At 38.4% G+C, this 72,089-nt stretch overlaps 1 protein-coding gene and 2 pseudogenes across 2 annotated transcripts in view; all 3 read right to left on the reverse strand.

Moving 5' to 3' along the window:
• Positions 1–31,889: 31,889 nt before the first annotated feature.
• On the reverse strand, positions 31,890–32,291 carry LOC114903211 (annotated as a pseudogene). Its single transcript, XR_003795655.1, has one exon. The product of XR_003795655.1 is annotated as an NADH dehydrogenase [ubiquinone] 1 subunit C1, mitochondrial pseudogene (transcript).
• A 6,750-nt stretch (positions 32,292–39,041) lies between these two features.
• On the reverse strand, positions 39,042–39,159 carry LOC114903289 (annotated as a pseudogene).
• An 11,399-nt stretch (positions 39,160–50,558) lies between these two features.
• TNIP3 (TNFAIP3 interacting protein 3) overlaps positions 50,559–72,089 on the reverse strand; it is a 57,155-nt gene continuing 35,624 nt past the window's right edge. The window contains 7 exon segments of the mRNA XM_029235502.1: positions 50,559–51,355; positions 60,478–60,538; positions 63,428–63,495; positions 63,497–63,526; positions 64,643–64,693; positions 68,779–68,904; positions 71,767–71,886. Coding sequence (XP_029091335.1) covers positions 51,275–51,355; positions 60,478–60,538; positions 63,428–63,495; positions 63,497–63,526; positions 64,643–64,693; positions 68,779–68,904; positions 71,767–71,886 — 537 coding nt within the window. The 3' untranslated portion in view covers positions 50,559–51,274.

Consider the following 72,089-nt stretch of genomic DNA (forward strand, 5'->3'; position numbering starts at 1 on the left):
GTTAGATGTGGCTGAATTGCCACTGAAGCAAGCAAGGCCAGGCCACACCACACACTACAGGCCCAGAGAGCCAGAACTTTCTGGAGGTGGTACGTGGTTGGGGAACTATTAAGGGTTTTAAGCAAGGACAGAGTTTAAGGTTTTCAAATGTCATCACATACGAGTTTTGGAAAATTACCTCTGGAATCATGGTGGAAGACAAATAGATAACAGTGAAGAGGTTATTTCCAGAGGAAAAAGTAGGCCCTAACTAGGGCAGTGAAAGTACCAGTTGGAAGATCGGGACAGCTCTAGAGATATTTAGGAAATAGTATGGCAGGACCTAGTGGTTGATTGCACATGGAGGGTAATGCAGAGGAGGAGTAGTCTAGACCTCCCAGGTTTCTGGCTGGGGCAAGCAGGCAGGGGACGGTGCCATTTGTCAAGAGAAACAATGTATAGAGAGGAGGAATTTTAGGAGGAATGGGATGAGTTCTGTCTTAAACTTGTTGAGTAGGGGGTGCATTTGGGACACCTGAGTGCAGTACCTTGTAAGCAGCCAGAAACAAAGTTCCTAGGAGAGAAGATCCAAGCTGGAGGATCCATCAGGAATTATCAGCATTCAGATATTTCCTGAAGCCAGGGAGAGGGGGAAGGCAGCCAGGGAGAGAAGACTTAGGATGGAACATGGCAGAACACCAGTGTTCTAGGGCTGGATGGGGAAAGAGGAGCCTTTGAAAGAAACAGATGGAGACCAGAGGGGGAAGAGGAGGCCAAGGAGGGAGCGGCATTGATGAAGCCGAGGAAGGAAAGGACTGGTGACCAAGGTGGAAGGCGGCAGGGTGAACAATACAACCGGGCTAAAAAGCAACTGCTACTCTTTTCAGAATATCTCAGTGATCTTGACCTAAGCAATTGTAGTTTCTGTTGTATGTGTGTAATGGATCCAGATAATAGCAGGTAGAGAAGGTGAGATCATGGGGACAGAGAACATAGCTCATTTCCCTGGTACTTCGGCCCTGAAGGGAAGGAGAGAGATGATGAGAAAAGCATTTTTGTAGTTGTACTTTTGTTTGTTTTCCTGATTTGATATACCTGGTCTTAATTGCACAGTGCTGAGGGGAAAGCAGGTGGAGAGAGAAAGGGAGAGTAGTCTATGAAGTTCTCTGAGGATCTGTTCCCGCCTCAGTACAGTGGTGGCACCAGTATCTCCCTGGTGAATCTCACAGTGTTGATGGGAGTTCAGATAAACCAGGCATTAAGATAGTGATTTAAAATTGCCATTGGGGAGAAACTGAGTCCAAAAGATGTTAAAGTGACTTATTAAATCAGCCAATTAATGACAGACTGAGGAGTCTATGGGGAAAGTTCTATAAAAACTCTGAAAGGTTTTTTTTTTTTTTTTTTTGCGGTACGTGGGCCTCTCACTGTTGTGGCCTCTCCCGTTGCAGAGCACAGGCTCCGGACGCGCAGGCTCAGCGGCCATGGCTAACGGGCCCAGCCGCTCAGCGGCATGTGGGATCCTCCCAGACCGGGGCACGAACCTGTGTCCCCTACATCGGCAGGCAGACTCTCAACCACTGCGCCACCAGGGAAGCCCCGAAAGGTATTTTTATGAAAGTTCCCCCAAATATTCCTAATTTTGAACATCAGGATTTGCATATATCAATATAGCTGTCTTCTCAAAAAATGTGCCATTGGTAAAGCCAATGGCATTGTGTGTATTTATATTTATATATGTACGGATCCTCAGTGTGTTTTGAGAGACTTGGGAGATGTGCCATATCAGTTAGAACATGCATTATTTAGTCAGACAGACTTGTATTTAATTCTAAACCCTGATAATTATTTACTGTGGGACAAATAGGTTAATCTCACTGAGCTTCAGTGTTTTTTTTTCCAATATAGAAATGGAACAAATTATAGCTGACTTACAGATGTTTTGTGAGGATTAGGTACTATACTATTCAAGTGTTTGGCAGATATTTGATTACTTATATTTCAACTTACTTTTTTAAAATAAATTTATTTATTTATTTCTGGCTGCATTGGGTGTTTGTTGCTGCACGCGGGCTTTCTTTAGTTGCAGCATGCGGGGACTACTCTTCGTTGCGGTGTGCGGGCTTCTCATTGCAGCGGCTTCTCTTGTTGTAGAGCACAGGCTCTAGGCACGCGGGCTCAGTAGTTGAGGCTCGTGGGCTCTAGAGTGCAGGCTCAGTAGTTGTGGCGCGCGGGCTTAACTGCTCCACGGCATGTGGGATCTTCCTGGACCAGGGCTCAAACCCATGTCCCCTGCATTGGCAGGCAGATTCTTAACCACTGTGCCACCATGGAAGCCCTCAATTTACCTTTAAACTATGAAATTCATAAATATTCAGTCAATTGGGAAAAAATTAAAAGTCCAAGACTATTATAAACTTGAGTGTAATTTAAGTCTATTTAAGAGAAGTCCTAGTTCAAGCCCTTGTCTTAAGGCAGCAGTCCTCAAAGTGTGGTCCCCAGAACCGTGGAGGGGTGGGGCATGAGACCCTTTCAGGGAGATCTGTAAGGCCAAGGTACTATCATATTAACTCAAAGATGGTAATTTGCCTTTTTTACTGTGTTGACATTTGTGCTAATATCAATAGTACAAAAGCAATAGCGGGTAAAACTGCTAACATCTTAGCATGAATCAAGGCAGCAGCACCAAACCGTACTAGTAGTTACTGTCATCTCCACTGCTACAAATGTCAGTTTCTCCTAAGAATGCCTTTGATGCAGTAGAAATTATTCATTTCATTAGATTTTAACGCTTGACTTTGTCTTTTTAATATTCCATATAGCAAAGTGAGAGACACACATAAAGCTTTTCTGCTGCATACAGAGTTTGTCCTGAATTAAGACCCTTGTGTAATTGAGTTGTGAGCTAAACTAGTTGTTGTTTTTTTTCATGAAACATATTTTTCCTTGAAAGAACAACTGACAGACAAGCTATGGTTATTCACAGTTGATGTTTGGCAGACATTTTTTTTCAAAACAAATTAAGTGAGCCTGTCACTTCAAGGTAAACAACTGGCAGTATTTATTTTCAATGAAAAATTTGAGCTTTCAAGGAAAAAAAATATAGAAATTAGAAAACTTGTATCTGCTACCACGAGCTTGACAGCTTCCCAAAACATAAACTCTTTTCTAATAGGATTGTGGCCTTTTTAATTAATGTGGTTTTTTTGATATTGTACAATGAAATGTCTTGATATTTGGAAGTCTGCTTACGCAGTGCACCAGTATTTTCCAGATGACCAATAATGTGTGATGTTCTAAAGTCATGCATTAGTTACAGCTCCATTCAAAGCCCAAGACAGACCAATGAATTTTGATATAAGAGTATGAAACGTTAACTGATGTCGTTTCACATTCCGTATTGCAATTATAAAGTTTAAGAAACTACCACTTGTTGAGTTTTCGTATAGCACCAAAGAAAAATATCCAGAATTATTTGAAAACGTTATTAAACTGTTATTTCATTTTCCAACTACATATCTGTGTGAAACCAGATATTCCTCATTTGCTTCAAACAAAACAGCATATCGCAACAGATTGAATACAGAAGCAATAGGAGAATCCAGCTGTCTTCTACTAAGCCGAACATTAAAGAGACTTGCAAAAAATATAAAACAATGCCACTTTTCTTACTAGATTATTTTCTTTGGAAAATATACGTTATTTTCAGAAAAACATGATGCTATTTATGCTAACATAGTAGATATGCTACACTTATTTTAAAATAAATTAATAAATTAAAAAAATTTTTCTGTTTTAATTCCTAATATGTTGAATACTGATAGAAATAATCCACATAAACAAAAACTGCTTGGGATCCCCAACGATTCTAAGATCCTCAGTGATTCTTAGTGGTTCTTGAGAACTACTGCCTTATAGAACAGGCCTAATCATGAAAATAGGTTGAAAGATCATCAAAGCCTTATCATAGTATTCTGCCTAATGATTGGCCAACACCTCACATGCATTTATTTGTCCAACATATTTCTTATTTTACACAAATATACATAGACCCTTCTATACATATACTTAACTCTATAGAGTGTTGTAGTGGACATTTCTACACTGGGGACTGGAACAACAGAACTGGTGGAAACCATCATATAAATACAAGTTTGGATAAAACAGTATCACGCCATGCCTGGACATTCTACTGAATCAGTTTCAGGCATTCTTTTGTTTGTTGGCTCAGTTTTCAATCCCTTCCCTACTCCACCCTCTCCATGGCAGAGGCTGTTACACAATTCTTGAAGTAGGACTCTAAATTCCCTTCAAAATTAATGATTACCTCTAATTTGATGACTCTTACACACAGAACCAATGTTAAGTGGAAACTTTAAGCCTGAGTTACCCCTCATTCTTCATGAGGGCATTTATTCACTTAATAAATACTTGTTGAGCACCTACTATATTTCTGGCACTATGCTAGCTGCCGGGAAGAAAAGGATAAGCAGGGCACTTGCTCTCAGGAATCTAGTCTAGTGGAGAATTAGGTAATTACCATGTGATGTAATAAGTGAGTAGTGAGGTGCTGTGCAAATCCATGAGAAATTGGAGTGGAGTGTCAGGGGAAGATTCTTGGGAAAAGTAACATCTAAAAAATAGAGACCCAGAGAATATGTCAGTCATCTTGGGTTAAAGGATGGCGGAGTGGAGTTAATGAGGGTTTGAAGCAAGAGGGAACAGCATAGTCTATGACATATTCAGAAAGTGTTACCAAGAAACCCACTACTATAGGAAATTACCTTAATTTTAAGGGTATAGATAAGATCAACATATTTTTCTTGAGTTTTAGTTTGTGTGAGAACTAGAATGGGATATTTTAAAACCATTATAGTACATTTAAATACATTTAATTTAAATCAGAATTACCATTATCTTACAAAAGAAACACTGGATTAAAAAAAAGATTAAAAATTTTATTAGAAACCTCAAGTGCAATTTTGCGTGGCTTTCCAAAGATTAACTTAGTGCATCAAAAAAGAATGTTTTTATTGTTACCTTGCTCGAGGCACTGAACTCAATGCTAAAGAGATAAAAAAAAATCTAAAGCATAGTGTTTGTCCAGGAAAAGTCTGTAAGATGAGTTCAGACATATTTTCTTTCCTTCCTTTAGACATTCAATAAATATTTATTGAGTGCCTATTGCCTGACTGATCCTGAGGATGTATTATTAAAAAGACAGATGTCACCCCTGCCCTCAGAGAGCATATAGCACAATAGCGACAAGTCAGTTGGCTTTCAAATATTGGTCCCAACATCAGACACCAAGTGATAGTTCCAAGGGAGTAGTAAAAATTGCAGGGCGTAACTTTTTCACCATTGGGAAAAGTTTGATTTAAGGGAGAGGAGACTGAGAACATCAAAGCCACAGAAGTGTCATTGGAAGAGGTTCAGAGGAAGGAAATACCAAGATGCATTAAGAGGCAGAAAATAGACTAGTTTAGCTGGGATGGGTTTGATAATGGAATTAATGGAATTAATATAGAAAAAGAAATCGGATATGTAGGTTGGGTAGATTGGAGTGACCACGTTATAAGATGAAGTTTGGGCTTCATTCCTCTTGGCAAGGAGTATAACCTAAACAAATAAAACATTAAAGCAAGCATTGTTTGCCACACTTAAGAAGGACACTCCTGGTTTGTAAAAGAGGCATTCTTTTGATTATAATAAATAGGCTCCTCTTACATAAAATTCCCTATTGTTTCACTTCAAAGTGCAGTCTTCCTTGGTATCCTTGGGGGATTGGTTCCAGGACCCGCTGTGAATATTGAAATCCTCCGATGCTCAAGTCCCATAGTCGGCCTTTCATATCCGTGATTCCTCATCCGTTGATTCAACCAACCTAGGTTCATGTGGCACTGTAGTATTTATTTAAAAAAATCCACAATCCACGTATAAGTGGACCTGCACAGTTCAAGCTCGTGTTGTTCAAGGGTCCACTGTATATATCTGCTCATTCATTGCATTTCCTGTGAACAGTTTTTCTAGTTGATATACTACACTTTATCAGTTATGTGATAGAAAAACTAAAGTATTTTTTAATGTCAATCCAGAAAAACATTTCCTGAGTGCATCCTATGTTCTAGAAGAAGGAATCCACTGGTGACATTGAGTCTCAGCCTGTGGTATTCTACCACTGTACTTTGATCCAGGCTGGTTGACCAAATCGACATGGGTTGCCATTTTCAGTAGCCTGCACTGTGTGGATTATGTAGAAAGAGCAGACCATGCAAGACAAACTAGCAGCACTGTAGTGAGGGTACTGATGATATGTGCACACCCACAAAAAGAGACGTGAAAACACTAGGCCAGTCTGGGGCAGAAAAAGGGCTGAAAGGAATAGGGGTGGGGAGGTATTCTTAGATATAACAGTGAGTCCAGGATTATGTGATTAATATGTTCTTATAATTTGAGATAATTTAAAAATTGCTTTATTTTCTACCCCGCATGGCTTGTTTAGACACAGTTAAAAAGAAAATTCTTTCATGTAGGAAGATTGGCCTAAGTGCCTGATAGCTACATGCCAGTGATGTCATACTACCTTAAGGCCACTCAGACACAAAGCCCAGTTATTTTATTTTATTTTTTTAGATTTATCAATTATATTTATATCAAAGAATCAGCTTTTAGTTTCTTTGATTTTTCTCCAGAGCCCTCTATTTTCTTCTTTTTTTTTTTTTAACATCTTTATTGGAGTATAGTTGGTTTACAATGTTGTGTTAGTTTCTGCTGTATGACAAAGTGAATCAGCTGTATGTATACATATATCCCCATATCCCCTCCCTCTTGCGTCTCCCTCCCACCCCTCTAGGTGGTCACAAAGCCCAGTTATTTTTTTAATGTTTTGAAGCTGAATGGCCTCGACAGAGTGGAAGGAACACAGGCTTCTGAATCAGAGGTCTTGCGTACAGTTTCCTACATTGCCCCTTAACGACTTGGAGACTGTGTGACTTGGAAAGTTGTTTAATCTCTCTCAAGCTCTGTTTTATCATCTGTAAAATGGGAATAATAAAATTTCCCTGAGAGGAACTTTATTGTCAGAATTAAACAGTTTTGAATATGTAAAGTGCTGGATATCTAAATAGGCACTAAATAACTGCCCATTCTTATTCCCTGGCTTCAACTTGCCTGAAAACGCATAAAACATTTGCCCCTGCCTAATCAGAAGACCATTTGTAAGTGAAAAAAAATGAAATAAATGGAATCATCGAGAACCTGGGCATTAGGATGACCAAAATGAGCAATTTCAGGTTTATAAAATGTGCTATACCGAATACTCCTCCCTTTACAAATTTTTATCTAGTTTATTCCTTAAAACAAAGACTGAAAAACATTATTTTCCACATTTCACTGATGAGGAAACTGAGGTTTAGGGACACAAGTGACCTGAACCTCATTCTGTCTGACCCCAAATCCTCTGTTTTTAACCAGCTCCCAGGCTGTCCAGGTATATTACTTGGAACCTCTCTATCAACTGTTTTCACATATTCCTTTCTCTTTTTGGTTCTTTCATGTTAATAGACAATAATGAAAAAAAGATTTTACCACAGAATTTGAGTTGGTGGCTCCTTGGCACTCTATAAGAGCAAATTTAATCACACATACTGTTTTCACAAAGTGTACGAATTCATCAGTTCTAGCCACAAACTTCTCAGGTCACAAGTCTGGAAGATTAAACCAGAGGGAAGTGGAATAGTCCAGCCTGATTTAGCTGCCTGAGTCTTTTACTTGAAAACCATTTAAACTCCATCCAGTTGACACAGTATGGGTACTTCCCTAATGGTACTTGACAAACTGGCTTGTCCATGAAAAACAGTGTGGCTAGGAGGGCTAACATAATTTTTAAAAATCTTCACATGTGCAGCTCATAAAAAGCAGACATGAGTATATATACCTTTGATTCAACCAGTTTCCATTACAAGGAACTTGTTAACCCTAGACGTCAATTACTGGAAAAAAAAGAAAAAGGCATCCCAGCATTAACCTTTTGTCCATCTAATCCCTGTTGTTAGGTGGTTTCTACACACCTCTACTGTTACTGCTCACTAGTCCCCACAAGAGCCAGCATCAGTAGGTATTGTTATGATGCCCATTTTAGAGATGAGGCTACTGAGGCTGTCAGAACTTGTCCTGTTTCTTGCCAAGAAGAAATTTGAACCCAGGCAGTGCTTTTGGCTATGACACCCTCTTGGCCCCCTTTTGGAATCGATTCAAGGTAGTCCCTTACAAATGTGGGGAATGAACTAAAGAATTCAAGAACAAGCCAAGTCCAGACACATCAACATACATTTTAACTATTTCTTAGTAGTGTGGCATATTAAAAAGTTCCCTTTGAGAAAATAAAACTTTTCTTGGATAGAATAACATAATGTTAAAAAATCTGTTAAGTTTCTCAGTGTGCAGTAACAGACTCAAACATTAAATTCCTTATTGGATTAGACCAGTTAACACTGGATTTTGTCACATTTCTACTTTTAAATGCCACATCTAGGAAACAAGTGTATTTTTTTAAAAACATCTTTATTGGAGTATAATTGCTTTACAATGGTGTGTTACTTTCTGCTTTATAACAAAGTGAATCAGCTATACATATACATATCTCTCCATATCTCCTCCCTCTTGCGTCTCCCTCCCTCCCACCCTTCCTATCGCACCCCTCTAGGTGGTCACAAAGCACTGAGCTGATCTCCCTGTGCCTTGTGGCTGCTTCCCACTAGCTATCTATTTTACATTTGGTAGTGTATATATGTCCATGCCACTCTCTCACTTCGTCCCAGCTTACCCTTACCCCTCCCTGTGTCCTCAAGTCCATTCTCTACGTCTGTGTCTTTATTCCTGTCCTGCCCCTAGGTTCTTCAGAACCTTTTTTTTTTTTTTAGATTCCATATATATGTGTTAGCATACGGTATTTGTTTTTCTCTTTCTGACTTACTTCACTCTGTAGGACAGACTCTAGGTCCATCTACCTCACTACAAATGACTCAATTTCATTTCTTTTTATGGCTGAGTAATATTCCATTGTATATATGTGCCACATCTTCTTTATCCATTCATCTGTCGATGGACATTTAGGTTGCTTCCATGTCCTGGCTATTGTAAATAGAGCTGCAGTGAACATTGTGGTACATGACTTTTTTTGAATTATGGTTTTCTCAGGGTATATGCCCAGTAGTGGGATTGCTGGGTCATATGGTAGTTCTATTTTTAGTTTTTTTTTTTATATAAATTTATTTATTTATTTTTGGCTGTGTTGTGTGTTCGTTTCTGTGCAAGGGCTTTCTCTAGTTGCGGCGAGTGGGGGCCACTCTTAATCGCGGTGCACGGGCCTCTCACTATCGCAGCCTCTCTTGTTGTGGAGCACGGGCTCCAGACGTGCAGACTCAGTAGTTGTGGCTCACGGGCCCAGTTGCTCCACGGCATGTGGGATCTTCCCAGACCAGGGCTCGAACCTGTGTCCCCTGCATTGGCAGGCAGATTCTCAACAACTGCGCCACCAGGGAAGCCCCTATTTTTAGTTTTTTAAGGAACCTCCATACTGTTCTCCATAGTGGCTATATCAATTTACATTCCCGCCAACAGTGCAAGAGGGTTTCCTTTTCTCCATACCCTCTCCAGCATTTATGAAACAAATGTATTAATATTTAATCCATTGTGCCAAATCAGATTCTATTATAAAACTACATCAAATATGAATCACTACCCTGTAAAATTCAAAATCTGTATGTGCCAGGTAATAAGAAACATAGGTGGTTCTTGTTCCCTGAGAATAACTTCTCAACAATCTTATGCTCTGTTGAAGGAAAATATTGCATTATTTTGAGTCATTTAAAAGGAATAAAGCCATTTTTCTAGATAATAAATTGTAAATGAACCACTGAAAGTATTTTGGGAAAACAGCTTTCATTCTGATAGGGTCTGATGTGAATCTGAAAACTCTTGGTGTTACAAAGGAAAATTTTGATTTTTGTTAATGTAAACTTAGATTATCTAGTCTAAACCTGCTTCATTTCTTCAGATCGATCCTTATATGACATATTCTCTCCATAAATATTACCTATTTAGAACCTTGAATTTTTCTCTTTTGTCTTCCTAGCGTTTTATCAGTAACTGTCTATATTTCTAAGTCTATAAATTTCTATGAATGTGCTAATCATACTGGTATCATATCACTTCCAATCCCCAAACCTTAGAGTACTCAGTCAAAATCTGAGGGAATTCCTATGGTGAAGAAACAAAACTTAGGGGCTGGACATTTTTCTGCAATTAAAAGAGAATAACATCATGAAAATTCAAATAGGTTGGAAACTCAGTGGTCATTTGAAACACTAAACTCCAAAGAACTCATTTGTACATCTGTCAAAACATAGAAAAATCATTCTGAGTTTGAAAGAACTTTTCAAAGACCTTATCTGTGTGGGAAATTGCACACCAACCTATGAGGAATATGTAATTTGTGTTAAACACAAAGTCTCATTCAAGAACTAAAGATAATCTTATATCCGATCAATTCTAGACCAGAAATCTTGTAATTTATTTCTAGTGAGAATGTTCTTAAGGGAATAGGTGATACAAATCAAGCAGGATCCAAGTGCAGAAAGAACTTCAGAAGTGCAAAAATGTTTGATTCTCTTCATCTTTACATGAGCAAATACATTTACAAATCCCCTACTTGCTCTTCCTCTGGATTTCAAGGCAAGTCTAGCAAAACACATGTAGGGGGAGAAACACAATAAAATGAAGAATAAAGGTGATGGGAAGTAGGGATAAAAAGGAGAGAGAAAAGTGAAGAGAAGACAAAATAGTAGTTAAGAACTTAAAATAAAGAGTGATGAGAAAATAAAGACACGTAATAAAGTGATTAGGGTTAAGGTTAGTCAGTAGTGGGCATGGGGGCCGGAAAATACAGAGTGCATCAGAGGAGTCGAGAAGCCCAAGAAAAAAGGAAAGGTATGTGACTTAGCACCAAATCTAGAGGTAACATCACAGAGTCAATACTTACGTAATGAGAAAACAAAAAACGTACACCTACATTTACTGGGAGGCAGAGTAGCATATTTCAAGAATTTGCATCTCGCTATCAGTTAGAGAAGCTTCAAAGAGCTGCTTCATTTTCATGGGCAATTTGAGTGAAAAGAAGGAAGATAGAAAACTGAAGTGGGGAGGGTTTTGAAGTTAGAGGGGTCCTACTGGTAAAAGGAGAGAAACTAAACTGGATTGTGTATTTTCACTGAGTGGGATTTGAGCCAATATGCCTTACAGTAGAATTTCCCAAAAGTTTTCCATATTTAAACACAGACTTTACTATTACTTACTTGATCTGTTTAAACTGTAGACCTTCTTTTTTTTTTTTTACTAAATAGCTTATTTAAAAAGGAAATTAACAACCTAAACAGTAATATCTGTTTCACATGCTAGTTATGTTTTTTTTCTCATACACATTAAAATAAATAAAATATTTGCTATGGAACCACTTAAAATAATAACTCATGCTGTTGCTGCTTTGCAGGCATGGAAAGTGAGATAGTCCTAGGCTATGAGGAAGGCAGGAAGGACTCTTGTCTGATCCACAGCAGTGGGAAGCTCTTGAAAGACCCTAAAGAGGTAGGAAATACAGGAGAGCCATGGGCAGTGAGCCTCCGAGGCCTGCAAGAAAGGGGGAGAGATGAGGAAATAGCCCCTTGAGATCTGGCATGGAGGTCACACAATGTTACTTCTGCCTCATTCTGTTGATGAAAGAAACTCACAGAGCCAGCCCAGATTCAAGAGGTGAGGAAGTAGACTCCAATTCTTTTTTTTTTTTTTTTAATATTTATTTATTTGGCTGTGCTGGGTCTTAGTTGTGGCACATGGGATCTTTGTTGCCATGTGCAGGATCTTCGTTGCAGCATGTGGAATCTCTTAGTTGCGGCATGCGGGCTCCCAGTTGAGGCATGCATGAGGGATCTAGCTCCCCAACCAGGGATCGAACGCGGGGCCCCCTGCATTGGGAGCATGTCGTCTTAACCACTGGACCACCAGGGAGGTCCCTAGACTCCACTTCTTGATGGAAGAATCTGTAAAGAATTTGTGGCCATTTTTGTTTTTGTTTTTTTGTTTTTGCGGTATGCGGGCCTCTCCCTGTTGTGGCCTCTCCCGTTGTGGAGCACAGGCTCCGCACGCGCAGGCTCAGCGGCCATGGCTCACGGGCCCAGCCGCTCCGCGGCATGTGGGATCTTCCCGGACCGGGGCACGAACACATGTCCCCTGCGTCGGCAGGCGGACTCTCAACCACTGCACCACCAGGGAAGCCCTGTGGCCATTTTTAATCTACCTCAACTCACAGGCTCAAAAACTCAAGAGAGGGTCATCAACATAATTCAAAAGAGGTGATATTAATTTGAAATGTCATTTTTGTGTTCTTTTGAAGCTATAATATGTTTGGGGCTAAGTTTAACAGAATTAGGTCAGTAGAAGAAGGGTATAGCAACAGTTTTATTCTAACTCTCACTTTTATTTTGGGATGCCGGTTCTTATAGATCGTACACACACTCACAGAAACACACACACACACCTCCAGGTCTATTATAGGTTTCTTGTACTGTCTTTGTTCAAGAGAACTAGAAAATCAGTTTTATAATACGAATGGGAAGAACCAAATTAAAGGCCAACTTAATTGATTTTAACCTAAAGTAAACACAAAATGTCTTGTTTTTAAATGGCATCTCTCAGTGGGTGAAACACCTAATTCAGGCATCTCAAGAGACAGATATTCACTTAAGGTAGAGGAATAGTTCTGCTTCAGAGTGGAGATGGAGAGATGATTTATATTCCACTAAATTAATTCTTAACTGAGAGTATTATTATGGTGTTTTATCAAAATCTTCTAATATTTGTTATCTCAAAAGCATAGAAGAGAATAACTTATAAATTCTACTGACCAATGTTTGAGAAGCTGTGGACAGTTCACAGGTCTTCCTAAAACAATGATGGACTTTTCATTTTTCACCTCTCGGGTTTGGGAATGATTCTCTTTTCAAAGGTTCCCCTCTGAATACATAACATTTTTGTGCCTGGTATTAAGCTCTTTTCACTCCGTTTTGTACCTCCTTCCTTCTCCCTCCCCGCTTTGTTGTGTTGAGGAGCTGGCAAAACAGGTTTCTGCTTTGCCAGCTGCTCTGGAATGGGCTCTGCCTATGGATGATGGGGTGAGAGTGCAGGGTTGGAGGACGGAGAAGGGGCACTGCCTTCCTCAGTGCTTCCTGTTTCATTCCCACTGCTGCTTTTGCTTCCTGTGCCCTCAGACTTCACCCAGTGGGGCTTCTCCACTTGGCCATGGTGGTATTTTGCAGTAGCAGCAATGGATGCCCATTTGCGGTTTTCCTGGCCTGTAGAGTCAGCCTCATCACATCCCGTCAGAAGCACCAGCATCCTGTCCTTAGAGGTCCAGGTCACAGGTCGTAGGTCAGACACAGCAGCATGAGTTTAACTGTGTCTCATCCTCAGAGATCTGAGTTTCAGCTCCACCAAACTCCTTCATGCTTCTAATTCCAGGCTTGTAGGTTTGAACAGTTCCACCTCTTCTCTTTGTGCTCAGGGGAACCTTCTGCTTTCTCACTGGCTACCTCTGGGAGACCTCCAAGTTCCCTTTGTGCCCTTTTCAGTTCTCCAACACCTGGTTATATTACATTCTCTCTATTTAAAGAACAGACAGGATTTCTGTCTTTTGATTGGACGCTGACTGAATAAGTGACTAAAGACTAACACAGATGATCACTTAAAACATTAATCTTGATCATTTTAAGTGTGATCTTCAAAATTCAGGCTGTACCTACCAGAAGACTTCAAAGAATACAATCTTTAAGTTTCAGGGTTTACAACGCTCATTTGAAGTAGTTTAATATTAGAGACGCTCTCTAATATTTAAAGCCACATACTTAAGCTACTGAAGACTTTTCACCTAAAGATTTGGAAGAGCTTGGTATAATGACACTTAATTCATCTGCTTTATATAATCTTGTGAATGTGATAGGATGTAAATATCGCACAAAAGTCAGCCAAAGATTAAGATGGTTTCAAGTAGTATACAAACAACTATTTCAAGCAAATATAGGGGGAAATCCAAATAAATCATTTCATATATATCAAAGTTGAGCAAGGGCAAGTGGAAGAAAAAGAGTAAAACAACTGATTTCCAATGGATTGTGGCTTCAGTTGGAATGTGTGAGAATAGGGACCATTTAGTTATTATGGTTCTGAGCAGAGATGTAGCATCTTTGGGCTTCACTGGGCCCTCTGCTCCCTGGAGGGATTGTGTGCTGAGAATGATGGCTTTTTCAGACTCAGGACAGAATCTTTCTCAGTGACTGAGTACCTCTTAATAGTAAATGCAGTTAACAGTGCAAGGTGGCCAACTATAAGTGTCAGCCCTGGGTGTTGCTGGCTTTAAAAGTGTGAAGTGGAACCTTAGGCTGGAGGAAGGTGTAGGGGGCTGTTGGAGATTTTTATAAAAAGTTACATAATACATTGCATATAAATATATTAGAAAGATAAACAAAAAATACAACATCTGTTGCCCCTGGTGAGGGGAGCTGCATGGCTGGGGGACAGGAGTGGGAGAAAGACTTGCCTTTCACTGTCTACCCATTTATAGTTTTTAAATTGTGTACAAAGTTTATATAATACCTACTGAAACATTTTAAAAAGCCAACTAAATGTTTAATTCATATTGGTATTTCCCTTCACAGTTTCCAAATGGCTCTCACTTCCGTAATTCTCTCTGCTCCACACTAAAAGCCTGTGAGGCAAATATGGCAGGGTTCTTCTTGTCTTATGCATGAACACCTGAGGGTATAAATGTCTGACTTCCTCAGTATCATACAAACAAAGTTTAGGTTAAAAAAAAAAAAGGCTTAGGTTAAAAACAAGGTTTTCTTGCTCTTGAGTAGTTCTTTCCATTATATTACACTGCCTTATGTGTGCTCAGGACTACAGAACAGATTGTGTAGAAAGAAGATCGGCCTTTACAAGACAGAGTTTACAGACCAACCTCTGGCCTATGTATCTACACATGTAAGGTTTCTACACCTGGTGGAAAGACTGTTACTGCAGCCCCAGTAACCTGCAGACCAAAGCTCCATGCTATGTGAATTAATTCATGTATTCAATAGTGACAGACTTCCTTGCCTAGCCCAGGGCTGAGGACCTTATATGCATTGTTTGCAATCTTAACCAAAGGCTTACAAATAGGTCTTCTCCCCATTTTGCAGATGGGGAAATTGAGATGCAGAAAGGTTACCGAACCAACGTATTACGTTAAAAAAATTGTAAGGCAAGGATTTATATTCAATTCATCTTTCCCATAGCCTGTTCTTTTTTTAAAAAGTCATTGGGCTGTTGCTCCAATGGATACATAGGTAAGTAAGAAAGCTAGTGTCTCAAAAATAGAAGTGTGCATTGTGGGGTGTGGAGAGGAATGGATGGATGGTGGGGCAGAGGGAGACAAGTACTGAGAAAACTCTAAAACTCATAAATCCAAGTATTATAAAGGAAGTCTGAGCAAATGCCATAAGGGTTTCAAGGAGGAAGCAATCTTAGTCTCCTGCAGGTGAGTTAGACATGGCTTTATTCAAGAGAGAGCGAGGGTGAAATAGGCATTGAAGAATTACTAGCAACTGAAATCTGGAGTAGACTTGGAGTTAAGAATGGGAAGAAAGCAAAACAGGGCAGATGGAACGTGCAAATGTTTTAACGACTGGCCAGTGTCTGCAACATAAACTATGTTAATAAAAAAATTTGTTGCCTCCCCTAGGACAGGTATCTAAGATGCAGGAGCATTAACTGAGATGCTGGTGACCAAAGCCCCTCTGGGGAAAATAGTACCAAAAATAAATACATAAACAGTTTTAAAATTGTTGAATGAATGCATGTAAGATGACAAGGGAAGAAAGCATGATAACTCCTTCCCCCCAGTTTTCTATCATTTTGGCTGAGCTCTGAGTTACACTATTATCTTATTGTAGTAATTATTCAGTGCTTGATTACGGTAAAAAAAAAAATCAACCCTATTAAAACACATAGGGCTGCTAAAGTAATGCTTTGCTGTGTCAACTGGCTCTCTCCAAGTCCAAGGAGAATGGCAGAACCCAGAACTCCTGCTGCCAAATATCCAATTCCCTCAGTTTAGAGTAGTTTCCCAACTCCCCTCCCTAGGTATTTTGTACCTTCGAAAGGGCTTCAGGGGCTCCACAAACAACGAAGATTTAAATTGCCTGAAAAACTCATTCATTGATTTTATCTGTTTTTTATATTGTGATTCCAGATAAGATTTCATTAAAAAAAATTTTTTTTTTACAACCTTAGCCAGGAAACATACATCATTGAAATACCTCCTCAAAGTTGCAAGACTTGGAAATTCTGAGCCAGGCTGAGGGTGTTTACACAAGCTGCAAATGAAAGGACATGAGGGTGGTCAGGGACCACACGTTGTAATGGAAAGAGGACTGGGTAGGAAGGTGTGCCAAATGGGTTCTACTCTGATCCCACTAACGAGATGGGAGATTTGCCTCTATATGCTGGGTGACCTGAACAATGAAACCCGACCTCTCCGGACTCCTTTTTCCTCATCTGTACGAGGAGGGAATTGAAAAAGATGACCCTTGCTTGTCCAGCTATTGACAATTAGGTACTGAACACTCTCTAGGATTTAAGCACACTGCTATTTATTTATTTCTTCTATGCAGTTAGCCATTTTGGACAGTTAAAAATGTTATTGGGTTGGCCAAAAGTTTCATTCGTTTTTTTTCCATAAGATGGCTCTGGTAGCACTTAGTTGTCTTTAACTTTATTGGAAACAATTTTGTTAGATTGTATTGTGACAGCTGTCATATCAGTGTGCATTAAAAAAAAAACAAACATCAAAATTGGTGAATTTTTGTGTAGCCATTTTAATATTGAGGATGGAAGAAAAAAGCAACATTTTTGGCATATTATGCTTTACTCTTTCAAGAAAGGTAAAAATGCAACTGAAACGCAAAAAAAGATTTGTGCAGTGTATGGAGAAGGTGTTGTGACTGATTAAACGTGTCAAAAGTGGTTTGTGATGTTTTGTTCTGGAGATTTCTCGCTGGACGATGCTCCACAGTCGGGCAGAACAGTTGAAGTTGATAGCGATCAAATCGAGACATTAATTGAGAACAATCAATGTTATACCACGCGGGAGATAGCTGACATACTCAAGATATCCAAATCAAGCGTTGAAAATCATTTGCACCAGCTTGGTTATGTGAATCACTTTGGTGTTTGGGTTCCACATAAGTTAAGCGAAAAAAACCTTAACTGTATTTCTGCATGCAATTCTCTACTTAAACATAATGAAAATGTTCCGTTTTTAAAAGAAATTTTGACGGGCGATGAAAAGTGGGTGCTGTACAATAATGTGGAATGGAAGAGATCATGGGGCAAGTGAGATGAACAACCACCAATCACACCAAAGACTGGTCTTCATCCAAAGAAGGTGATGTTGTGTGTATGGTGGGATTGGAAGGGAGTCCTTTATTATGAGCTCCTTTTGGAAAACAAAACAATTAATTCCAACAAGTACTGCTCCCAATTAGACCAACTGAAAGCAGCACTCCACGAAAAGCGTCCAGAGGTAGTCAACAGAAAACGCATAACCTTCCATCAGGATAAACGCAAGACCACACGTTTCTTTGATGACCAGGCAAAAACTGTTACAGCTTGGCTGGGAAGTTCTGATTCCTCCACCATATTCACCTTCAGACATCGCACCTTCAGATTTCCATTTATTTAGGTCTTTACAAAATTCTCTTAATGGAAAAAATCTCAATTTCCTGGAAGACTGTAAAAGGCCTATGGAACAGTTCTGTGCTTAAAAAGTTTTGGGAAGATGGAATTATGAAGTTGCCCGAAAAATGGCAGAAGGTAGTGGAACGAAAGGGTGAATACGTTGTTCAATAAAGTTCTTGGTGAAAATGAAAAATGTGTCTTTTATTTTTACTTAAAAACTGAAGGCACTTTTTGGCTAACTCAATACATCTGGTGTAGATCTATAAACTGAACTGAAGAATTTATTTCAATTTGTGAATGACTAGAATTGTCCAGCCCAAAGAAAAGTGATTTCTCCAATAGTTCAGTATAATCTATGATAAATTACTTCTTCAATATAAATATTATAATGTGTAAACACATACACAGGCTGGGTTTAAAGTCATGAATGTACAGACTTTCCCCTAGCCAGTTCACTTATTTGGATCCTCTTAAAGGTCAGTGCTGATTACCACAGGATGACCCAAGTGTTAGGATATGGCAATCTGTGTAGACTTGTCCATCTATGTACATACGGAAATATAATTTGATAGAATTGCCCTACTATTTCATGATATGGCTTATGTATATGACAATGTATTGACTTGCTTAGATGAAACAATTGTTATCTTACAGTCACATGGTGAAAAACAAAAGAAAACTATCTAACCAAGCCCAGAAGCCCTTTTCTCCCCACTGTGGTTTGATTACTTTTTAAAATCCATCACATACTATATACATTTTTGAGCATCTATGATCTCTTTAATACATATCAGTCACTGCTATGTACCAGGCATTGTATTAGGCATGTATTAGCCATTAGGTTATGGCTGTGTACATAATAGACAGTTGCAATTCATAAGCATATAGACAGGTAAACAGGCAATAACAATTAAGTTTGATCTACAAAGTGTGAGATGCCACTGCAGGTACATAGGACAAATACCTTACCCAGAGGCAGTAAGTTAGTAGAGATTTTCTGGAGGAAGAGACGTAAGCTGAGAGACTTGGTAGATGAGATGGAGTTAGCCTTGCAAAGGCATTGAGAGGTGGGAATAAGGGTGATCTAGACATAGGGAACAGCGCGTGTATAGCACCCAAGGTGAGAGAGCGCAGTATGTTGAGAGAACTTGGAGAGCTGGAATGTTGAGTTTCAAGGGGTGTGACCATAGATGAGGCCAGAGAAGTGAGTAGCAATCAGGTTATGCACTATTGTAAACTATCTTATTGTAAACTCTCTTGGACTTTCTCCTACAAATCATTAGCATGATTGATGTGTTTGACCAGGGGGATGACTTGTATTTGTCAAGTTTACTCAACCTTCAGTGTGGAAAATCCATTGCCAGAAACCAAGACTGAAAGCAGAGTGATGAGTTAGAAAGCACAGCAGAAATCCAGATTAAAAATTATGGTGTCTTAACCAGGGTAATGTGAAAGAGATGGGAGAAAAGAGACCATATTCCAAAGCTTTGAAGTTAGAATCATCAGGGTTCAGTATTTTTTTTTGAATATATAGAATAAAAGAGAAGGACAATTCAGGAAAGGTACTCTGGTTTCTGACTTGGGAAACTTGATTTATGGTACTACCTTTCAATGTGATGAGGAACAAAAAAAAGCCAACAGATTTGGGTGAAGGGAGAAAATGTGATGAGTTTGTCTTGGGACATGTTGTACTTTGGGTGCATATGGACCATCCAAACAGAAAAGTCTAGAAGGCTTTATGTATGTATAAAGTTAGAAGAGACATCTAGGCTGGAAATAAAACAAAGCTACAAAAGTCACCAGTCTAATGGCATCTGAAACTGTGGATTAGATGACCATTCAGGGAAAGTGTGTAGACGTAGAACAGAGGAAAGCCAAGGGACAGGACAATGACCAAAGCCCACATTATAAGAGATGGTTGAGACTCAGGAGGAAATCCAGGAGCATAAAATATCACAGAAATTCAAGGGAAGAGGGCACTTGAAAGAGGAAAGAATGGTCCATAGTGTTAGGTGACATAGAGAGCACCACCCCCCCCCCCAAAAAAAAACAGTTTTAAGAAGTACCCATTGGATTTAGCAACCAGAAGGTCATTGGTGTCCCTTGTGATAACAGCTTCATTTGAGTGATGGGGATGGAAACCAGATCACACAAGGTTCAGAAGTGAGTGGGAGCTGTGGACATGGTGACAGTGAGTGTAGAAAATGCTTTCAAGAAGTTTGACTGTTAAGGCAGAAGAGAGATAGTGTGCTAGTTGAAAGGGTGTATCAGGTTGAAAAGAAGGTTTTAAGAGAGACTTAAGCATGTTTATATGCTGATAGGAAGGATCCAATAAAGAAGGAAAAGAGAATAGCCAGTGGCAGGAGATCCTTAAGGAGGTGGGAAGGAGGGTATGAGATACAGTGCACTGGTGGAAGCATTACCCTTTACCAGGAAGAGGCAATCCCTCCAAGTATCAGGAGGATGGAGTGATGATGGTCCAGATGGTCCCAGGTTGGGTAATCAGAGTGTGATAAGAGCTTTCGAGATGCCAAGATGAATATGCCAGGATCCCAGTCCTCTCTCAGTTTGGAAGAGGGAGATAAAACATATGCTAATAATTCTGTTATTAAGTAGAAAGTGATAGATGACATGAGAGAGTTAGAAATAGAAGGCAAAGAATGGTAGCTTACTGAATGGAAAGGTTGTTTCTGATTTGGGATGGAGTAGAATGTCATAAAGGAGGTAAAGTCTGAGATAGTTCTTAAAGTATGTGAGGGACTCAGAAGTGTAGGCCATTACATTGCAAGAAAATAAGCAAAGGGAATTGAAGGTGATATTTAGGGAATGTTGACTAGATAAGATTTGAATGAAATGTCAAATAGGTGGAATAATAGGTGATGAACCTCAAAAGTTGGAGCTTCATTGAGGAAAGGCACCATGTCAGACCAAGGAGTTTGGAGTTGGACTTATTTTCAGTAGGCAGTGGGAAGTTATAGAATTTTTTATGTTTAAAAAGTAGAACATTTGAGAATCAAATTAGAAAGGCATGACAGCATATTAAAAATAAAGATTTAGAAAACACTGAATGCTAAAAAGGGTATATTAGGAATTTGATAAATATTGATTAATGAATCAAGGGATGGATGAACAAAGACCATTTTGTATTTGTACAAATAATACAACATTAAATTAAAACCTAATGTATGATATCCCTGGGGTATAAGGATGATTCAACATACACAAATCGATACATCACATTAATAAAATGAAAGATAAGAATCATACGATCATTTCAATATATGCAGAAAAAGCATTTGGCAAAATAAAACATCCATTCTTGACAAAAACTCTAAACAAATTAGGCATATCTCAACATAATAAAGGCCATATATCACAAGCCCAAAGATAACATCATATTAATGTTGAAAGGTTGAAAGATTTTCCTCTAAGATCAGGAACAAGAAAAGGGTGCCCACTCTCACCCCTCCTATTCAGTGTAGTACTGGAGGTCCTAGCTAGAGCAATCAGGCCAGAAAAAGAAATAAAATGTATCAGAATTAGAAAGGAAGAAGTTAAGTTGTCTCTATTTGCAGATGACATGATTTTATATATAGAAAATCCTAAAGACTCAATCAAAACACTGTTAGATCTAATCAACTAATTTAGTAAAGTTGGAGCATACAAAATTAACATAAAAATTCAGTGGTGTTTCTAAACACTAGCAATGTACTTTCAAAAAAAAACCCCATTTATAATAGCATCAAAAACTACCAAATATTTAGGAATAAATTTTCCAAGAAAGCTGAAAGATATATTCTGAAAACTGTAAGAAATTGATGAAAGAAATTAAAAGAAGACACAAAGAAGTGGAAAGATATCTTGTTCACAGATTGGAAGAATTGGTATTGTTAAAATGTCAATACTACCAAAAGCCAGCTATACATTCAGTGTGATCCCTAACAAGATTCCAGTGGCAATTTTTACAGAAGCAGAAAAAAACCTCCTAAAATTTATATGACATCACAAAAGACCCTAAATAAACAAAGAAATTGTGAGAAAGAAGAACGAAGCAGGAGGCATCATACTTTCTGATTTCAAGCCATTCTATAAAGCTATAGTCATCAAATAAGTATAGTACTGGCATAAAAACAGACAGATAGATTAATGGAACAAAATCAAGGGCCCAGAAATAAATCCAAGCATATATGGCTGATATTTGACAAGGGAGCCAAGAATACTCAGTGGAGAAAAGACAGGTCTGTTTAATAGATGGTGCTGGGATAACTGGATATTCACATGTAAAAGAATGAAACTGGATCCATACCTTACCCTCACAAAAATTAACCCAAAATGGATTAGGACTTAAATGTAAGACCTGAAACCATAAAACTCTTACAATAAGACCTTTGACATGGGTCTTGGAAATGATTTTCTGGATATGACACCTAAAGCACAAGCAACAAAATAAAAAAAATAAACAAGTGGGACTACATCAAACTAAAAAGCTTCTTCACAGCAAAAGAAACCATCAACAAAGTGCAAAAACAACATACAGAACAGGAAAAAATATTTGCAAACCATATATCTGTTAAGGGGTTACTATTCAACATACATAGAGAACTCCTATAACTCAATGGCAAAAAGCAAATAGTGCAATTAAAAAATGGGCAAAGGACCTGAATAGACATTTCTTCAAAGAAGATATATGAAACACCAACAGAATCCAAAAAGATGCTCAGTATCACTAGTCATTAGAGAAATGCAGATGAAAACCACAGTGAGATATTACCTCTTGCCTACTAGAATGGCCATCATCAAAAGACAAGAGATGACAAATGCTGGTGTGGATGTGGAGAAAAGGGAATGCTTGGGCATTCTAGCTGGGAATGCAAATAGGTACAGCCACTATAGAAAACAATATGGAGGATCCTTGAAAAATTAAAACTGGAACTACCATATGATCCAAAAATTCCACTTCTGGGAATACATCCAGAGGGAACAAAAACACTAACTTGAAAGGATATTTGCACCCTGATGCTCATAGCCACATTATTTACAATAGCCATGACATGGAAGCAACCTAAGTGTTCATTGATGGGTGAATGGATAAAGTAGTTGTGATATATATAGAATATTCCATTATGTATATAATATATATGTATCTATTGAATATATATAAAATATGGAATATTATTCACCCATAAAAAACAAGGAAATCCTATCATTTGTAACAACATAGATGGACTTTGTAGGCATTATGCTAAGTGATCATACAAATACTGTATGATCTCACTTATCTGTGGAATATATTCTTTAAAAAACTCATAGAAAAAGAGATCAGACTTGTGGTTACCAGAGGAGGAGGGTGGGGGGAGAGGGAATTGGAGGAAGGGAATCAAAAGGTATAAGCCTCCAGTTATAAGATAATAAAATAGGGATGTAATTATCCCTACTAGGGATGTAATGTACAACATGATAACTATAGCTAACACTAAAGTATGATATATAGGAAAGTTGTTAAGAGAATAAATCCTACGAGTTTTCATCACGAGGAGAAATTTTTTTCCTTTCTTCTTTTCTGTTTATTGTATCCATATGAGAAAATGGATGTTAACTGAACCTATAGTGGTCATCATTTCACTATATATGTAAATCAAACCATAATGCTGTATGCCTTAAAGTTATACAGTGATCTATGTAAATTATTTCTCAATAAATTGGAAAAACCCCCAATATTTGAAATTTTATTTTGACAAATGATTTAAAGAAAGACTATAAAATTGCTATTAGTTTCTAAGAACTTTAATTTATTTGCTAAATTTTACCGTTAAGTAAATTATGTAAGGAAGAACACTTACATTCAAAGCTTTAAAAAATATTTTTTAGTTGTGAGAGCTTTGAAGAAAACTTTAAGAAAGTATTATAACTATTTCAACTTAATTAAAAGAAGTCCCTGGGACTTCCCTGGTGGCGCAGTGGTTAAGAATCCACCTGCCAATGCAGGGGACACGGGTTTGAGCCCTGGTCTGGGAAGATCCCACATGCTGCAGAGCAACTAAGCCTGTGCCCACAACTACTGAAGCCCGTGTACCTAGAGCCCGTGCTCCGCAACAAGAGAAGCAACTGCAATGAGAAGCCCACGCACCACAATGAAGAGTAGCCCGCACTCGCCACAACTAGAGAAAGCCCGTGCGCAGCAATGAAGACCCAACGCAGCCTAAATAAATAAATAAATAAATAAATAAATAAAAAAGAAGTCTCCTTAGGATCAACTGTATGGTGATGGGTGGTAGCTCAACTTGTGGTGGTGATCCCTTTGTAGCATATACAGATGTTGAATTATGATGCTGTACACCTGAAACTTACATAATAATGATAAAAATATTCCCCTCAGACTTTATAGAGAAAAAAAGGAATCATAGAATTTTCAATGACATCTTGGTGACTCAGACTTGCTGTATGAAATATGTACTCTTTGATGTCTCCAGTCACTACCACAAAGAGTTTGTCAAGGAGCTGATAGATTTCTCTTTATCATTTGTTGAAAGTATACACTTGTGGGATAACATGTAGAGGAAGCTTATCATTAGGTTGAAGTTTTGAAGCCTCAAACTAAAATGCTTTTATATTGCATCATAACTTTGTTTCCTTAAAATTGTACTTCCTAAAGGTAATAAGTTAATAACTCCAAAGCCATATTTAATTATAAAACATAGTATGCCATAAGACATTAAGTAAATACTTTAAAAATATTGGTGATAAACATTATAGTAAGAAAATGTAAAAACTGCTTTAGAAGCTTAAGCATACTAAACTAAGGGTAAATCACGACAAATTTCAGTTAATAAAGAGAATTTTTATATTCATGTCAGCAAATGCAAACAGGAAAGTAACTTGCAACATTACTATGTCATTTGCATTAGCAAATAGTAAGCTATGCAGTTTAAATACAGTTGTGTAAACTGGGCAAGAATGTGTGAATACACAGTGATATTGTTTCTTTGAGAACTTGAGAAACATACCTAATAGACACTCACATTTAATCTTTGTGTAGGTGTTTCCACACTTGAAGTTTTATTATCTTTTTGTTAAGGACTTTAGTTTTAGGGTTTTTATTTAAACCTCTATGAATTGTATCTTTAAATTTCTGACTCATTAAGCAAATTCCCTCCATTTTTTTTTTTTTCTTTTTTTGCGGTGCGCGGGCCTCTCACTGTTGTGGCCTCTCCCGTTGCGGAGCACAGGCTCCGGACGCGCAGGCTCAGCGGCCATGGCGCACGGGCCCAGCCGCTCCGCGGCATGTGGGATCTTCCCGGACCGGGGCACGAACCCGCGTCCCCTGCATCGGCAGGCGGACTCTCAACCACTGCGCCACCAGGGAAGCCCAAATTCCCTCCATTTTTAAGGCACATTTTACAACTAAGATATTTTCATTTGTTGTCATTAAACCCTTGAAGTATACAGGAAAAAAGTTTTAAAGAGAACCCTGCATTGAGGCAGATTAACTAAAAGTCTTAGAGATGCAACAGGTCTTCAGAGTATAAGCCTTCAAATAGCATGTGCTTTAAATGGTAATGTTACTTACAAAAAAAAAGAAAGAGTTAGCTAAAAGAAAGAAAGAAAAGGCATTACCTATCAGCAGTTTTTATGAGGTAAAGTTCAGTGGGAAATCTTTAGAAATGGGTCCTTTCTAAGGCATCACCCTCTTCTTTTGAAACAATAGTTCCATCTAGTGGACATTTCCTTAGAAACAAACCTTTGATACCAAAAGTTAGAGAAAGTTTTTTTTCTTTAATGAAATGAGCATTAGAGGAAGATAACAAGGATAATAGGAGAAATAACTTGTTTAAAATACTAAATTCACAAGTAACAAGGTAGAAACCAAATAATTACGCTGGAAAACAAACAAAAATATCTACCTGTAAATAAAACACTTTCCTATGTTTAAGAACACACTAGAAATGTGGTAAAAAAATTTGATAATTTAATCAATGTGGAGAGCCAAACTAGGTAACACTGGAATGACTGTGACAAAAAAACAAACTACAATTTGATTAAAAACAAAAATCTGGTACACGTTTCCCAAAATGCAGAGTAATAGAAATCATTCATTTATTCATTTCAGCAACAATATTTATTGGCGTTTGGCATCAGATATATGCCAGTCACTTCCTAGCTTCTATGATACTGACAATTGCTTTAGTCCTATAGCGCAAGAGGGGCTTCCTATCAATATCAGTGGCCATCTAAAGTGAACTATCGGAAATACAAAAACTTGACCTCTGATAGTGGCTCTAATTTGCAACACAATAGCAAGATGGCCAATATATTCAGATGTTTCATTCAAATATTAATCATATGGATGATTCCAAAATATTAACATGGCTGGATTTTTTTTTTTTTTACTGATTTGGCAGTGTTACTTCTAATCACATTATGTCTAAAAGCAGATTGGCAGCCTACAGAGTAAACCTCTAAACATTTGGAATAAAGTAAGCCAGAAGTTCTTGTTATTGTTATCCTGATTTCATGAACTTGAAACCTAAATCTATGGATCTCTTTTATTTTAAAAGACTGAAATGGTTGATAGGATCAACCATTGATAATTGATTGGATCATTATTTATTTTTAGTTCGGTTCAAAATTAAAATGATTAAGCTCTGGATAAATCTTCTAGAATGTGCAGACTGTATTTCCAGGTGCAGGGGTCTTTGGATTGAGGACGTTTCTGGCTCTCTTTTATCCCTTATATTCCTTGACTATGAGTGGCTCAACCCAGAGCAGACAAACTGCCTACCAGGGCAGTTTTGAATTAAGTAGCGTCTCTGTACCTCTTTTGCACACACTGGGACTAATTTCAGGGTTTCCCAGTGCTTTTCCTGGATATAGGCATATGAGCTAGGATCCTCCCAGGGATCTACATATATTTGCAGGGCGATTTAATGCCACTTTTCAATTAAAAAACAGTAGTTAGGTGATATGGTCCATGAATGTCTTCTATCTAGGCCTTAAAGGTCAATCTCCTTGCCCTTTCACTGTGATGGAAGAAGTCTTTGATACCACATAAACACTTTTTAATAGATGAGCTTCAGAGTAATTCATACATGAATGATCTTGAATTTCTAAAAATATATTCTCCTATGATCTTTCTCCAACTTATAAACTAGAGCAGAAGGTAAACTTGATAAAGTAGACTTTTTGATATAAAATATTAAACAGGTTATAAAACTGGGGAGGGGTATTGTGACCTATGCAAGTGATTGAAATAAAACTCTTAACAGCAACTAGAAGAAAAAGTGGGAATAAAGGCCAGACGGGTGACAATGGGATGAAGAAAGCAGTATAGTTAGATTAAAAGTGTAGGGCTTCCCTGGTGGCGCAGTGGTTGAGAGTCCGCCTGCCAATGCAGGGGACACGGGTTCGTGCCCCGGTCTGGGAAGGTCCCACATGCCGCGGAGCGGCTGGGCCCGTGAGCCATGGCCGCTAAGCCTGCGCGTCCGGAGCCTGTGCTCCACAACGGGAGAGGCCACAACAATGAGAGGCCCGCGTACAACAACAACAACAACAACAAAAAGTGTAGGGGCTGGATTATGTGGCCATTTGGAAATAATGCTAATGGTTTCCAGTTACTATTTTCATACTAGTTGCCAAATATTAGACTAGGTGCTTTATATATGCTGTCTTATTTATCCTCACTACAACCTGTACAACAGAAATTATTACATCGATCCATGTAACAGATGAAGAAATTAAGACCCTGAGGAGTTAAATTACTTGCCCAAGTTCACACAGAAGACAGAAGACAGAAATGGCATCTTGTCTGACTCCAAAGCTTTAGCTTGTTCTACTTTACCAGTAAAAGTATTATTTTTAACCCTCAAATGGAGTGTTGATATATAAAGCAAATGAAACTCCATGGAAAGCAATTTGAAACTACTGCATTACTCTATACGATAAAAGCTTTATTGTTCTCAGTAGCATTATTCACAATAGCCGAAAGGTTGAAATAATCCAAGTGTCCATTAACATGTGCGTGGATAAACAAATGTGGTGTGTTCATACAGTGGAATATTACTCAGCCTTTAAAAGGAGTGGAGTTTTGATGCATGCTACAGCAGGGATGAGCCTTGAAAACATTAAGTGAAGTAAGCTAAGTAAAATAAGCCAGACACAAAAAGACAATATTTTATGATTTCTTGCTACTGAGTAGATCAGCATCTTAAGGGTCCAGCAATGTTCATACCCTGATTCTGTTTCCATATAGACCTAGAAATAGAAACAAATACCACCCTAGACACAAGTCACTTAAATACTTTAATAAACAAATTTTATTATTAACTAAAAGTAAGCAAAACAACTGAACAAGAGGAAGTAGCATATTACTTCAGGCACAATAAGGAAAGATCTTTTTGAGCATGAGTTTGTGAATCGATTGGAATTTTATACAAAGAAAACTTCCAGCCCTGGGTCCTCTTGGGAGTACCAGTTCCCAGCCTGGTGACTACTTTTTCTTTGCCTGTTTATTTGCATCATCCTCCATCGCTTCCTTCTATGGGAATTGAGTTCCTATTGCAGACAAAGCACTGTGTTGAGGGGTACAAAAATGAAGTTCAGTAAACACAGTTTCTACCCTCTTCTCCTCCTGAAGGAGCGCCAGTTTGAGTCATGGAGAGAGCCAAGTTGTCCAATTTATTTCCCGCAGTGCGTTAAATCTCATTGCACAGTGCAGCGATACAGACTCAGGCGAGAACACAGAGGGGCCGTAGCCTGATGAGATGGAGGCTGGAGGAGGCTCAGGGGAATGATGCTTGAGCTTAATTTTGATGGAGAAATTAATTTCCTCATTCAACCAACAAACATTTACTAAATACCTGTTACATGTCAGATAGTTTTCTAGTGTTTCCAAAGTTTAGTGTGCACCAGAATCATCTGGAGGGCTTGTTTAAACACAGGTTGCTGTTTGCGGAGGCAGGAGGTCTGCAGTAGGGTTTGAGAGTTTGTGTTTCTAACATGTTTCTAGGTGATGGTAATATTGATCTAAGGACTGTACTTTGAGAACCACTGATTTAGACAGAGCAGTACGAAATGGGGGAAAAGGCAAGCAGTGCCATAGGTCGGGTTGTGCAGTTTTAGCATGAAACAAAGGCACCAGCATGGGCTGTGGGGCGGCAACGGACCTCGAAATCCAGCCCTTATTGCACTTGCTAGGCCCTGAGGGCAATGTAAGCATTTGGGAAGGGCCGCTGGTCTGTATTTTGTCCACCCAAAAGGGCCCCTTTGTTAAATGTCTGCCCTGTGGGTATGTCTCCTCAGAGGGACCACTTTTTTGGAACTTGCACAAAGGCATGGGGTAAACCAAAGGCTGGAAGCAACACGCAAAGCAGGGCAAGTGAGATGGAATTGCAGGTGGCTTAGAGTGCCCAGAAAAAAACAAGTGATGATGAAGCTATGGCTCCGCGCTGGTCAACCTGACTTCCAACTGTGGTCTGTTTCACTCAACAACCTCTATCCTTTTCCACACACAGATAGATTCTATGTTAAAATGTTTCACCCACAAGGAGACTGTCTGATTCTCATCCTGTCTTGGATCCATTCTGTCACTGTGGACAGCCCCTCAGCTTACCTACATCCAGACCAGGTGACGCTATCAGATATTAAATAGATCCCAGAAAAAGGCAAAGATAGGGATTCTAAGGACCAACTGAAGGAAACTAATAAAATAATGGCTTGGGTAGAAGATGGTGAATGAATGGAGAAGACCACACAGCACCAAGAAGCCTGGTGAAGATTACTGGAGAACATGAGGGCTCAAGATATGAACTTGGTGATTAATGGGAAAAGATGAAAGGAAATTACTGGCATTTCAAGTCAGGAAACAATAACAGAGAAGACTATCAGAGTGACTGTATTTGGAGTTGACCTGAGAGAATTAAGCAAATTTTCTTGAGAAAGCCTATTAGGAGAAGGATAGAGTCCTTGGACAAAATAACATCCTAAATAAGAGATTCTGCTGAGTAAGGAAGAAAGGGAATAGCCTAGAGATGGAGATTCTCATTTTTTAAATATTTAAAAGAAGCACAGCCTGCCAGTTATGTTGTGGGAACCATGCTTGCTGTACATATCTAGGATGTTTCCACTGCCTAGAATTATTCACCCGCTTCTTTTCAACAGGGCTTTCGGTTTCAGGGAATAAGATTCATGTGATAAAATGGATTGGGTGAGAACAAGAAAATATTGAAATTTCAACCTTTCTGTAGCAAAGGCAAAAGGCTTCAGAAAAGATTATTTAAGGTCTGCTATAGAGTGCAGTGTTCAGACTTTCCTCAGCACAAGAGAGACTGTTCTCTGTGTTACCCAATTAATGTGCAGGTAAAAGGCCCTGGGGGAGATTGTTAAAACACCCTCTGGAGCGTCTGATTCAACTTCTCGTGTATAACCTGAGAATTTGCATTTCTAACAAGTTCCCAGCTGTTGCTGACGCAGCTGGTCTGGGGACCACACTTTGAGAACCACCATTTGTAAACATTAATAATGTCATTTCTTACAATGAAGAAACCAGTGTCTAAATGCCCAAAGTCACAGCTGTTGGACAGTTCATAAAGCAGTGTGATACAGCTACTGAGTTAAGACAACACCCCAGGAAATATGGGCACCTCTCACTCTGCCACAAAGAGAGACTGCCAGTTTTCCCCAGTCTGCTTACCAAGGATCTCATACCCAAAGTGACAGGTACAATATAGCAGTGTTTCATAAATTTGACCTCAGTGGGTGAGAGTTGATTATAATAGGCAAGGCTGATGGGGTCATACCAAGTAAATGGAGGATGTGGAAACTGTAGACAAGTTTGTCGTGAATTTTCTATTAAATGATTAAAAGATTCCCTAAAGGTAAATGTGAGGGCATATATTTGCTCCAGTCATCTGTCAGAGCAAAATTTATGCTACACATATCTTTGAACGTGCCACTCTATATTTGAAGAATACCATCCGCTGGAAACAAGCACAAAGAGAATAGCATGGAATAGACTTCCTGGTGATGTCCACAGGCAGGTCTGGGAGCCCATAAGCATCTTAAATCAAAAGAGCCACCACTGAGATTCAGCTGCAACTCACACGTGCGTTATTTAAACACGCTTAGATTGAGTGGCTTATCTGGCCCCAAATAAATCACTGAAATAATTGGAAGCAGAAAGAGCTTTTGTACACTGTCCTTTTTTCTTTGATCACTGGACTCATCTCTTCAATGAACAAGTTTCACCCAACAAAATGATACGTGGTTTGGAACTACTGTGGAATAAGCTCAGATTGGTGAACCAACAACACTGTTGGTTCCGAAAATAAAATTGTGCAGGCACTGAGTAAGTATCACAGGAAAACATTACCAAGTCTTATTAGGAATACTGTTGGAAGTAGCTGTGATGGGAGGGTGGGGCCCAGTTCCTTTAAGAGGAAGGTTGGGACTATTGAGTTCGCTCTCAGCTCCTCTCATTAAAAGGGACTTAAATGAAGACTCCTGACTGTGAAGGGGAGGCCAGCCAGGCTGGGTGAAGAAGGAGGCTTCTGCTAACAAGCCTGGTATGGGGCCTTACACAGAAAATCAGCACAATTGACATCTTTTGTTGTTTCTATGCGGACTGATGTGTGGGAGAGAAGGCCCTGTTGGGTTAGTTAGGGATATCCTTTTTGAGGGAGCCCTGGAAAAGGAGCCAGGTGGTGAAATAAAGACTAGCTGAGATCTATGTGACAGAGCCTTCACAGCACCTTTAGTTATGGCTCTGTTATACTGGGAAAAAACAGTTGTTCCCCTTCTAGTTACATGCTTTGCTTGTGTGGTGTGAGTGTCTTGAATGTGCCTCTATAAATGCAAGACGCCAAGACCAATATAGAGTGTTGTTTTAAACTGTACACACAAAGGCTCCTCAATTAGACCTCTTCCCATGGTGTAAGTATTTTGATGGTTGCCATTTTGCACTCTGCCCATGGGGTAGAGCCAGGTAACCGTAAATCCCAGGTGGGCTGATCAGCAAAGACTCACCCTAACCCACTTCGGTCAAGCAGCTCATGTTCTTTTAAGCGCTTCTTCTTCTTTTTTTTTTTTTTTTTAATACAGAAGTATTTTTTAATTTAATTATGTGAAACACAAAATGCTGACTTGACATATATTCACATGTAACTCTTTCTCTCACGTTTACAGCTCAACAGATTGGTGAATCCAGAGGAACTGCTATAAACACTATATACTGTATCGGTATTTCAAAAGTTTATTCCAACCCATTTCTTCTTTTATACTCTAAAACATCTTCATTATGCTGTTGGATGAGATAGATACACAAGAAGACAGAGGTGCCCAAGGTCAGTCCAACCTTCAGCCAGTCAGGTCTGCCAAGTGGCGATTCCCGAATGTAGAACTTTGACCGCACTGAAAAGCTGCTCGGGAGCCTGGCCGAGGCCACCAGCTTGGACAAAGGGCGCAACAAGGCGGACGGCGCCATCTTGCCGGGCTGGGCTCCTCCTCCTCCAGCCCCGCCGCTCCCGGGGGTCGCTGTCCGGCCGAGCGCCCCCTGGCGGGCAGAGGTGCGGAACTGCGGGCGCTAACCCCCTCTTTGAAGCACTTCTGACATGCTCAGCACCCTTATGTCCTCAGCGCTTGTGAGTATTTGGGCTTTCCCAACAAGGAGGATGACCTGGTCCCTACAGTTTATTCCCTACTGCTTGGCCTTCAGACCGTGTGCTCACCATAAATGAATCCAAGGAAAAGATCGGATTCAAGATCAGATTCAAAGTTAAGTGGAATTTGATTTGATAAGGAAATATATTTACCTCTTATATGTTAGATTCATATGCATTAGAGCAAGTTAAAATTAACTTTAATATTACTAATATTAAGAATAATGTTCAACACTACCATGTTTAATGCCACGGTGGTAATGTAGTTACTGAGGCTTTGCTGAAACATGACAACTGCTAACAACTGCTGCTTTTTGAATGCCTACTATGTGCCAGGGGATTTATGTACATTATTAGTCTTCTAAAAACTCTGTCAGATGTGTAAACCTTGTAAGATATAGGGACTCTGGCAAAAAAAAAAAAAGGAAAAAAAGCCCAAGTAAATTGCTTAAGATTGCCCAAGTAGTAAGTGGGAGAGATGGGCTCAAACTTAGGTCTGTCTGACTCCAAATCCCATGAGTTTCCACAACAATGTGTTATCATTTTGGTATTTTTCTCTAAGAAGAAGGAAAATTATTTTAATATATTTGGAAACAATATTTTTTTATTTTAAGATTTTGCAAGGCAGAATAGGATCATAATCTATCATAAAAGTATGCTTGGTATCGCAAACTCCAGGAAAATAATGGACGCCTTTCTAAAGGATGCAGCAATTCTCCCCCACTGATTTCGCATAGCATTCATCTACAGAATTTAACTTTTTCTAGATTCCTGGAGGAAAAATCCCTCCTTACATGATAAAATTAAAGGCATATTCATAACCAAAAATTCCTCTAAGCAGAATTGAATTTTAAAACTTCCAGCAAAAAGAGGCTGACGTCTCAGCAGAAGGTAAATAAAGATACTTTCTGCATCTTCTACATGAATTGACACTCATTTTAAAATATACTAATTAGTTGATGGACAGTGAACTAAGGAATTTTCACCTTCTAGTAAATTATGTGAAGTAGTGGCACCTACAGACAATGTACGATATTGCAGTCTAGCATCATTAGAAAGAAATTCTAAAGACTTTAATACAGGAAGAACCTCTTTTGTCAGGTTTTAATTTGTATTTATTTATTTTAAAATTTATTTATTTTTTACTTTTTAAAATTTTTGGCTGCGTTGGGTCTTTGTTGCTGTGTGCCGGCTTTCTCTGGTTGCTGCGAGAGGGGCTACTCTTCGTTGTGGTGCACAGGCTTCTCATTGCAGTGGCTTCTCTTGTGGCGGAGCACGGGCTCTAGGCACGCAGGCTTCAGTAGTTGTGGCATGCGGGCTCAGTAGTTGTGGCACGCGAGCTCTAGAGCACAGGCTCAGTAGTTGCGGCAGACAGGCTTACTTACTCTGTGGCATGTGCGATCTTCCTGGGCCAGGGCTTGAACCGGTGTCCCCTGCATTGGCAGGCGGATTCTTAACCACTCTGCCACCAGGGAAGCCCCTGTTTTGTCAGGTTTTTAAAATTACAGAATGCATCTTCCTGGAAAAATACACTATGTCTGGAGTATAAGTAGTTACAGAGTATGCATGGCACATCTTTCTGACATCTCAATTTTATTCGACATTTATATACGAAAATAAATGTTTATTGTGACTTAGATGGCACAATTAGCCTGATTTTTTTTTATCTATGATGGAAATCTTCCAAAAGTGTCTCTGTTTCAAACACATTCATTTTCGTCTTGCTGTTAGAGGTTCTTCAGTGGAAAACTTTTAAAAATATTGGATCTAGCTCATTCCCTTTGTTTGAAAGATGAGAAAAGTCATGTTCCAGCTTGTGTCTAGGCTCAGAGAAAAGTTCAGGGAAGACAGACTTACAGACTCTTATTCTTCATTCTTTCCATCTGAATTTACCACAGGGTCCCCGTTTGTATGGTAGATACTCAATCCAAATAGAAAAAAAATGTTCACGTTGGGGAATCACAAACACGTGGTCAAAAGAATTTGGGGAACGTGAGAAGTTCTATAACCTCGGAATCACTGAAAATTGGTAGCAATGCTACAATAAAAATCTCTCATGGGAGAAATTCTGCAAGTTCTCAAAGGACTGTGAGTGACGTCGAGCAATTGCAACAGCAAGCACGTCTTCTTGCTGATCATCAGTCTCTTTTTGCTGGAAGTTTTAAAATTCAATTCCGCTTAGAGGAATTTTTGGTTATGAATATGCCTTTAATTTTATCATGTAAGACAGCAATTAAATCACCAGCATTAGCTTTATTGCACAGTTAACATTCTGATACACATCTATTCCATATAATGAAAGATACTCAAATTTCGGCCAAATTTTTAAGTTCAAAGAATAGCTTTAAAATAAGACTGCCAATGAGTGCTTGTTGTTTGATGTGCAGATAGTTAGATATCCAGATTTTGGGGCCATACATGTCTTTCTGTTCTACTTTGCTTTATCAGAAAGCAAAAGGACTTAGATATGGCCTAACAGTAGACAGATAACTTCAAAATTTCCAAATGATTCTTCAAAATGAAATCATAGACTGAGGTTGGCAAAAATAAGGACTGAAAATATGTAAGGATCATTACTACGGCAGATAGCCAAGCCAGGCTCAAATGGGTGCAAATTAGCTGTTACCATGTTGCTGAAGAGGCACGCATTTGGCTTTTAGTCAAAGCGACGTGGTCAACATGGAAACATTATTGTTGCACATAACTAGTGTTTCAGATGTAGGGAGCCTCCAGGGTTTGTTAATTCAGCAACTTAAGAAAGCCATTAAATACCCAGAATTATTCTTTTTCTTCTATCGGCCTTGCCATCTGGGATAGGCCCTTTCATGCTCGCAAAATGATTCTGTCTGCAAACTTTACATCCTCACACGTCAATGTCCAGAGGAAAAACAAACTCAAGAGCCCTCTCTCACATGTCTTTCTTAAGAGCTTAGAATCTTTCTCCAGGAGTTATTCCAACAGATTTCCACTCGTGCCTTATTAGATTGGGATCAGGTATCTCTTTCCAGCTCAATCTCAAAATGGAAAGGGAAATTGAACTACTGTGTTATGATCGGTTGAAGGCAATCAGGATTCACCCTCTTGGGGCTGTGACTGGGGCAGGACTAATCTTTCCTGAGCCCTAATACCTGCATCAAATATGGGTTCTACAGAAGGGAAAAGGGCTCTTGGCAAAAAACCAAGTGTCTCCTACACGGCACATCATAAAGCAACAGAAATTAACATCCCCAAGGATCGATGGGGAGAAACTTTTAGCATGGAAGTTACCTTGATATAAAATAGAATGTATAGGGACTTCTCTGGTGGCGCAGTGGTTAAGAATCTGCCTGCCAATGCAGGAGACATGGGTTCGAGCCCTGGTCCGGGAATATCCCATATGCCGTGGAGCAACTAAGCCCGTGTGCCACAACTACTGAGCCTGCACTCTAGAGCCTGTGAGCCACAACTACTGAGCCCGCGTGCTGCAACTACTGAAGCCCCTGCACCTAGAGCCCGAGCTCTGCAACAAGAGAAGCCACCGCAGTGAGAAGCCCACACACTGCAACGAAGAGTAGCAGTGGCAACTAGAGAAAGCCCGTGCACAGCAACGAGGACCCAATGCAGCCAAAAAATAAATTAATTTAAAAAAATAGAATGCATAAGTGAAAGATATGCTTAGAGGACTTAAAGAAAGGAAAACACATTAGGTCAGTGTTTCCATCTATCCCTTCTGCTATCTGGGAATTTTATCTCTGACTCCTAATCACCAAAGGCAAAGGCAGACTAACATCTTAAGGCTACTTTTCTCAGCTAGTATGTATACAAAGTACAAGAAGGATAATGACTTGTCTTGCAAAATACTGGGACAGCAAAAGGGTTTTTGTCCAGCTGCCTCTTTCCCCAGCACAACTCCATGGGTTCTTTGTGCTTACACACACACACAAATTCATAAAGGCTGTTTCTAGCATTGCTGTGTGCCTGATCTTGGGTTGTGGCATCCTGTGGGAGAAGGGGCACAGGAGATGAAAAGGAAGGTGTTTGTTCTCAGGAAGAATTGTGAGCTCTTTGGGTTCTATGAATTCAATGTAAGGGTCCTGTCAAACAATGTAGATTATGTAGATAATATAATGGAAGTTTATGTTGATAATTTCATTTACAGTGCATATTCTTATCATGTTCTACATTATGGTTACAAAGTAGATTATAGGATTTTTTTCCTCAAACAAGATTGAAAAGGTCAAAGGGATGTTATTTTAATAAATCTCTAAGCCAGAATCACATAACAGTTTCATGTGAAGAAGAATTCTTAACCTTCTCTGTGGAAACTTGAAAAACATTAAAGAAAGGCAAACCTCAAGACTTTCTACTAAAAAAAACTGGTTGTAAACATTTTTTAGCATAAAAGAAAATTGTACTTGGATATCCTATCTAATAGTGATTAATGTCCTAAAATTATATTTAGCTAAACCATATTTAGCTGTACTAAAGAAAGCTCAGGCTCCTTTCAGATCTAATATGATTCTAAGAATTCTAAGATTTTATGTATTACTTAATGTTGTTGTTCTTTTTGTTACTGAGTATTTGAAAACTACACAGATTCATAAATTTAACAACTATTTATTCAGTAACTCATACACGCCAGGCACTGTTCTGAGTGCTTGGGATACATTTGTGAACAAAAGTAGACAAAAGATTGAAGCCCTTGTGAGCTAATATTCTAGTGAGGAAAAGAGAGACCATGAATGATAAACGTAACAGATTAATAGATATACTATGATAGAAGGTAATAAGTGCAATGGGGGAATACAGAGCAGGGTGAGAAAATCTAGAGCATAAGAGACATTGCCTCTTTTTTTATGTTTTTTTTAAAATTAATTTTTATTGGAGTATAGTTGCTTTACAATGTTGTGTTAGCTTCTACTGCACAGCAGACGTTGCCTTTTTAAATGAGGTGGATAGGGTAGACCTCATGGTGAAAGATGTATGTATATCTTATAAAGTTGTATGTGTATATATAATATAATATATATTTACATGAGTACATAAATACAAGCTACGTTAAAATTAAATATTAACTATATGTATGTTTCTACACTGAAAGTCTATTAATATATTTCCCACTAATTTAAAATTTGTGATTAATTCAAACACTACATTGGTTAAAAATTTATCTTTGTGTTTTCCATGAAGAGCTTTTAATAGCATAAAATGACTTCAAAGAATGTTTTTATAATATTTTTTGTTTTTCTTGATTCTAACAGCTTGCTTATGTTAGGAAATTCAGAATATTAAAAAGAAAGAAAATAAAAATCACCCATAATCCCACTGCTCATAGATAAATACTAATATTTTAGAAAAATTCCTCCCTTTCTTCATACCTGTCCTTTTTCCTCTTTCCTCCCTCCCTTTCCCCTTCCTCCTTCACTTCCTTCCTTCCATTCTTCCTTTTATCCACCTAGATAGAATTAAAAATAATTATATAAATGGATAGGTTTTTTGCTTTTTTTTTTAATTGAGGCTATGCATAGGTCTTCAATCTCTTATCTGAAAACTCTGGAACCAAAATGTGCTTGAGAATTGATTGGGTATAAAAAGGTAATTTTATATAAACTGTACATTACATAATATCCCTAGTGTGGTCTGGGGCAGGACCCTGCAATAAAATACATTAATAGTGAAATGTTTGTTCATAATGCATGAGATTAATAAAGACTATAAGCAGCCTCATATGAGTTACAGTCATATTTTGCTATTAATTGACTCACAGTTCATCACAAATAGTCTCTTGTTTTTCTGAGCTTATTAGATTTCAGAATTGCAGATAATGAATTGTGAGCCTAAGCACATTTTTTTAAATAGTGTTGCTTCTTAAAGTTATATTTTAGAAAAAATTTTAAAAAAAAGAATTTTTTTAAAAGTTATGTTGACATTCTATCATGTTAAGGTTTTATAAACAATTTTGATAGTGACAAAATAGCTTACATATTAAAAATGTATTAAATATATTTTAAGCATGTTAGTCAATTGTTCACCATATTTGATGTATATGTTTTTCTAGTTTATGTTTACCTATTAATGTTGTTTTTAAAAATATTTACAGATATTACATGTATCAGTAAATACCACACGTGATACTTGTGGCGTCATCAGACTCATGGCTGCATCTGTCGACCAAATCTGTAGGTTCTTTTTTGTTTGTTTCACCTTAGGGTTCACTTTAATGAAGTGAATAGTGTTGCACATTCTATGGGTCTGGACAAAAGTATGATGACATATATCAATCATAATGTCAAAGTATTTTCACTGCCCATAAAAACTTCTGGAATCTGTATTCCTCTCCCCTCTCCCCCCAAACTACTGACAACCACTGATCTTTTTATTGTTTCCACAGCTTTGCCTTTTCCAGAATAGCATATAGAATCTATTTTTCTTTTTTTTTCTCCTTGAAAAGAGAGCTTCAACGCCTTTATGTCTATAAGACCACTCATGGCCCACCCATGTGTGGACTGGACAGGCTCCAGGTGGCAAACTCCCCCACTGAATACTGTAGCTTTTCTTCCAATATTGAGCCCTGTTCCACTGGTCCTGCCCAGCAGCCACGTGGAGGACGTGTGTTGGGTATTTGTTGGGTATTTTGTGCCCCTTGTCACAATGAGCCCAGATTCCTGTCAAGTGTGTTGTAAACAGACGAGCCATTTCTTCACGCTCCCTACTCTGAGCACACCCCTATAAGATGTATTCAGTTATGTCTTTCTTTTAAGATTTTATTTTTTCCTTTTTACCCCTCAATCCATCTAGAATAAACTCTTCAGCTACAATGTAACTTCTAAACAAAAACATTTTAAAGATACATTATAGCTATATAGATATTATAGATATATAGTTATTATAGATATATAAACATGAGCATTTGCACATGGTATAAGATTTTGACAGGTACTTTCTGAGGATCCTCTCTGACTTTTGGGAGCCATCTGGCTCAGAGAGCTGCTCTCAACCACGTGGAAGGTTTAGGATTAGAGCCCTGACCCTGTCAGTAAGGACCACGTGGCCCAACACTGCAGCTGCTGGGTCAGTATGAGGAAGGTCCTTAGTCAAGAATTATCTTCAAAAACAAAGACAGTGATTTCCAAGTGGATGAAAAAGTGAAGAAAGAAAAGCAGTTTTTTCTTAAGAAAGTTCGTGAAGAGTGGAAAAAGAAAACCCAGTGATTTCAGTGAATGCCAGTATAGCAGAAGAGAGGCAGCCCCTTTCTGTGCGAGCTAAGAAAGTTCGTGAAGAGTGGAAAAAGAAAACCCAGTGATTTCAGTGAATGCCAGTATAGCAGAAGAGAGGCAGCCCCTTTCTGCGCGAGCTAACAGGATGCTAGTCAAGAACACAGAGAAATGTCTTAGACCGTGAACTCTGTGCGAAGATTCAGAAACTCCAAAAAAGAACTTGATGATTCTTATTCCATAAAGAGCCACAACAGATGGCCTTTCTCAGAAAAGTGTCCTCTGCTGGCCTGGTTGATAATCGTAATGTAGTTTTGTAGTGGCTGCTAATTTACCAAAGATGACCTTAATGCTTCAGACATTGACACTTAAGTATAAAGGAACTTCTGGCCGTAATGTTCCTGCAGTTCCCAGTGAAGAGGAGCTGATTGGTTTTGCTCCTGGAGTGTCAGATGATGGATGTTCTTTGATGTCGTCCTTTCTCCATTACACCAATAAACCCTCAGCCTTTCCTCTTTCTGCCAACTGCCTCCTTCCCCTTGCAAAAGCTTAGTAATATCAGAAGATTGTGATGAGGTCAATTTAGATGAGAATGGGAGAATAATTTTTTAAAGTTTACCACATTCTGAGTTCTGCTTCTTATTCTAGCAATCCTCAGTCCAAGAACATGTAAATGCCACACTGGCTTGACTGTTGCTAACTTTTACAAGCTGCAATGTAACATCCTTCGCAATCAGTTTGGACTTCGCTTATAAAGAATTTGAAATGTACTCAGGTGGTATGTTTATTGGTGCAAAAAAACTTTCAGAAAGTCATCAGAAGAAAAAAATTTTTATCAGAAGTTTAGTTTTTCTTTTATTGTTAATTTTTTGTTGGATTATTGTCCATCAGACTATTTAATTCTGTACTTAATATATATATATAAGATTTAACATATATATCATATATAAATTGTTTTTACGTATTATCTATAAAGGGAAAACATCTGGCATATATGTTTCTTGCCATTAATTTCCTTTTTTACTTAAATAAATAGCTTCAGGTGTATCTTTGGAGTATCTGTACTTCCAGTTTTTGAAATAATCTAATTAGGAACTAGGAGGCATATTCTATTGAAACTAATCGACAATCTGATTGTCTTTTGGAAATTGGAGTTGTCTTGCAGACATGAACATCAAGAGTGTGCCTGGAGCTAGAATATTGCCATTTTGGGTCTCCAAAATGGCTCTATATAAAGTGACATATGTAAGTTCAGCTTGCAAACTAGGCTATAACATAAAAAGTCCTCATTCTGCAAATTGCTAACCCCATATCCACGCCTGTGATTTAGCTTCTCCTTGAGTGATATGATTTGTTTTTCTAAAGAAGGTAAATGTGAAAACTGGAATCTGAGTTGAACTTGAAATTCCTCAGAACTGCAAGATAGAATAAAAATTATGAAAAGAATTTTGTGTAATAGCCAAAATGTAAAAGGCTCTTAGGTTTTAAAAGTAAACACTTCTGGCTCATGTAGCCCTTGGCTTTGAACTGTGGCCTATGTATAATGAAACTAATAACTTTCAGATTTTTAGACAGAAAGATAAACTCTCAGGGAGGCGGGCTCTTTGCATGGTACCATTGCTACATTCTAACTAACCCTAGATATGGGAGCACTTTAATGTATTTTTTTAAAATGAAAATATATACTACTAAGAAATAAGGTATTTATAATCACTTTACCATAAATTAAGACATTATAAAGCCATTTATATAAAATGTAATGTCATTTAATTTTTGCATATTATTTATACAAGGATACCCCTGAAAGTTGACTGAAAAGATAAATGAAAAATGAAAGTATAATGCCAAAAAAATGACAAGTGTTTCTCCATTATCTCCTTGTATGTCAAGTTGTCCAGCATTGGTTGGTATTCCCTCTACAGTTCCTTTGTAGACCAACTGATTTTTTTAGTTTAGAAACTTGTATGAGAATTTTTTAAAGTTTATGATTATTATTTTTGTAATACAAATAGTTTTTTCAGAGTGTCTGTATAGTCTTTATTTTAGTTCATTCTGTCTGGATCAAGATGAGCTCTTTTAATTTGCATGCTTTGATCCATTTTCAGTTGCTTGCAAATTGAACATCGTTATCACTCCTTGTTGGGTTTTCCTGGGGCTTACATCTTGATTGGTCTGCCCCTCTGTCTATCACCATCAACCTGGAACATCCCACCCATTCTTCCCATCATCTGCAGCTGTGTCTTCCTCAACTGGGTCTATACCACCCACCCTATGGGTGTGCTGTACTTCCTTTCCTGTACTTCTAGCCTGTCGCAGCCACTGAAGCTAACCCTATGTCTTTGAGTGGTATGTGATAGGATAACCCTTTCTGTGTTTGAGCCACTCTTTTAATAAGCATAATATATCTAAACTTAACAGAGAATAATCACTTTTTATGCTTTTGTCTTGCAGAGATAATCTTTGGATGGCATCTGATTTTTGTGTTAATTCTATTTATGGTATCTTTATTAACATGACTTAAATTCTCCACAAGCTGGGAACAGTTCACAGAGTGAGTTTCGTAACTTGCAATTTCACATGAAAAGATCTGAGAACTCCTACAGTAAAAGCTGGGTTGGACAAAGCATTTCTTACGTTTATGAGGAAATCCTTTCCTGCACAGCTCCTATTTTTCCTCCTATCAAGCACATTTTGGGAAATATTACCCAAGAGAAATTTCTTTAACCGTCACAGTAAGCAAAGGAAGCTAACATATGATGAAAACCACCCAACTGCCAAACATCACATATTTGATATCATTTAACTTTTTACAAAAATCTGAGATTGTTTTCTTGTCATTTTTCAGTTATGAGAACTGAGGTTTATTAACATCAGGCACACTTGCTCACATTCATACCTGTGCAATCAGGGCCAGAATCTGTACCTGACTCCAAATCCCGTGCTCTTTCTACAAAATTTTCTACAAAACTTACTCATTCATTACATTCTTATTTGATAGAAGTGAATCTCTTGAAGATCTCAGATAAAAGCTCTTAAATTATCTCAACTATTCCTATTGGGAAAAAAACTCCTATTTTTACCTGATGATTTTTTCATTTTACTGGAAAGCAATCAGTGGAGGGTGAAGGCAATAGATGCTAAATAATTTGGTAATAAAGCAAGAATAAATGTCTAAATGTAAATTAAAAGTTTGCTAAACATTGTTAGTGGTAATTTCTTTTGAAAAACATGACAAGCTGGAAAAAATTAAATTTACGAATTTAAATTTATGTCAGAAACATTGGCCTACCACTTCCTTATATTTAAAAAAATCATTTTAACTTTGTTTGTAAAGTTTCTTAGTGACTAATCTATGTCCTGGGATTAACTCTAATGTTTTATGGGAAAGATAGATTTCTGCCATACTGTTGGAACCTATTGAACTAGGAGTAATAATAAATTAAAGAAAAAATAAATTAAAGGCTAGTTATTCTTTTGGGGAAAATGGATCTACATTTTGCTAATTAATGAAATAATACATTTTGATAAAAAAACGTACAAAGTTTTGCTAGAATATTTGAATATTATAATAGTTCGCTCACTTTAAATTGCCAAATTTTGACTGATTGCCTCCTGTGACTTATAGAAGGAAGATAATACTTCTAGAGACATTGAAAGACCGAGGAATAGGTTGGAAATTAAAAGGAGATTCAATCTCCCCTGGCTTCAATGCATTCTCCCCACAGCTGCTAGAATACTTTTCCTTAGACATTAGAAAGAATAGGAACTGCCTCTCTTTGGTATCACCCACACATCACGCCACACAAGGTACAGTTTTATGCAAATAAAAGAAATTTCCAATAAAATGACAATGACAAATAATAATCCAAAATAGATAATTGATCAAGATGAGAGTTAGGATATGTGTAGAATTGGCCAAATGTCCAAAAATGTATTGGTTTAAAAGAAATTTTTAAGCCATCAGGAATTTTACCTTAACTTCTTATTGAGGAGCTGCTCTGTGTTTGAATTCACATTTTGCTGCAGAATAATCTGGAGTTTATAATGCTAGAGTTTAACTTTGCTGGAAAGTAACACCACCATCTCACTGATTCTTAAAGCAGAGCTCATTTGGTATAGTTCTTTCACAAAGGAATTCTATTACCTATGATTTATTTATTAACAACGTATTAAAATGTAGATCATCAGTTATATGCAAGTAGGCACTTCATTGAAAGAAATAAGGAAATTAGACATGGGCTTTGGTGGTTTTATTTCACTGGAACTTTTCCCAAAGTTGCTTCATGAAAATATTTTCTTAAGGAGCTTTGCCACATTTTGGAAGAAATTCAAATGAATAATTGTATTTTATTTTTATTATGAAGTTTTCAACTTTAAAATATATTTGAGTGTGCTGTGCAATGATCCAAGGTAATACTTTGTCAGACTTGCAAGGATAGCGTTTGAATTGTTTAACTCATCTGAGTATATTGGATCTGATTATATTATTATAAAGCTACCACCAGTCCTACTTTCCATTTTCAGAGATATAATAAAGAAAAAAATATGTATATTGTATGTGTACATATATTCCTCACAAGACCCTTGACCTAAACTCTGAGCTTTAACTCCCACATTTGTGATTAAGATTCATTTGTTTCAAACTAGAGAAACTAACTCTGACTGACTTAAACAACTGATTGGAGAGATACTGGGTTACTCACATGAGTAAGAGGGAAGTTGTAGAACATGGTCAATCTTAAGGGGCCAAGGTAGCAACCACTATCCCCTCAAGGCACTCTGTTGCCTTGAAGTTCAAATTCCAGCAAGGGAAAGTCCAACCTGCCTGGTTTGGATCACATTGGTTGTCCCTTGCCTAGGAGAGGACAGGACACTTTAGATCAAACTGGGTCCAGTGAGGAAAAATATAATTTTCCTAAAGGATATTAAGGTGCTATTCCGAAAAGAAGATGGAATGGATGTTTGGAAATCAAGAAAGCAACAGTCTCAAATACCTTTAATAAAGTATTATGCTAGAGTAACTTTCCTCAGAGAACCAGGAAATCTTATGTGTATTTTTTATCATTCTTTTGAGTATGCACATGCAAAGATATATAAGGAATAATATTGCCTAATAATTGACTTTAAAGCATATAATTGACAAGAGGTATTGAGCTATGTCTAAGATTCAGTTAATTGGAAGTATCCCATTTTATAAATGAGGTAGTTACCATATATGTAACCCAAGTTTTAACTCCGAGCTCATATAGATAGAGAAATTTGTTACAGCATTTAGAAAACTGGTGATTTTATTCACATATATCTGTTGGGAGAGGATCCTCCTTGGGAATATCCCATTTCTTTACATCTCGCAAGCAGAGACACTGATTGCCTTAGTTCTGGATTATCTTTTCAAAAATATTTTTCAGGGGCTTCCCTGGTAGCGTAGTGGTTAAGAATCCACTTGCCAAAGCAGGGAACATGGGTTTGAGCCCTGGTCTGGGAGGATCCCACATGCTGCGGAGCAACTAAGCCTGTGTGCCACAACTACTGAGCCTGCACGCTAGAGCCCGCGATCCACAACTACTGAGCCCGTGTGCCACAACTACTGAATCCCACGTGCCTAGAGCCCGTGCTCTCAACAAGAGAAGCCACCGCAATGAGAAGCCCGTGCACCGCAACGAAGAGTAGCCCCCGCTCACGGCAACTAGAGAAAGCCCGCACGCAGCAATGAAGACCCAACACAGCCAAAAATTAAAAACAAACAAACAAAAGAAAATATATATATATATTTTTTTTTTCAGAAGATAGAGGAAGTATCTCCTTCTGGAGTAGGTGGCAGACAGGTTTGCTGCCCAATATAATAAAGATAATGTCTCTTTCCAAAGCAACAGTCAGGCAGGATTACTGCCCATCATAAAAGGCTTGGGTTCTCTAAATTTAGGGTTCCTTTCCTGTAATGTGGCCACTGCATGTGTAGGTGTCAGCTGGCCCTCTTCACTTTGCCCTGTGGGAATCCGGCTCAGATAACGGGCACAAGGAAATGCTGATACTGTGGCTACTGCTATTGCTGGGAGTAATGAAGTCTCCTGTCTCTGACCCAGGAATCTTGTGTCTTCTGCTAGCATTCCTGAAACTATGGCAACTGACTTATGTATTTCAGACTTTTACAGTTCTTGACAATAGCAGCCTTTATCAACATTGACATTTTCCTTTATAGATATTGAAACCAAGGAATTTATTGAGTCTCTACCATGTACCAGCCACTGTGTTAACCTCTTTATATACATAGTTTAATCGTTAAATAATCCCATAAATTAATAACTATTTTCTTCATTTTGTGCCTTAGCACTTAGAGAATTCATTAGAATTCATTTCAGAGAGAGCCTTGCCATTTGCCTGTCTGTTTGTTTTGGTGACACAATACATTGATAATACTCTTGAGTAGAGGGTAAGACCTCAAGGACACATTTGAAAAATAAATGACTGTCATATTTATGACAAAGGGGTAATGTTTGTTGCTACTGAAAGAAGGGAAGGAGTTGGAAGTTAGAGAAAATGTCAGAGACTGATTACTAAGTGGAAAAAGGCAGAAGAGAAAGTAAAAATAACAAGGCAATAAAGCTGTGGTAGAGGGCAAGGCAGGGTACACAAATACTAGATAGGAGCCTGTAGTGGGATGCTATGAATGCAATCCCCATGATCCCACAAATATTTAGGACGGACTGTACAAACCATGAGAAACTCATTTCAGGGATTAGATTACTTGCGGATCCTCTGGAAGGTTCCGAATTTCATATCCAGGTTTACATCCAGGGTGACATGAGGTTTGGAGGTCATGGTGAGTTGGTAAAACAGAGATGGCAAAACAGAGATGGCAAGCCAGAAGTCCTTGAAGCCCCCCAATACTATGTGGGATACTTATTCAAGGAAAACCTGATGCTCATAGAGGTTGAGTATTTTGGTCAAACTCCCAGAGTTATTGTGCTGCGTGGCAGAGGTTTTAAGAACCAAACATTTTCATTATGTTTAAGTAGAGAATCGCAGAAATACAGTCAAGAACGTTTTTTTCGCTTATGTGGAACCCAAATATCAAAGCAATTAACATAACCTATGTGGTGCAAATGATTTTCAATGCTTGATTCAGATATTTTGAGTATGTCGGCTATCTCCTGCGTGGTATAACAATGATTGCTCTCAATTAATGTCTTGATTTGATCGCTATCAACTTCAACTGTTCTACCCGACTGTGGAGCATCGATCAGCTAGAAATCTCCAGCACGAAACATCGCAGACCACTTTAGACATGTTTGATCAGTCACAGCACCTTCTCTATACACTGCACAAATCTTTTTTTGTGTTTCAGTTGCATTTTTACCTTTCTCGAAATAGTAAAGCATAATATGCCGAAAATGTTGCTTTGCTACTGTTTCAAAGGTCTCTGGTTTATGGGACTAGATGAATGACAATTCTGTAGATGAAAATAGGAAATAGAGTGGGTTTAGAAGGGATGATGGCATCCATCACAGTTTGGGACACACTGAGCTCTTTATTAGGAATCAGGAGAGGGGTCTGGATTAAGTAATAGGAATCTGGAGACCCCCGTGTAAGTTACCACATCTGAGAGAACTTGAGATCATACTGTTAACATTCATGCTAGCATCCATCTTGCCTTTTTGAAACTTCCGTTACTTAAAAGGAACATGAGAAAAGTCTGAAAAAAGGAAACTGAAGGGAAAGACATGTTTTTGGTTGGCATTCAGGAGTGGTCAGGAAGCAGGAAGACATTAGGGTCTCCACCCAGGAACAGAGAGAAAGAACCTATGGAAGTTAAACAGAATCAAAGGAGGAGAGAAGGCTTAAGTCTCATTCTTTACATGCTAAATCCTGCTCAATGCTGTAACCCCTCGTGAGAAATGCGGAGTATCATCTCAGCCTAGGCCGGACCCTGCGATCTCGCACATGTGTTCCCTCAGCCCCCCCCCTTCCCAGGGCGATTGGAAATGGCCCGAGTGTGGCAAATGCACGTGAAGCGACACACTGAGCAGCTTCCCCAGCACAAAGCCAGCCTCTCGGCCTGCAGAGGTGTCTCCAAGTGGAGGGGGCCTCGTGCTTGCCAGACACCTCTGTGTCTGTGTTGGCTGATGTGGGTCGTCATCTGACGGCCGCAGAGGGGGAGAGGGAGAAGGGAGCTGTGAGGTTCCCCCGCAGATGTGCAAATGCTCCCCCCATTCAAGGGCAGACTCAGGGAAATCAGCTCATATGATGATTCTCCCAACAAACTAATTCTCAGGAATAGGTTAAGAGCATTGGGAAGCCCTGGGGTTGGGTTTAGTTTACCAAAGCAGTACTTCGTGAGCCTTATATATTGTGCTCCCCCTTCTGCTGCTGGAGTGGAATAAAGTGGAAGAAGAGCAGAGAGAAATTATCTTACCTTCTGAGCGCAGGACACAAAGTGGTGAAACTCACGCATTTCCACAAACGTTAAATTCCCCTCCTATTACTCAGCAATTATTGGCAAGTTAATTGGTTCTAGATCTCAACATTATCACTTCCTGTAGAGGGCTTAAGATAGAGTTTGTCAATGTTCTTGGCAATATATTACACACACACCAGCATTTGAGGCAAAATGGAAAGATATAACTTTATTATGCAAAATTTTCAATTTGAATATATCTACCCAGCCACAAATGGAGAAACTAGAGTCCCACAGTGCTGCCTGGAAGGCTGGGGAGGCAGAGGTGGGGCGTGTGTGTGTGGTGTGTGTGTGTGTGTGTGTGTGTGTGTGTCTGGAGGTGCCTGGTGTGTGTGTGTGTGTGTGTGTGTATAGCATGTGTGTGCTGGTAAAACTTTCCTTTTCTATGGAATCACAAAGGCTGGAGGTATAACTGTTTCCCCCAACACCTTTTTCCCTTGGAGCAAAGACTGATGAAAGTGAAGAGGTAGTTATATAAGATGGAAACTAGGCAAGAGAAACTATTTCTAAAATTATTGAAAAGTAAGGATTAGAGCAAACATTTTCTTTTCTTTTGAGCTTGTACCTGGAGCTTAAGCAATTTTAAGCCAGCAAAAGGATCATAGTGTGGCTGCAACAGCAGTGCAACTGATTTTATATCTGCCTAGGATTTAACATCCTGCAGGTGCCCAGGATGATTAGAAGAAAGTGACAGAAATGAAATGGGGCAAAGGGACCCTCAAGCTGGGGAGAATAATGGCTGCTAAATGACTCTGTCCTCCCCTCCAAATATGGACTCAACCAAAATTAGTGCATAGACAAAGAATCAGTGTGAGATGCTTTGAGCTGCCTGGACATTTTTGAAAATAAGTGAGTGTTTAAAGAATAATTGTTAAATTGAATCATTGAATTGGGAGATACATGTCTTTTAGATTCAATTCTAGCACTGTCTGAGCTACATGAAAAAGTATCAATACATGAAAGCAACCAATCAGGCCCACGCTTCTACCTTTAATGCACTTTAACGTTAAATGTACATTTTCCTTTTTCTGTGTAGGAGCTTAAATGAGATACTTCCCTTAACCCAGGGGGTAACATAAATTCTATAAAATATATAGTATTTTTTATCGAAATACTTTCTCCTAGAAGTATGCTCTTATAACTTCAAATTGATGAAGACCCAAAGAACCATAAAACAAGTGGAACTTGCTAGAATAATTTAGGAAGCAGAATTATAGCATGCATAGAACTGGGCGGCCAGCCCTGAGGCAGTTTTGAATCCTGGCTCTGCCATTATCTTGCCATGGGACTTGGATTAATCACCTGTAACAACGGGATAATTATACCTCTCTTGCTGGGTGATAGAGCTGAATAAATAAACTAAGGAAAATCATCTGAAGTTAGTCCGTGCTTAATAATATTAGAAATTTAGTCTGAAATATTATTTTTGTTGATAAGGAAAATGGGGTTAAAAAAATATCTATGCTAGTGAGCGTTACAGGCTGGCCTCACTCCCAGACCTAACTAGACTCCAAGGAAGGTTTTCTTCTGACATCACATCACAACCATGACAAAGTGAATACATCTTTCTCTTCATGTGATACCTTCAAGTCAAAGACTGAATTTCTCCATGACCTTTGAAAACTTAAAATATGCCTGGTCTTACATTTCCAAAGTAATAGAGACCACCGTGTGGTGTGACTTCCTATCTTTTCAAAGGGATAGAGCTATTCCTCACACAGTTTCTACAAACTGTGTGTGATAATGAAGCAAGTGCCACAGCACAGGGGTATGACCTTTATAATGAGCTGAGACAGAGACGTCCCCAAATGATTCTGGGGGAGGGTCACAAGAGGGACTGGCTGACTCGCAGGCCGGGGATGTGGAAACCTGTCTTCTTGGAACTACAGTAGCATTCTGAGCAAGGGGTCCTCTTTGCACATTTGCAGTCACCCACCGGGAGCTGAAATGAAATTAGGTCTCGCCTAAGCTGGATTTTCTCCCAATACATTAGCATTTGTACAATCTTGACAATGTTTGGCCGTTTGCTAATTAGTAGTAGGATGACTCCAGTAATAGTGATGGTATGATTAAATCATGTTTTACTGCTGTTGAATTGACCTACAACAAGGCTACCAAGGGGTACTTCTTATATACACGTTCAATTTTTACTCTGGTGAGCACACCTCAGTTGGCAAACTTAATCCACTGCTAGGAGCTGGATTACAATGACTTTTTCACTAATTCAAGGAAATGGAAATTAAAAAAAATACACCTAACTGTTATGATGCAACTATTGTTTTTCTGATTCACTTATTGGCCAAGAATGATTTGTCTCTTTAATCAGTTGTAGAAAAAACAAAGCTTTAGTGAATTAACGTAAGAGAAGGATATTTCTTTCTCAAGAATTATCAAGAATTAAACAGCCAAAGACTGAGGTTGAAAGTATTTAACTGCTTAGGCAGTTAAAGGCTCTTTCATCTTCCTATTACACAAAGCTTCAAGTATTTCCAGAAATTGAAAAAACAGAAACGATTGAGCTGGAATTAAGCAGAATAACTTTTGGAAGTTGGAGCTAGATAGTCTCAGCTCTTATCTCTGGATTGTTTATTGGACTGCAGCTTCAGTGGACGCTCCTGGTTTTCTTTGGTTACTTCTAGAAGTACAGATATCCGTGAATCTCACACTCCTGCTTTATACCTCCTCGCAAAGATGATCTCCAGTTGGTCCTAGTAGAATCCTTATTAAATGGATGAATACTTTTAAACCTGCTTAATCTTTAGACATCTGTCACGTCACTGTATAATTTAATTGCAATAAAATTTGGATACATTCGTTTTCCGTTTTAATTGGTTTGAGAAGACAGAGTTACGTTTTTTGTTAATAATTACGCAAATGCACAGGAAGAAAAACACAGATTTAACTGCAGATCGATGTGTCTCTGAACTACTTCTCTAAGTATACATGTACGCAGCAAAGCCATCACCATCACATTAGGATTTTCTCATTTCCAGGAAGCTGGAAGTTGTGATAGGTTGTATAATTTTGGCCCCTAGGACTTGATCAGGATCTCAGCTGTCACAGCCTTGTCCTCCATCCGTGCCAAAGGGAAACATTACCAGGTATGAGTAGTGGAGGAGGTGATGTGTAGGTGTGGCAGACACAAGCCACAGTAAAAAGAGGAACGAGGGCCCTCAGCCGAGCTCTCCCTCGGCCTGTGTGCTCCTCCAACAGCGTGTGCTTCTACGCATTGGCTTTCTTTTCTGAGGAGAAACCTAAGAAAAACAGCAGGAAAATGTTTCAGATTGAAAATTAAAAGTTCATTTCTCTTCTTCTGGCTTAGGGCTAACAAAAACTTCGAGGCTGGTGAGAAAAGAAGTATTTTATTCATGAGCACCCACAAGTTTACACTGAGAAATCAAGAGGCAGCAAATGGAAGGTTATAATTTTCAGGACTGACATATGCTTACCGTTTCGTGAAATCACTTGTGGCCTCGTCCTAGTCGTGCCTGACAAGGATACACTACTTCTCATGCTTGCTGGCATTTCGGTGGCTCTGGCGTTCGCTTATGAAAGTGAGTCATATGTGTTACTATTTGGTTCAGTACTCATCCCACAGAGAGATAACTGCCAAATAAAGTACTTTAAAAATACGATACTGGGTGCGTTCTTGCCGAAGCCATAGAAAAGATCACAGTTCTTATGATGTGAGAGTGTATCATGAAAACCAATAAGAAAAATTTGGAATATTTTAGTAATAAAATGCCACAAATAAGTGCCATAGGGAAAACAAAATCAAAGAAGTCTACTCATGGCAACAGAAAAAAATTCGCATAAATGCCAAGAAATAAGGTGTTTCCCTGATTCATGATAACGTTTTAGTATATGTTAAATGTTTTATACTTGCTGCCCTGCATTTGGTATTTCAAAGATATGCTAAACTAACATTTTAGTAACAGGAAGATAAAAGGTTACTTTTTCAGGTTGAAAAAATATTCTTCTGAGAACTGCGGCCATTATATAAAAAGGTATCTACTGGAAACAAAATGAAAAGACAAGCTACTGAATGGGAGTAAATACTTGCAAATGATGTGACCGATAAGGGGTTAATATCTAACATATATAAATAGCTCATACAACTCAATATCAAAACAAACAAACAAACAACCCAATTAAAAATGGGCATAAGACCTGAACAGACATTCTTCCAAAGAAGACAGTCATTTGACCAATAGGCACATGAAAAGATGCTCAACATCATTGATCATCAAAGAAATGAAAATCAAAACCACAATGAGATATTAGCTCACACCTGCCAGAATGGCTATCAACAAAAGGACCACAAATAACAAATATTGGCAAGGATGTGGAGAAATGGTAACCCTTGGACACTGTTGGTGGGAGTGTAAATTGGTGTTGCCACTGTGGAAAACAGTATGGAGTTTCGTCAAAAAAACTAAAAATAGAACTACCATATGATCCAGCAATTCCACTCCTGGGTATGTATCTGAAGAAAACAAAAGCACTAATTCAAAAAGATATATGTACTCCAGTGTTCATAGCAGCATTGTTTACAATAGCCAAGATATGGAAGCAAACTCAGTGTTCATCAACAGATGAATGGATAAGGAAGATGTGGGATATATATATATATATATGTATAAAAATATATACTATATGCATTATATATATCCATTACATGTATAATGGATATATATAATATATATAATACATAATACATATATAACGGAATATTACTCAGCCATAAAAGAGAATGAAATTTTGCCACTTGCAACAACATAGATGGACTTGGAGGGTATTATGTGAGATAAGTCAGACAGAGAAAGATAAATACTGTATGATATCACTTATATGTAGAATCTAAAAAATACAACAAACTAGGGAATATAATAAAACAGAAACAGACTCACAGATATAGAGAACAAACCAGTGGTTACCAGTGGGGAGAGGGAATGGAGAGGGACAAGAAAGGGGCAGGGGATTAAGAGGTACAAAGTACCATGCATAAAATAAATAAGCTACAAGGCTTTATTGTACAGCACAGGAAATATAGCCAATATTTTATAATGAATGGATGAATATGTTATAATGAACTATGAGGAGAGTATAACCTTCAAAAATTGTGAATCACTATGTTGTACACCTGAAATTTACATAATATTGTAAATCAACTATACCTCAATAAAAAAAGAAAAAAATATTTAATGCCTTTTTGGAAAGTTATATTAAACGTAATAAGTATCTTACTTTCTCAGAAATGTTAGCTACAGTTTCTACAGGAACTCAGCCCATAACGTCCTTAAGATATTTGTGGTGTACGTTTTTGAAATTACATGCAATTTATGGCACCGAATTACGATTTATGGCAAAGAATTCATTTACAATATATACCTGAACTTTTGGTGTATTTTAAAGACAGACTAGACATGATTATGCACTAAACTGAGAAAATATAAAAATACAGGTAAACATGTGTTTAGATGGGAATGTAACTTTGTAATAATTTTTTAAAGTCTGGAAGCATTCCTTAATTTGATCAAAAAGTTTTTGCATTTCCAAAAAGAAAAGATATCTAATATGGTGAGAACATAAATTTGGATCCAGAAGCATGATCTACTGGTCTAACCAATCCTGAAGTTTAGAATTAATCCATTAATTAATGATGCCTACCTCTAGGTATCTTAAAACATTAAGAAAAATTAGTTCCTGTGTAGTTTTTACAGCACTCTTGTGAAATAGGTATAGAGGCAAGGGCTACTACCCACAAGTTTTAGATGGAGAGCAGCTATGGCCCATGAGATAATCCATGGCAGAATGGAAATCTGAACAAAGGCAAATACAGGTCTTGAGTTCCTAGAATGGAAGGCAGAGTGTCCTTATATATAGTGAAGTTGGTTAGAGACTTCTGTCGCGAGACTTGGCTCTGCAGTTATGGGGGCAGGACAAGAGAAACACCACAAGGGAATGTGGGTCCTCACCTGCTAGGAAGAATTGGCTTTGCCTTATTGCTTGGTGAAGGACTCTACCCACTAATTGGGTAAGTAATTATCTATTAATGGTGTTGGTTACACTGTAGGTTTCCATGTTCACAGGAGCACAGGTTAAGTAGCCTGATGCCAAAGTGATCTGAATAGACCCCAGAGATCTTGGTGACAGAAGCCATGTCTCAACTCTACATCAAGTATTCGCTGAATCTAAAGTACAGTTGGTGGTTAAGAGTGGAGGGGGTATCAGCGCCGCAGAGGGGTTTTGAAAGGATTGAGGGGACTCTGCTCTCTACATGCCCACTAACCTCTTAGAATGTGAACGCTTAGGCATGAACAGTAAGGAAACCTAGGTAAGGAGACTTTCTTCCCAGTTGGGATGCAGAAAAATAAAATATATACCTTGCTTTCCTTCCCTATGGATTTTTATCTTCCATTTAATAGAATTACTACAATTTCATTTACCTGGTGGAATTGTGACTAGTCTAGACTTATTGTGTGCATTTTTCTCATCTAGGATCGATCTATCTATCTTCTGTATCTATTCATACAAAATGCTAAATAGAATGTTTAGTCTTTGCGTATAAAATCAGTGTTTGACTAGGAATATATTTACCATCTGTATTTTCATATGTTCCTGTACATGTAAATATACTTTTGCGCTTTATTATTCTTTTAGCAAAATCATTTAGTTTACTGATAAGCTGACCTTTAGAGCATTAAAGGTGAGGTGGCATTTCTCCTGTAATTCTTTTCAAACAATCTAGAAACAGGCATAAAATTATCTGCCTCTAAGTTTCAATTAATTTCCTTTATCAAGACAGTAATGTATTTGATAAAAGAAAAATATTGTAATAATTTATCCATCTGTATTGAAAATTATACAAAGTATGGTCTTCAAGTTTCTTCTGTTTCTTACATTTCTTAAGTACTTTTTACTATTTACACTGGTCCCTTTATCTCTTCATACTATTAGGAACTGGAAAAAATCCAACTAATCCAAGCCATTTACCAATGTAATATCACCTGTAATGTTTAAATAAAGACAGTTATAAAAAGACACACCCTGGGGGCTTCCCTGGTGGCACAGCGGTTGGGAATCCGCCTGCCGATGCAGGGGACACGTGTGCCGGTCCGGGAGGATCCCGCATGCCGCTGAGCGGCTGGGCCCGTGAGCCATGGCCGTTGAGCCTGTGTGTCCGGAGCCTGCGCTCCGCAACGGGAGAGGCCACAGCGGTGAGAGGCCCGCGTACCGCAAAAAAAAAAAAAAAAAAAAAGACACACCCTGAGACATAAAGATTCTGGTTTTCAGGACAGACAGGACCATTAGAATTTATTTAAATAGAATAAATGCAAAGTATGACACTATTACATTTTACTTAATGCAGAGCATGGGGTGGTCCACATTGCTTAGTGGTTACAATGTGGGCTTTGGAGCTAGACTGTGTGAGCTTGTCTGTGTCCCAGCCAATAACCAGCCATGTCCAACCATGTGGGGTTGGACAAGTTACGTGATCTCTCTGCTTCTCAGTTTTCACATTTACAAAACAGGGACAACGGCAGTCCTCGTTTCACATGGTTGCTGTAAGGTTTTGACCAGATAATAAATATAAGGCCCCTAAAATAGTTTCTGGCATACGGTTAGTGTTATTGGGTGAACCGTGTCCCCCCAAAAGATATGTTTAAGTCCTTGCCCCTGGTACATGTGAACGTGTCCTTATTTGGGAATAGGGGCTTTGCAGACATAATCAGGTTAATATGAGGTTACACTGGATTAGCCTAATCCAATGACTGGTGTCCTTATAAGAAGAGGAAAATTTAGACACAGACACAGAGGGAAGATAGCCACGTGAAGAGAGAGGCAGAGATTGGCCTTATGCTGCCGCAGCCAAGGAACATCTGGGACTACTAGAGGCTGAAAGAGGCAAGGAAGGACCCTCCACTACAGGCTCTGAAGGCAGCACGACCGTACCAACACCTTGATTTCAGACTTCCAGCCTCCAGAGCTGTGAGAGCGTAAATTTTTGCTGTTTTAAGCCACCTAGTTTGTGGTACTTTGTTATGGTAGCCCTAGGAAACGAATTCAGGCAGTATTCAATTAATTCTTTATTATTAGGCATCGGTAAAGGCCAATTATAATGGTTGGGCTTTGATCTTCTATATTGTAAAGAAATAATGATGTTTGCTCACAACACAATCTTGCATGCCTACATTTCATGCCATTCCAAATATGTAAGAATTGAGCTCCAGCTCATTAGACAAAGTTCAGCTCTATACCATATGAAAATTTTGGAAGGTACAGAAGTGATCGGCATACAATAGGGTCAGAAAACATAGCCTTTTGACATTTCAAAAAGGAGGAAACAAACAACGTGCTTTCAAGGTTATACTAACTCTGCTGTGCCGTAATTGTTCGGGAAACACGGAAGTCATTTTGCACCTCATTCTGACAACAGATAAAATGAGGTGAAAAGTTCTTTGTAAAATCACATGTTTGAACAGAAACTGTAACCCGTTGACATCTGGGGACATCATGTGGATGTTGCATTTTCTACATCATGTAGAAAAATGCCATTATTTAATGCTATGCAGAGAGAAAGCTAGGAAAGTCTCAAAGCCTTGAAAACCTTTATTTAAATCTTGAGGTTCTGAAAGAAGATTTGATTTTCAGTGTGTCCCCAAAGCACTCTAAAATAGCCACAGACAGTGGCTGAGAGCAAGGCTGGAAATCAGTTGACCTGAAGACTGTCCCATGTTGTACTCAGTACCAACTGACCTTAATCCTTGGCCAGGGAGCCCTTCACTGGGTCCCCACTCTTCAGAGGACCCTGCTCTGGCCCTGCTCCAGCCAGACTCCCTCTCATCATGTGGGCCTACCTTCCTTTAGAACAAGCTCCTGGCACCCACAAGCAGACCCCCAGATTCTTTGCCAGGTGACCCCGGGTCTGCTTCCAGGCCCCATGTGGTCTTCTTCCCCAGGCCCGAAGCCAAGGGGTGCTGTTTGTAGGGTAGTGAGGGGTATATGAAGTTGGGATGTGCCTGCTGGCTGTCCTCAAATTCACACTCAAGACCCCTCCCAGTGGGTAGGTGGGAGGGAAGGGGGTGGGCCATGGCTCAGGTCTTCCCGTGCCACTGCTTTCTGGCACAGAACTGGTTGGAATCTGAGTGTTCTAGATTTGATGCTGGCCTTCCAGTTATATTTATCAATAGGAGGATAGACTATACTTTAATAGCTTCTAAGCCTGATCCATAATGTTTAAATAGTTACAAATAAAGTATGCAGCTTTCCTTGTGTTCTTGTCGCAGACCCTGGGAATGTCAGAGGAGGCTCTAGCGGTAGCATAGACGTTTAGTCACCCACTTTGTACCCACTGTCCCTTTTAAAAATCACAAGGCTGCCGCTCTATGTGTAGACATTGGAGCCACTATTTCAGGTTAAATTATAATAAGAGGAATAATTATAAAGGAAGATACTATGATAAAAATATCCTACATATATTGGGGTCAGAAAAATAAATTTGTCAGGAGTAATAGGAAATTAATAAAAACCAAGAACTAGGACAATCTAGGAAGCATATGTACTAATTAGTATTAATTTAAATATCCACATTTTAAAAAGGATCCTTTTTATTTAAATATAAATAAAATATTTTAAGTATTATATGAATAAAACGTATAGCAGTTTTCAGAAATAGCTTGTTTATAGATTATCAGAAACAGAGTCTAATTTTTCCACTCATTTTTCTTTCCGTCGCTTGCATTTTGGTATTTCTAGTCCAAAACACAGGCTATATTGACTAGCAGTATATTCTTGAATAGTGGAGAATAAATGTATTGGTCACATGATGAGACAATAAAAATATCTTTATAATAAAAGCTCTTTAAACCCATATTTTTTTTAACAATCAATACTACACAATTATTTTTAAGAACTCTGAGCAATTGTGTTGGATCGACAAAGCAAAAGGAGCTTTCCAATTAAATAAAACAAAAAATAACAAGATTCACTACCGAAATTAAATAATGGCACGTGGGATGTTTGTGACAAGGGTGATTTCAGAGCTTCTGCTAAGTGTCATGACCTGGCTTGAGCTTTGAAACAGCATCAGCTTTGGAAGCTAGAAAAGGGGCAACAGGAATTCCAAGCAGGTAGATTTTAAAGTAAGGAGGTTTCTTTCTATAATAGTCCCCTAGTCATGATCAGCCCTCTTCCCTGTAGACAAGCCACAGTCAGCTGCAGAGCAGTGCTGGTATGGAGGACAGGTTTCAAATGGTAATATAACCCTTCAGTTTCCACCAGGACTGCCCAAGCAAGATTTACCTCATAACACATTTATTATGCACTTATTCTTACATAGTACTGTGTCTTTTACCTGTGATATTCTAAGTGTCAAATGAGAAGCACAGATAATATATGCTATGAGTTCTTAGGAAGAAGAGATTATTGAGGGTTAGATACTAGACCTATAATTATCCAAGTTAAGACCCCCATTGTCATTTTTATATCTACCGTTTTAGAGAGTTTTAATACAGTAAGAGAGGTAGTTTTTCAAGGGCACTACAGGATATGATTCAAGCACAGGTTTTGAGGTGTTATATACCTGGAATCTAATCCCAGGGTTAAATCTTCCTAACTCTGTGATTTAGGCATGCTACTTACATTCTCCAAGCCTCAGTTTCCTCATCTGTAAAATGGTATAATAATAAAACTTACTTTATATCTGTAGACCCTGTCACACACATGTTTATACATCACAGAGCTCTTATATTTCTTCCCAAGTAGACAAAAATCAGTAGGTTTCACACACTGACTATAAAATTATAGTTTTGCATGTTATTTAGTTTTTGAAGATCATCACAATTCAGTCCTATTTTATATAATCATTAGTTTCTATTACTTTGGTCCAGGACGAATACTATAGTGATATATAAATGGCTTTATGATATTATCGAATTCTCTACTGCATAATTGTATTTTCTAGTGATTAAACTCCAACTCAGGAGAAAATATCTTTAATATTCATTCCAGACCAATATAATATAAAACGGGAAACTATAATTGGATGGCAACTCAGCTAATGTATTTCAGAAACACAGACATTATGCAACCATCATTATGGTTAATAGTATGCCTTTCTATTAAAAGCTCTCCTTTATGACTGGAACCCAAGAACTTCATTAAAACCAATGGTTATATTAGTAGTAGAAAGAAAAGAAAAAAGAAAGTCCTACAGTTTTCTGATAAATACCTAGACATTTTATTATAGAGTTCTCACTTTTTATCTTTCTTCTCCATAATGCTACTGTGAGCTACGGCCTTTGCCACTCTCAGTGTTGCTGTGTACAGCTGTCCAGGTTGTGTGGTGCACAAGTGTAGGAGGCTCCATTTACGCAGACTACCATGGAAAGCCCTGGGACTTGTGAAGTTCCCAACTGGAAAATTACATACGGTATCCCCGGCTCTCTACTTCCACTCCATAATGGATTCCTTGTACTAAACACTAGAATTCTGTGACCTCAGATCTGAACTAAATGAGATAACATTCCAAGTATGGCCTGAAATTGGAATATGGCTCCTCTTCAGCTTTTGTAGATAGGTTCCAATCTCTGGAAATTAACAACTTAGAGTCACAGGTATGTGTCATATGGAATGTTAAACATGCAGCAGACATTGCTGACTTCTGATTATATGTGATGAAAACAGAGGAGGGATTATAATTCTAGCCCAGTGTATTCAGCCCACTCCTGGGTGGCCTCATGAGACCAGAGAAACAAGCAGTAGAAAGTATAGCAGATTCTGGAAAGAAAGAAGAGAATGGTAAACCAAAGAAAAATAACGTAAGAGAGTACTCTTAGTTGTGAGTCCTTGGTAGGTGACTTTTTCATTCTTCTCAGCATACTTAGAAGTGGGCGTTGTGGGCAACTCTGGCCTAAACTTGGAGCCTGACACTTAGTCATTAGGGAACACAGCTCTGAGCCTTTGGTTTCCTCCATCTATCTGCCAGTGACATTTAAAACATCTGTCTAGCAAACTCAACCTGGAATGGTGGATGTGCATCTGCCTTTGCAGTAGAATCACAGAGCTTTGTTGTTGTTGTTATAATGCAGCTCTGCTGGAAGTTCTCATTTCTAACCCCGGATGGAATACTGACTCTGAGATGGAATAGGAACAGACGCCAGAACTGAGATCCATGCATTTCTGCATTCGAACATTTTCTTTTTCTAAAGGAGTTCAATTTAACCCCAAGTGCATCACATTAGAGGTGTGTATGCAACTCAACTTTATAGTGGGTCCTCCCCGAGTATGAGTGAATGTATGTCGAGTAAACAACCCCAAAAGAGCCCATTAAAATGTAAACATGAAAGAATGCTCAATACAGCTGCGGTCTTACCATTCGCCTTGTCCTGCACATCTGGCGGAAACAGGTCGGGAGCATACCACTGACAGTCTGGCTGTGTGGAACAATAAAACATTATTATAGCAACATGGGCTTCAAACCAAACATAGTGGTGTGTTAAAAACATAACTACCCTATGTGGCTTTTGTTATGCAGGCAACACAAAAGGAGTTTCTATCCAGACCTGTGGCCAATCTTGCTCACCCCTCTTATCTCCCTCATCACTATTACCATCTCCCTACCCCCCTCCTAAATCCACTCTGTGTTCAGCCAGAATGTCTACTACTTTGCGATTGTGTTTTTTTTTTTTAAACCAGATGTGTTTTGGATATGTGCGGAAGTATAAAGACTTTTGTAAAACTTACTGTAGCCCGTAAATAAAACAAAAGAATTTATCATCAACAATACTCTTTATAAAACCCTCGCACAGGAGGCAACAGGAAGACCAAGACAACAATGTACAAGTTTAATGTTTTCTGGTGGCTCAAGGAAGAAATCTAAGCCATTACATGAGGACATGGCTTATAGAGGCTCAGGACGGTAAAGGAGTGAAAATCTTTCCCTTTGTACTGTTCCTCTGCAGAAACTATTCTAAATTGCTTAGTTTAGACTAGAAAGTCAGTGAGAAGAGAGGGTAGACTTGCATTTTTCTCTTGGGATTTTTTTTCCTAGATTTACACCAATTAAGAACAGCTAGACATTGAACATCAGGAAACCTGTTAAACAAATTGCATTGAAATAAATCATAAACTATAGACCTGAATTTCAAAATACAGTTCCAAGGCCAGAATCTTTGTATTTAACCACTTAGAACAGAGGAATCTCAGCTTTCCCTGCCAAGGAGGTTGGTCTGTCTTCCTGCTCCAGATGCTTGTTTCTGCTTCCTCTACCTTCTCCCCAAGACCCAGAGAAGACAGGCCCTTTGTTCTATTATCCAATTACCACCTGAAAATAACTCAGGAGAATTTTCTCTAACAACGAGCCAATAGGGGGCATTTTACAGGGCTGCCAGACCACTGAAAGTAGACTAAGAGTTCAGTTATCTAAGATGTTAAGAAATGCTGCATTTGGTACTGCCTGACCCCACTTTACCCTCACTCAGACACCTAGGCTCCTGGCTCTTTCTGGTCCACAAAAAGCTAGAACAGGAAATGAGATCACCTCCGTTTTTCATCTCCTCGTTTATTTTTAGATGTCTCAAATAACACATAGGATAAGTGACGTGAGCCTCAGTTTTATATTCCAGGACAGTTGCCAAAAGAAGGTGAATATACCATAATTTTACAAACACTATCGCATGTGCTTTAATTCAGGCTTAGAAATAAGCACGAGACATGAAATATTCTTTTAAAATGAACTCTGGGAGTTTCTGTAATTTCTCTCCTTATACTGAGATTTTGTTTAAGTGAATATTGATTGAAAATGTAGTCGTTACATGGCGTGGAATCTTGTTTCAAATACAGACGTTTATCTGGTGATAATTTTAAGTGATCTGGACTGCCTTATCTCTTGTAATTGATAGAAAAGGTTTGATGAGCTTTTATAGTAGGTGAACTTCTGCCTTTTTTCCACAAACGAAGATTTGAAGAAAACAGTCATTTTTACTTGTAGGCAAACTTGAATGAGTCCCTGGATTTATAGTTAACCTTCCACGAGAGTATTTCCCCCAATTCCCTAACCTGCAGACAACTAAACTCCTTAGTAAATTTCTATCTCTTTGTTTCCCACAATATTAATTTCCTTCTACATTCTGAAAAAAATACAGAATGATAGCTGTGTTTGGAGATTCCCAGAAATGTTTCTAGTGAAAAGTAAAAAGTAAGCAAACGGGTAAAGAAAAAAGAAAATGGAGGAGGGAGAGCAGACAGAAGAAGCAACCAACAACAACACAAAAAGAACCAAATTCTCAGCTGTATGCTGTGTCACACCAGGGTCAACTAAGAGATGCTCATTAAATTCTGACATCCTTCCTTCCACCACCCAAAGAGTCATTATCTCTTCCCTTGGGAAAAGGGCTTCTGAGTCACACTCAAATACAAAAGTGTGAGAAGTTTCAGGCAACTAAGAGAACTATGTACTCCTTAAGTGTCCTGCTAGGAAAATCCTGCTAGGATTTAAAATCTCAGATTCTTTGCCTAATTAGAAACACAGTTAATAATAACTAAGGGGGAGGAGGTTGTCTGAGCCAATCCAAAATGCAGAAAAATGCATGATTTATTTCCTGTATGAAGATTCTGTCTATGTAGGCAAAAATAGAGAGTAGAGACAAACTTCCAGACCATGGGGGATGGTGGGTGGAACACTGTTATTGAGAAGGAAAGGGAGGGTGCTCTGGGTCTGACTTATTCAGGTTGACTGTCCAAAGCAATTTCACTCACAACTAATGGCTCCACTGTTCACTTCATTTTGCTTGGGTAGACACAGCCATAGAGAGCAACTTAAGTGGGTCACTTTTTCTTGGATCCTTTAAGAAGATGCTTTCAACTGGAAAATGTCAAAAACTATTTTGCACAGATGTAGCAATATTCATAGTAGTTGAATATAAGTCTACAACTGAAAAAGGTATCACCCAGACTGTTTTGCTATATTCGCTTTGCTTTTCTTTATACACAGAAATGTCTTTTCGGTAGAGTCAGGTATGTCATTAAAAATGACCCATATAAAGTGTTATATGTTTGTTCCTGGAATTTTAGCTCAATTCGATACCTTTCAGTTAATGTATTCCTATCTATATGTCCTATGGATACAGTGACCCAAAGATAATTATAATGTACATAGACCACTGTAACTCTGCAAATTAGAGGCTGAGATAAATAGAGGCTCTTTATGTAGACAGTATTATGTGCCAAAATTCCTGAGACAGACATCATTTCTACCAAAAGAGAATATTAGCACTTATTAGAGATATAAGCACTTATTTGTTGCAATGAGAGCTCTTACTTACTGGGTACTTCTGTAGATCCTGCACAGCCCCAGGGCCTGTCGGTAGGCATGGATCCCGTAGGTGGAAATTCCAGCCGTAGTTACTGGTTAGGAAATACATCTGAGGAGAACAATGCTGTTGGTTCATGGGAAGTGGGTGAAATTGGGGAATCACACTGACACTTGTTTTATACAACCACAAAGTTTGGTTAAAATCTTAAGGTTTAGCCTAAATCTGGCATAATACAAATTCAAGATAGGAGGCCTGTCAATGCAGACTCTGGACTGATACAGATGAAGCTCACAGGCCAAATTTTACTTAAGGTGAAGCTGTAGCTACTTTTCCATGTTGAAGAAATTAGAAACACTTGAAAATGTATGTAGAGTTAACTTTGTGTCTCTGAGTTATCTTCACAGAGTCCTTGCTTAAGAAGAACCAGCCTTTAAGCCATAAAATAAATTTTCTTAAACTGCAGCCAGAGACACTGATGACATAACTAAAGTCCAGAGAGGAAATTAGGAATTAAGAGAAACAATATTCATTCCTTAAGGTTACTAGCGAACCAATGGACTAGAATGCTCCAATACCCAAGAAGATACTCTACTTTCTCAAAAGAAGGCACAAGTCTTTGACGTAGTTTTCCACTGTTGTGGAAGCAACTGCAAGAAATACCAAGGAAATATATTTCCCAGGTGTTTGTGAGTCTATGAAGAAATCTCTGTTTGCATGAACACACACCAAAGCTTGTGCTACTGTAAAAACGTGTTCTGTAACATGTGCTTTTCATGAGTGTTAGGGTTGAGAGGCCTTGGTGGTACCTAAGCATTAACTCTCCACTGACATTTTAGTTGACAATGAAAAGCATGAGTTGTCCTAGGCCATCTGTACCAGAGTTTGAAAATGCCTTCAATTGGGACCATGAGGACCTGCTGTATTTGGGAATAAATGTGTAAAACTTAAAGTTGGAATTTCAAACATGACAAGAGGTTGGGCTTCCCTGGTGGCACAGTGGTTGAGAGTCCGCCTGCCGATGCAGGGGACACGGGTTCGTGCCCCGGTCCGGGAGGATCCCACATGCCGCGGAGCGGCTGGGCCCGTGAGCCATGGCCGCTGAGCCTGCGCGTCCGGAGCCTGTGCTCCGCAACGGGAGAGGCCACAACAGTGAGAGGCTCTCAAAAAAAAAGAACAAACAAACACGACAAGAGGGCTGGTGAATTTCAGTAAGGATCAACATACCTGTTTTAATTGCCTTTCTAGTTTTTCTTTCTCCATCTGACAAGCTTTTATCTGTGGACAAAACAAAGGCATTTGTATATCAGAAAGAGCTCAAATGTTCTAAAGCTACTCTTGGCCCAGAGGGCAGTGATCTACTCAGAAATCAAGGGGGTGAAGTACTGATAACAGTCATGCCAACGAAAATAGCTGAGTTTTGGATTTTTCAGACAGGCACTGGTTCTATCTTGAAATACCCAAATGAAGTTTGGAAAGTTGGATAGTTTAAAATTGTTATTCCAATTTGTTGGGGCCATTATAATTCTCAGTTTTAGGTTGATGTATTTAGCTCTAGCTATAAATATAGATATAGACATAGATATGGATATAGAAACAGCTTCTACTGCTTATTGAATGTAATTGGAATTGGTCAATTGTACAGTCAAAGGCTTCCACAATAAATTTTAAAAGTTGCATATGCACTTAATACATGCCAGTCAGTGATCTAAGTGCTTTACACTTAATAACTCACATTCAATCTTCCCAATACCCCTATGTGATACTTAACATTATTATTCCTGTTTTACAGACGAGGTCACTAAGGCATGAGATGCTGAGTAACTTGTTCAAAGGCACACTGCTACACTTCATGCTTCTCACTATTTGAGGCCCAACCTCATCCAGCAGAGTCAACTATGCTGGGTTCCCCCAACATCTGACACATCTAGGGAAAGCTGGTTTTCTTTGGACTCTTTAGTAATGCTATTGTCATCCCTATATCCCTATAAAGCAAGGTCAAATGTCCCCTACTGTATGATACCTTTCCAAGTCCTACCTATCAGAATTATTCTCTCCTTTGGTCCTCCCATATAGATAGCATTTTACATTTACTATATGACTTTTTATAGTCTAATGTGTACTATGTACAGTCAGTTCTCATGATTCACGATAGTTATGCTCTATAAAGTCACTGTGAACACTGAAGTAGCAAACACTGCACCATTCTCCCAGGGAAATGCAGGCTTAGGTTCCTACCAGCTTCTGGTCATGCCATTTTTGTAAATCAATCAATACATAATTTTGTTTTATGTGTGTTCTTTTAAAGACACCTCATTTAATAAATATTATAGATCCATTAACATGGAACTCATGGCCAATAGCGCTATATTCATCCCTGAATGAAGCTTATCTGACACATGCCTTTTCTCCATTAGGCACATCACAGCCTTCCTGTGCTCAGGAACACTGGACAGCACTTCAGCACTATGCTTGGGGGCCATTTTAAAAAAATGAAATCACCGGGGGCTTCCCTGGTGGTGCAGTGGTTAAGAATCCACCTGCCAATGCAGGAGACACAGGTTCGAGCCCTGGTCCGGGAAGATCCCACATGCAGTGGAGCAACTAAGCCCATGGGCCACAACTACTGAGCCTGTGCTCTAGAGCACATGCTCTGCAACAAGAGAAGCCACCACAATGAGAAGCCCATGCACCACACCGAAGAGAAGACCCCGCTCGCCACAACTAGAGAAAGCCCGCATGCAGCAACGAAGACCCAACGCAGCCAAAATTAAAATAGAATAAATTTATTAAAAAAAAGTGAAATCACCACCAAAAAGCACAAATATGTGAAAAATGTGGCACTATATAGACCATGAAAAGGACACTTTTTACAGTATGAGATCTGAAAGAAGAAGACAGCATCAACTGTTGGACCTCCACTGGGAACAAGTGTGTCAGGAAGCTCAAGTATTTTGCTGCTCTGTACAAGTTCACAAGTGACCTTAAAGGTGGCACAAGAATTGATTTTGGGGTGACAAATATATTTTAGTGAGTAGGCAAATTCACAAAAATGGAATCTGCAAAAATGATGAGGACAGACTATATATGTCCCCCTCATTATCTTGTGAGTCTTTTAATAGAATGGATCATTTTTTAGTTCCCTCACAGCATATAGCAGAATGCCTTGCAGAAAGAAAGCATCAAAATTAGATTACGAGGCACTGAATGTGGCAGGCTAATTATACAACTAAATGAAACTATTAAAAATTCTCCCTTCCAACAGATTATTTATGAAATCCCTGTGAGCCATTACTTGAACTAGATGTTTCTGCATAGATTGTGTTTCACTTAACCCCGAGAACAACTTTGTGAAGTCATGAGGTAGGCATCATTATCTATATTTTACAGGTGAGAATGCTAAGAGAGGTTAAGCAACCTATTTTTAGAGACAGAGGTTTTAGAGTTATAAGAAACATTTTAGAGATCATCTACTCCAACTTTGTCATTTTACAGATGAAGAGAAGAAAGGTTGAATATTTGCTCAAGGTCCTCACTGATTGTCAAAGCAGGCATGAACATCGGGCTTTTATCCTTAAATATCTCCTAAGTATCTTTCACTTCACCACACTGACTGTTTTACCAGTCACTGCCTTAAAATGTCCTTCGTGATAGGAAGAATAAACTCTGGTATGTAAGCGACTAGTGGCAGATCGACTTGACCTAAAAATTCCTTTGGTCAAGTGGTCCGTTTGGACCACTGGTAATATGCTACTCAAATAAGGTAATGCCTATTCTATCATGGCATTTAATCTGCTGTTAATACATTTAACATAGATTGTTAAACCATCTATTACATCCGGTGAATTCTGTCTTCCTTTCACCTGAGTAAATGAGACTTTTGAAGAATAAATGCTTGGATTATCATTATAAAGAAAATTTTGATAGTTTTAGCATATCACTAGGATCCTCCCCTAGTTCATAAGCAGTTATACTGTACTGTAATTAGACAATACATTTATTTTTTGATAGCAATCAAAAATTACAGATAACACGGGAATGAAAATTACTGTGAATTATAGTCTATAATGTAAGTATCGGGTTGTGTGTTTCTGGCTGTACTACAGCTTTAATAAAGGCAAGAACATTGCCAGTCTAGACAAATATTTATCATCAATCTGAATTTAATGTAGTAGAATGAATAAAATTAAAATACGGCAGGAACTAAAATGATTTGTGCAGTGACAACTTCAAAAAAATTAAGGCAGCTTTGCATGTAAGGCATACAAATTGAGACAGTGATTTTCTCACCAAGAATGATCAGAACATTTTCTCACCCACTGTTGTAAAAGTATGTTGCATGAATTATTTTCAGAAAAAGCATTGTATTATATTTTTATCGTTATTTTATTCCTTCCAGTTTCTTAGAAAGGAAATGGTTCTGCCAAACAATTCTCCATGTAAAACTAGGGATTTAAAGTTAATCCTTAAAAAAGATGTCAAAGAAGAAACTAAATTTAACTCACAATCTACTTTGTATTAGGAAGAAGGCGATGACAAAGAGTTTAAAATCTCTTCTAAGACTAAGAATCTTAAAGCTACAGAGCTGTCACAGCCTGTCCCACAACAATTCCTTATTTATTGAAAAACACTGCATAATTTTGCAGATTAAAAATTTTCTGGTTCATTGTTTTTTCTTAAGCCAAATTTGTGTTAGCTACATTTCCCTCATTAACATCAATATTTACCCATCATGGCAACTTCCCGAGTCTATGTTTAATAAATTCTATTGCACCTAATTTTAGTACACTTACATTTAGTATTCTATTCTAATAAAGTGGCTAACATTATCTGGCTTCCTTGAGAGCACTCCAGTTACTTTAAATCTGGGAAACCACTGAACAAAATTCTTGGTTTCACTAGGTATATAAATGACATTTAGTATGTATGTTTTTAGAAGACAGGAACATTCCAACATAGCCCTTCAAAGAAAATGATAAGAATTTAGAAACAACTTCACTGTACTAGAGTGTTTTGGCTTTGAATTTGAGTGCTAGGTAGTTCCAACTCCCATTCTACCAAGATAAATATTATGAGAAAAAAGATCAAAAGAATTGGATTTTATAAAAGACTTTGGAATCCAATTTCTTGGAAAACTCCTTAATATACTTAAGATGAAAGAAATCTCTAGTCATTTTCATCTCTTTACAAGATTGTTTAAGAATGATTTCATCCCAGGTGCTAATCTCTCAAAAAAGAAAAAAAAAATCCAACAGCAATTATGGATTATGGAAGCCAATTATGGAAGCCAAAATGTCTAGAGTTTTAAATGAGAAAATAAAAATAAAATACATACGTGCTGGCAAAGATTATTGGACTTATACCTGAGAATTCAGCCTGTTCAACTGGGTTTGAGAAGTTTGATTAATTTGCTGTAGCTCCTCTTTTTCTTGATTAAGTCTTTCTCGGTCTGATCGCTCCTTTTTGAAGTCTTCTTCGTATATTTGCACCTAGGAAATATTAACTTACTGTTACTGCTAGCTTCCTTTTCTCTTAAGCCATTTAAATGAGTTCCGGAGAGATGCTATCTGGGTTTGTCCAATCTGAGACATTCCGTCCTCTTTTCATGAATATTTCTTTATGGTGGGGCTCTATCTTGATACATATGACTATAATTTTACCTTTCACTTTGTTTATAATGGCAGTTCTCAACTTTTTTCTCCTTGAGCATATATCAGAAATACATAAGTAAAGTAATAACATGGATATTTTGAAAATAATTCCCCTCCCCGATTTTTTATTGCATATTCCATTGTTGTGATGAAGCCTTGCTCCTCCCACCCCATCAGTGTTAAGTTTCACTGTTTTGGAGCAAATCATCCATCTCTAAAACAAGGCTTTGATGTATAAATATTGCTTGAAGTTCTGAAAGACAGTTTACTGACAATAGCTGCTAAGTGAAGCCACTAAATACTGACATGCCAAAGTTTCTAAATATAGATTATAAGTTTAGCACAAGATAGAAATGAAAGGCTCATGTATGTGGGAGAGCAAAGCATGTTTATTGAAAGATATTCACCAGAGTTGGCCTTTATAAGTAATTGTGGGAGTATATCATAAAAAAGAGTAACATTCTAGTGGAATGCCTCTCAAGAGGTACTCCAAATATTCCAGAAAAGTAATCAAAACAAACCCCCCCAAACCAGATTTAATTATTGTTGTTTTAATTGGCGTAGTGTTGGCTGATGGCTTGGAGACTAGAATGTGGAGTTATGAAAACAAATGAAGCTTAAGAAATGAAGCAAAGGATTTCCTCTAAAACCAGATTTAAACTACGACTTACATGGGAACCTAGTAGCTAGATTTCGTCTATTAAAGTTAATGCACATTGCACCACCATCAGCAACAGTGCAACAAATTTTAACTACAGGATTATCAATTTTAAGTCAATAATAATAGAACAAAATGTAATAGGCAAGGGGGGGAATTAAATATTTTACATGGATCTAGATGCAGATATACATATTTAATTTCAAGGCTTTATTCACCAGAAGGTTGCAAGGGAACTATACCCAGCCAATCTGATATTTTGTTTTGGGGTGGTTTTTTTTTTTTTTTTTTTAGTTGAGAGCTGAGGTTCAAATCCAGACACAGTTAAACCAATGCTCTGTAAATAATTACCAGAGGCATCTGATTAGAACAGATGGACGCTCTTTATCAAACACAACACTGATAGCGATTTCATCACTTAGATGGCCAAGATTCGAGCTCAGTTTCTTTGTGAATTTAAATCCTTTAGGGTTTCACGCAGCACTTGGTGATGTAATGATTGTGGGTACCCAATTAGAAATGTGCACAGTTAAAATGTGAATGCCGAAAGCTAGCAAAAGGGCCACACAGAAACGAAGGAGACGGATTCTGGTCTACTCTTGGGGTTTATGAGAAGAAGAATACCTGCCATTGTCTGTATCAAATACGAATTAAACCTTTACTGTAAACACGTGTAAGAGCAACTCTCTCGCATGTGGTGTACATTATACGGGAGCACTGAAGATGACTCAGGTGTCTGAACGTAAGCAGTACCTTTTTCAGAGGAATGCTGGCTAGAGCCAGTGGTACTTTAGGAGCTGAGAATTTGGCAGTTTTAACACTCTGATTATGCACTTATTCTTTCCATGGGTCTATTTTCAAGCTCTATATTTGATCCTGAATGTAATGAAGCAGATTATTTCAAACTGAGTTGATAGAAGAGAAAATCCAACTTTATGTCAAATGCTCTGAATTTTTTAGATTTATAGGTTAAGTAATAACAATAAAGTAAACAACAACAACAATATCACAATTGCTCTATTCTTCCTTGTATTGCATCAGGAATCCTTGTAATTGGCACTTGCTCAGAGCAAAACAGCCAACAAGTCATACCCAGGGGCATCAGAAAATAATACTTCCCGGCTCTTTGTTCTATGTCACCCTATCCCCTGCCCCTGCCATTGCTAACATATTTCTGACAATGTGTGCTTCTGGGATTGGAATTCCTATATTTTCTGTACTTATCAATATCACTATGAACTGTTCCAGCCCTTTGCTTATATTAGTTTATTTAACCTCTTACAGGAAAAGAGATGTGATATGCATGGGTGGCTCCTCAGCTAAGCCAGCTCCAGCTGGGTGAACTAAAATTAGACTAAAGTAGTTTAGGCAGTGCTATATCCCCACAGCCCCATGGTGCTGGTGCATGCAGAAGCTTAGAGAGAGCATCCTTTACTCTTGCTGTGCACTTGGAAACAGTGAGTGAAGTTGGGTGAGTTAGGAGGAGGAAACCATTCTACATCAGTAAATTCCTAGGTGGTGCCATCTGTATGTAGGGATAGACGAACAGACCTGGCTCTTCAGTGACTATGACCAGTGCAGAGCATTCCCTTTAAAACTGCCCTCATTGTTCAAAAGCCCAGAGGCCTGCAGCTACAGAATAATAGCCCAGCTGCTACCATTTTCTGAAAAGGTCCAGAGTTTGGGTTAATAGTGTCTTCAAAATAAATCATGTCTACATGAAACCCTCTAGACCCAGTGCTAATAGAATTTCACTAAAAGGTTAATTGGCATGCCCCCTTTTTAAGTGTATAATCTTGGGCGAGCCACTTAATCCATCTGAAACTCAATTTTCTCTTTTTTTTTTTTCTCTTTTTTTTCTCTAGAGTTGGACTAGCTGATCTATATTTTCCCATAAAGCTTTAAAATTAGGTAATTCTAATTAAAATGCATGCAAAAACCTTTGACATGTTTTGAATAGGAGGACTTCCAGAAATGGCTAAAGCAGCATGAACAATGGGCCCTAAGCTCTCCACATGACCGCTCCACTTTCAACTTCTCACCTGCTGTTTGAGAACTTCCATTTCTGTTCTCATCTCCTCATGGCTGCACTCCATTTCAGACTTCCGCAAACAATCCTCAGGAGATGAAGAACACTCCATTTTCAAGGCATCCTGAAGAGCCTGTGTTATAAGATAAGCACACTGTTGACCCGAGAGTTGCCACATCATATGAATTTCTCTACAATTCCTACAGTCATCTCAAGTGCACTCATAAGGTAGAATTTCATTTTTAATGCTACCTTCATCACTGAGTAACTTTCTTCATATATGCATTTTTTTTTCAGAATCTCCATCTTTTCTCCATGATGGTGCTTATGTTATTC

The sequence above is a fragment of the Monodon monoceros genome, unplaced genomic scaffold (assembly GCF_005190385.1).
Source record: "Monodon monoceros isolate NGI ecotype Baffin Bay Population unplaced genomic scaffold, NGI_Narwhal_1 Super_Scaffold_20, whole genome shotgun sequence".
In the NCBI taxonomy this organism is placed as follows: domain Eukaryota; kingdom Metazoa; phylum Chordata; class Mammalia; order Artiodactyla; family Monodontidae; genus Monodon; species Monodon monoceros.